Genomic DNA, 72,089 nt, shown 5'->3' on the forward strand with positions numbered 1-72,089 from the left:
ACCCCCTCAAAAAAAAATAAATCCAAGATAAAATAAAGATGCCTTTAGTCTCATTATCATGAAGTGTTTTACCTACATGTTGTTCTACATACCTTATGGTTTCAGATCTGATATCAATGTTTTTAATCCATTTGGATTTTTCCTTTGTACATGTTGTTAGCTGGGGGTCTGAGTTTGCTTTTTTGCAAGTGGCTAACCAATTGTGCCAACACCACTTATTGAAGAGGCTTTCCTTGCTCCATTTGGGATTTCTTGCTCTTTTATCAAAAATTAGGTGATTGAAGCCAGAGAGATAGCACAGCGGTAGGGTGTTTTCCTTCCAATCATCCGACCTAGGACCAACAGTGGTTTGAATCCCGGCATCCCATATGGTTCCCCGTGCCTGCCAGGAGCGGCTTCTAAGCAGAGAGCCAGGAGTAACCCCTGAGCTCAGCCGGGTGTGGCCCAAAAAAAAAAAGGTGATTGTATATCTGGGGAACATTCTCTGAGTACTCAAGTCTATTCCACTGATCTGAGGGTCTGTCTTTATTTCTATACCATGCTGTTTTGATAACTATTGCTTTGTAATACAGTTTAAAATTGGGAAAAGTAATGCCTTCCATATTCCTTTTCCCAAGGATTGCTTTCTCTATTTAAGGGTGTTTATTGTTCCAAATGAATTTCAGAAGTGCTTGATCCACTTCTTTGAGCAATGTCATGGGTATCTTTAGATGGATCACATTAAATCTATACAATGCTTCGGGGAGTATTGCCATTTTTTAAAAATAATTTTGCTCTCACTTAAGAGGAAACAAATATATTACTACTAATTATATAAAGTATGTGATACATGCTCTTTAAATAAAGTAAATTAATAATAAACCCTAAAACTGTTGACAATCCCTTATCCTAGATTTTGAATTTTAGATTTTTATGCAAATTAGCTTCTAGGTTAGTCAAGTTTTTATCTGTAAAGTTTATTCTTTTTTTAAATTTAACTTACTCTAAATTTCTTTGTTTTTTATTGTTTAGCATTTTATATATATATATATATATATAAACCTTCACCAATGCAACTTTCCCGTCATCAATGTCCCAAGTGTCCCTCCTCTGCATCCCACATCGGCCTGTACTCTAGACAGGCTTTCTACTTCCCTCATTCAGTCACATTTTGTTATGATGGTTCTCAGTGTAATTATGTTTGTGACTGCACCGATCACTCTCTGTGGTGAGCTTCATGTCATGAGCTGGACCTTCCTATCCTCTTCTATTTTGTCTCTGAGAATCGTTACACAAATGTCTTTTATTTTTCTCAAAACCCATAGATGAGTGAGACCATTCTGTGTTTATCTGTCTCCCTCTGACTTTTTTCACTCAGCATAATAGATTTCATATACATCCATGTATAGGAAAATTTCATGACTTCATCTCTTCTGACGGCTGCATAATATTTCATTGTTTATACGTACCACAGTTTCATTAGCCATTTTCTATTGAGGGGCATCTAGGCTGTGTCCAGAGTCTGGCTATTGTAAACAGCGCTGCAATGAATATAGGTGTGAGGAAGGGAAAAAATGCTCCACATCACTAAGCATCAGAGTATTACCATTTTAATGATGTTAATCCTGCCAATCCATGAACATGGTATGTGTTTCCATTTCTGCATGTCCTCTCTTATTTCTTGGAGCAAAGTTTTATAGTTTCTTTTATATAGGCCCTTCATGTCTTTAGTCATGTTGACTCCAAGATATTTGAGTTTGTGTGACACTAATGTGAATGGGGTTGTTTACTTAATGTCCATTTCTTCCCTATCATTATTGGTGTATAAAAAGTTAATTGATTTTTGTGTGTTAATTTTGTAGCCTGCCACATTGCTATCTGAATTTATTGTTTCTAGAAGCTTTTTGATAGAGTCTTTAGGGTTTTCTAAGTATAGTATCATGTCACCTGCAAACAGTGAGAGCTTGACTTCTTCCTTTTCTATCTGGATTCCCTTTATATCTTTTTCTTACCTAATCACTACCTTTCTGCCAGATCACCTCTGGTAGCCTGTTTTCACTCAGTTATCCTTGGCCTTTTTACTTGGGCACATCTAGCTGACAGTTTTTGCTGGGCCTTTCTTGACCTCCTCAGGCGAGTTTCAGGAAACAAAAGAGAAACATGCAAAGGCGACAGGTCCCCTCAGTCTCTCCCAGTTGCTAAGTTCACAGCAGGGAAGCAGGAGTGATTTCTGAGTGCATAGTCAGGAGTAACCGCTGAGTGTCACTGAGTGTGGCCCCCCCCCAAAAAAAATTCACAATTTCCAAGATAATAACCTCAGAGCTTTAATAATCAAAGATTGGTATTAGCTGATTTTATATAACCCTTTCTAAAAATCTATTTCCTATCTCTTCAAATGAATGTATTAAAATAAATGGTTCCTCTGATTGATCTCTCCCTCATTATTATTTGAATATTGTTGGCATATTAATTGTCTATGTATATGATCTGATTTCTTTCCTCATCAAATTTGATAACATAGCATCATATTTAGTTTTCAACCCTGATGCCAATATTTTATATACTAACTTTGAATTGAAGATACTTATGAATCCACTCACTGGCTTCATTAAATTAGGGATTTTTCCTTTGCTCTTCTATATAGAATTGTTTACAGCTTTACCAGGTTGAGTAAATTATCATTAAAATATGTTAATGGGTCTATTTTTATGTTATACTATTGATGTCATGTAGGTATCTTAAAGTTTAACAACCTTATTGGAGGCAAATAAATATTTCAGGAGACAAAATAAAAATACTAACCTTAACATATTAATAGAAATTTTGCTGGATAGCAATGAAGAATGTACTATTTGTGAAAGTACAAGATAATTTGAGGGCAATTTTGATTAGGGTAAAGTCTGTTCATATATCCTTAGGTAAATATTTGCACCTTGAATACTCCGGAGCTAATTGCAAAAGGAGTCCAAAATTTGAAAAGCCTTAATGTAGAGCTTACTACCTTAGAAAATTAAAGTAAGACCTTTCTTTTATATTCTGATCCTCCAATTTCAGAAGGAAACAATGAGCTACCTGTAACTAAATTTAGATAGTATTCATTAAAGAGTATTAATTCAGTTCAATTCAACTTAATTAAGTCAACAAGCCAACTTTATTTGTTTTGGGGCCACACTGGACTATGCTCAGGGATTACGCCAGACTGCATTCAGGAATTATTTCTGGTGGTGCTTGGAGGAACCTTATAATATGCCAAAGATTGAATCCAGGTTACTGTGTACAAAGCAAATTCCCTACCTGCTTGGACGAACCCATTGGTCTCCAGTAGACCAACTTTAAGCTGAAACTTTAAAATATTAGATACTAAACAAACAAAAAAGATACTAGCTACTATGAGGGGATGCCAAGGTGAGTAACCTGTGCACTTCCCTTATGAAACTATGTAATAAAGAAGATGAAATATATGTGATTGATATTAGATAAGATGTTAAAAATGAGATGTTGAATGTGATAGAAACTTCAACGAGGGAATAATCATACTATTTAGGAATTTAGGAGGACAAACTTTGATCTGGAATAGGAAGCATTTGTGGTATTTAACAGTATTAAAAAGTTGCTTGTATATTCCAAGAGTATAACACCATAATGTCAGCTCTTTTTGAAAGCAGTAGAAGAAAGATAATTAGTCTGGAAACTGATTTTGACATAAGTTCTTTTTTATAACCAGAGGAAGTATATTTCTCTAAAGTCCTCAAAAGACCATCTACAAAGCAATCTAAGATCTGTGTGTCATTTTGTTTTAATAAATTGTGCAATTTATGAAAAAAATAATAATTAGGTTAAAATCTTTGCCTGGTTGTGTGATTCATATGTAAATATCAGTCATTGTCTGTCTTTTATTTTTATTTTTTTGCAGATTCTTTAGAGTTCATGGCAGGAGGGGTGATGAACTTAGAGATAGAGCAGACAACAACAAATTAATCATATTCTTGTGTCTCAGCACCTGTAAGTGATTTAATTTCCTTTTTTTGCTATATTTTATGCTTGCTTTTGGGTTCTGATTTCTAGTTTAAAGAGATAATTAGGGTTTCTTTTCTTTCCTTTGTGTGTGGGGGGTTGTGTATTTTTGTTTGTTTATTTTTTGCTTTTTGGGTCACACCCAGAAGTACACTGAGGCTGCTCCTAAACTCTTTGCTCAGGGGTCATTCATGGTGGGCTCAAGGGACCAAATGGAATGCCTGTAATTGATTCTAGGTCGGTCATATGCAAAGCAAGCTCTCTGCCTGTTGTACTATAACTTCAGTTACCAGCTTACTTTTCTAGAAAAAAAGCATTAAGATAAAATATAAAGATTGAGACCTAAGTTAGTGACACTCAGCTGATTGTCAATCATTCAAAGGAATTTGTTTCTAAGTCTTCTGATGTCCCAACAAGTCATAGTACCATATATTTCTTTTTTGTTGTTGTTGTTTTGTTTTTGGGCCACACCCGGAAGTCCCTAGGGGTTACTCCTGGATCTCTCCTCAGAAATCCTCCTGGCAGGCACAGGGGACCATATGAGATGCCAGGATTTGAACCTGGTTAGGCCACTCGCAAGGCAAACACCCTACTACTGTGCTATTTTTCCAGCCCCAGTACCAAATATTTCTTTCATCATGATGATGATTATTCAATCAAAAATATTTATATATTCTACTGCTAAGAGACTATACATGCATGGTGTTAATTTCATTTACTTGAACAACTTCTTAGAAGTTTGGGTTTCTCTGCTTATCTGTAATCACAGATCCCTTCTGTTGGTTCTGAAGGGATTGAACTGGGTCTGCCATATGCAAAGCAAGCACCTTAATCCCTATATAATCTCTCTGTCACTCTCTGTCTCTCTTTCTGTCTGTCTCTGTCTCTGTCTCTCTCTCTCTCTCTCTTTCTCTCTCCTAGTTAGATTTTTTTATTTTTGGTTTTTGTTTTTGAGCCACATCTGATGGTGTTCTGCACTCTGGCTCTGGGGACCAGATGGAATGCCGGGGATTGAACCTGGGGCGGCTGCATTAAGGCAAACACCCTTCCCACTGTTCTATTGCTCCGTTCCCCTAGTTAGAATATTTTTTAAATTAAGATACCAATGGAGAAATCGCCATTGAAACCTCAGTAATAGCTTTTATTTATGTGTTTGGTTTTCTTTTTTATTGGGTTTTGGGTTTTGGACATACTTTGTGGTCCTTAGGGTTACTGTTGGCTCTGCCCTCAGAAATTTTCACTGGCAGGCTCAGGGGACCATATGGAATGTTGGAAATCAATCCCCAGTTGGTCCCAGGTCAGCCATGTGCAAAGCAAATGCCCTACTGCTATGCTATAGCGCCGGCTTCTCAGATATTTAAAATATCTATTTTAAAGATATTTATCTTTCTGAATTATCTTTATGTTTTCTCGGAGAATCTCTCTAGATAAATACTGGCCTAGGGAATCTCTACTCTAGGTATATATTAGAACCACCTAGGGGCCTTTATAGAAGTTTCTCAACTTATATCTTAATGCTCAAAGCTTTGTTGTTAGGGTTTTTTTGTTGTTGTTGTTTTGGGGGGGCTTTTTGTTTTTGTTTTGGGGGGCCAAATCCGTTTGACGCTTAGGGCTTACTCCAGGCTATGCACTCAGAAATCGCCCCTGGCTAGTGGGGACCATATGGGATGCAGGGGGATGAACCTTGGTCTGTCCTAGGCTAGTGCTTGCAAGGTAGATAGATGCCTTACCTCTTGCATCACCTCTTTGGCCCAATGCCGAAAGCTTTGAAATAGTTTTTCGTGGGATGGAGAGGAGGGTATCTCAGATTGAGTATTTTTGTTTTTTACTTTCATTTCATTTTTGGTTTTAAGTGCATATCCAGCAGTGCTCAGGGTTTATTCCTAGCTCTGTGCTCAGGGCTCACTCCTAGAGGTGCTTAGGGGAACCTATGTGGTGCCAAGGATTAAACCCAGGTTGGGTGCATGTGAGACAAGTGTCTTTCCTTTCCTGATGTTTTTAGACAAATTCTTGGGGTCATTCTATGTTGTTATCAGGGTTATGACTCCACTGTTTGTTTACTTTTGCAATTACATATTAGGAGAAGAAAGAAACATTTCCTATTCAATTTATCCTAGTGATTGGCAGCAAAGCAAGTGAAAATATTTATGGGAGAAAAGAAAAATATCTATTAAAATATTTTACATATTTGGAGCCGGAGTGATAGCATGGAGGTAGGGCATTTGCCTTGCATGCAGAAGGATGGTGGTTTGAATCCCGGCATCCTATATGGTCCCCAACCCTGCCAGAAGCGATTTATGAGCATATAGTCAGGAGTAACCCCTGAGCACTGCCTGGTGTGACCCAAACGCCCCCAAATATATTTTACATATTTTAAATAATTTCTCACCATATTATAACAAATTATAAACATTTGCTATTTTTAGAACAAACTTTGTTATCAATTAAAAACTTATTTTGTTATAAAAATAACAAATTCACTTTTAAATCAAATTAAATTGTGTAGGTCTGTGTTTGATTAGTGTTGACACTTCTTATTTATTTTTAGGAAGGGCATTACTAAAAATCTCCTTCTGTAGCCCCAAATTCTTTAAAAGGTATTTTCCAATTATTCAGTTAATGAATCACTAAAATAGCTCCACTACTTATTTCAAACAATTCTTTATAGAAAACCATTTTTTTCTAAAAATGGGATACAATTTGGACTTTGGTAAGTATTTTTAAATAAATGTTTTGTTAGAATCAAAATATGGGTATGGCTGTTGGTTTCATGGGATATTTGGAAACATTGGGGAGGAGAATATTGACCATTTATTCCACCTTGCTGATTGTGAAGTTTAGGCTGAAGCAAAGTTGAGAATAAAAAAAGATCATGAAAAGTAAAGCATGAAATAAGGCAAAGAGAAGTAGCTCAGACTTGCAGATTATTTATGGGCATATGACAGATTTGTATTCAAAGATAAAGATGTCATGTAGCAGAATGTGGACAAGACTAAAGCCATGGGGTCAAAGCAATAGCACTGTGGTAGGGAGTTTGCCTTGCATACAGCCGACCCTGGGCGAACATGGGTTCAATCTTCAGCATTCCATATGGTCCCTCAAACATGCCAGGAAGGATTTCTGAGCACAGTGCTAGGAGTAACCCCTGAGCACTGCTGGATGTGGCCCCAAACCAAAAACCAAAAACAAACAAACAAAAAACCCCTAAAGCTAGGGGGTAGATGGAATGGAAGTTTTGATCTCCATAGTGAGAAGTAACCTTGGCAGCAGCAAGAATAAACATCAGTGGGACAGAGAGATAGTACAGCAGGTAGAAAGAACATCTACCTTGCACACAACAGACTCTGGTCCCTAAATGCACCCCATATGGTTCCCTGATCATTAGGAAGTGATCCCTGAGTGCACTGCCAGGTGTGGCCCAAATCCTTTCTTATTTCCTCTACCTCCCAACAAAGAAACAGAAGTATAGCAACTGCAGGGTGGATCAGAAATGAGGACAACTATAATGTCTTTGGTTTGGAAAGCAATAAAGAGATTTAGGGACAGAGAGAATTAGCATCATCAAGAAGTTTCTGCATTTACAGTAAAATTAGGCCATACTGCTTTTCCTGGCATTCATAAGTTTGACTAAAACATGGAGACTGAGAATTTCCTCCCAGAATTTTGGACTGATTTGAGAGATTAATATCAAGAGTGATAGACTTGTGGCCGGAGAGATAGCACAGCAAGTAGGGCATTTGCCTTGCACACTGCCTACTCAGATTCGATCCCTGGCATCCCATATGGTCCCTCCCCTCACCAGCATGAACACTGCCAGGAGTGACCCTTGAGTTCAGAAACAGGAGTAACCCTTGAGCAACACCAGGTGTGGCCCCAAAACAAAAACAAACAAAAGAGTGCTAGACTTAGTTAATTCTTTAGAAATTAATTAAATTTAAATCCTATTTTACTTTAAAAAAATAGTTGTGGCAAAGAAGGAGTAAATTAAGTCAGTGGTAATCATGTTAAGCTTTGAGTGCTATTTGAAAAGATCCGTATTGAGGAAGATCACAAGCAGTAGGACACGACTAGTTAAGCACCTTTCCCAGGTATTGGCCTAAAGGATAGAGATGCATGTTTAAGAAATTTCTGCATTTTTGAGAGCTGAGACTGAAGCTATTCAGAGTTGGGTGGGTCTGAAGAAGCTCCTGGGACAAGTCTCTATTGAAAATGTTAGTTTAGGCCCGGAAAGATAGCATGGAGATAGAGTGTTTGCCTTACCTGCAGAAGGACGGTGGTTCAAATCCCAGCATCCCATATGGTCCCCTGAGCCTGCCAGGAGCAATTTCTGAGCATAGAGCCAGGAGTAACCCCTGAGCGCTGCCGGGTGTGACCCAAATACCAAAATAAATAAATAAATAAATAAATAAATAAACAAACAAATAAATAAATAAATGAAAAAGAAAAGAAAATGTTAGTTCAATTTTGCACAGCACAGTGAGTTTCCTTGTTACATCTTCCTCTCATGGACCCTTGTTAATCTTTCTCATTCTTTTTCTGCTTCCAGATGTCGAAAAGGGTTGACTGGTTAAAAAGCCAAAATGGAGTTTGCAAAGTTGATGTCTATTCACCTGGTGAATGGGAAATGGTGAGGGTCCATTTTGAACTGGGATCTGTGGAATGTTAGGAATTACCTCATTCTCTGCACCATTACCCTCTGTCTCTTATTTTTGATTATAGATTTCTTGAGAAACCTTAAGTTCCCATTTTTGTTTGTTTGTTTTTTGGTTTTAGGGCCACATCTGGTAGTACTCATGGGTTACTCCTGTCTTTGCACTCAGAAATCACTCTCAGCAGGCTCAGTAGACCAGGGTTTGATCCCTAGCATCCCAAAAGGTCCCAAACTTGCCAGGAGGGATTTCTGAGCTCAGAGCCAGGAGTGCTGCTGGTTGTGGCCCAGAGCATCCAAACAAAAATATTTGAATCATAATCTGTCATTCAAATTATTGCCCTTCTGCCTTCCTCATCCAGCATGTATTAATTCTTACTTGGTCTCAGACACAGTAAGTTGCAGTCAACTCCGAGGATGGGCGCCACTCATAATATGTAAATTTACCAACATTTAAAATTAAATTCATGCTAATTAAATATGCCAAGCCATGTAAATTTGGAAAATAATTTAGTGAGAGGGAATTAACTCCAAGAGTTGCAGAAGTAGAAAGCGCAGGCAGCAACTACTAATAACTGGGGTTACCTCTGGTTCTGAGCACAGGAATTGCTCCTGGCAGACTCGGGGGACTATATAGGATGCCAGAGATTGAACCCGAGTCTTCCCTGGCTTAGCCTTGTGTAAACGAACAGCCTACCATTGTGCTGTCACTCGACCCCTGATAATATTTATCTGAAATGTTTGATATTAATATCTACATTACAAACATCAATTTAAGCATACAAATATCTGTCGATATTGTCTTATTTAAATCTAGTTGCAATCATATGCAGAAATTATTAAGGAAATGATTGTCATATGTGCCCCTGTTAGCTACATATGAGTATGTATCTCATGAAAACACTTTAAAAATGTTTTAAAAACACTTGAAAAAGCTATCTGCACCCCTATGCTAATCAAAGCATTATTCACAATAACACAGTTATGGATGTATCCATTATGGAGGAATGGATGGAGGAAGGATGGCAGATGTGAACAATGGAATGTTATCCAACTATAAGAAAAAAGTCAGTCTGCCCATTTACCACAACATAGAAGGGCCTTGAAGGCATGATGCTAAGTGAAACAAGTCAGATAGTTTAATCTCACTTAAGTGTGGAAAGTATAACAAAAATTAACTCTTGAATGTAAAGAACAGTTTGGTAGTTGCCAGTAGCCAGAGTCAGAAGGGGTGAGCTAAATATGACAAGGGAGTCAAAAGGTAAACATATATAGCAATATGTAAAGTCCAGAGATATAATACACAGCATGGTGATTAGTAGTTTGTAGTCTAGGATTATATAATCTAAAGATACTTAGATGAGATTTGGAAAGTTCTCATGACATGAAGAAAAAAGTAAAATGAGTGGCTACAGATGTTAGCTAGATTTGATCCCCAGCATAACATGTTGTTCCCAAGCACCACTAGTTGCAATTTTTTTTTTGGTTTTTGGGTCACACCTGGCAGTTCTCAGGGGTTACTCCTGGCTTTATGCTCAGAAATCGCTCCTGGCATGCTCGGGGACCATGTGGGATGCCAGGATTTGAACCACCGTCCTTTTGCATGTGAGGCAAACGCCTTTACCTCCATGCTATCTCTCCAGCCCCACCAGTAGTAATTTTTTAGCAGAGTCAGAAGTAACCACAGAGCACTTCAGTTGTGACCCCAAAACACACACACACACACACACACACATATATATGTATATATATACACACACACACAAATATCAAATCATTATGTTGTATTCTTAAACCAAATAATCATCATCATCTTTCAGTCATGTCTCAAAAGAAACAAAAAACTTTCCCAGAGATTAAGGAGTGCTTCTATTATTTTAGAGCCACATCTGGTGCCACTCAGGAGTTACTCCTGGCTCTGTGCTCAGAAATTACTCCTACCAGGCTCAGGGTACCATATGGGATACCAGAGATCAACACTGAATCAGACTCATGCAAAGCAAACACCCTAATTTCTTTTTTTTTTTTTTTTTTTTTTTTAGCATTCAATTTTTTTTTTTATTTAAACACCTTGATTACATACATGATTGTGTTTGGGTTTCAGTCATAAATGGAACACCACCCATCACCAGTGCAACATTCCCATCACCCAAGTCCCAAATCTCCCTCCTCCCCACCCAACCCCCGCCTGTACCCTAAACAGGCTCTACATTTCCCTCATACATTCTCAATATTAGGACAGTTCAAAATGTAGTTATTTCTCTAACTAAACTCATCACTCTTTGTGGTGAGCTTCCTGAGGTGAGCTGGAACTTCCAGCTCTTTTCTCTTTTGTGTCTGAAAATTATTATTACAAGGGTGTCTTTCATTTTTCTTAAAACCCATAGATGAGTGAGACCATTCTGCGTTTTTCTCTCTCTCTCTGACTTATTTCACTCAGCATAATAGATTCCATGTACATCCATGTATAGGAAAATTTCATGACTTCATCTCTCCTGACAGCTGCATAATATTCCATTGTGTATATGTACCACAGTTTCTTTAGCCATTCGTCTGTTGAAGGGCATCTTGGTTGTTTCCAGAGTCTTGCTATGGTAAATAGAGCTGCAATGAATATAGGTGTAAGGAAGGGGTTTTTGTATTGTATTTTTGTGTTCCTAGGGTATATTCCTAGGAGTGGTATAGCTGGATCGTATGGGAGCTCGATTTCCAGTTTTTGGAGGAATCTCCATATCGCTTTCCATAAAGGTTGAACTAGACAGCATTCCCACCAGCAGTGGATAAGAGTTCCTTTCTCTCCACATCCCCGCCAACACTGTTTATTCTCATTTTTTGTGATGTGTGCCATTCTCTGTGGTGTGAGGTGGTATCTCATCGTTGTTTTGATTTGCATCTCCCTGATGATTAGTGATGTGGAACATTTTTTCATGTGTTTTTTGGCCATGCGTATTTCTTCTTTGTCAAAGTGTCTGTTCATTTCTTCTCCCCATTTTTTGATGGGGTTAGATGTTTTTTTCTTGTAAAGTTCTGTCAGTGCCTTGTATATTTTGGAGATTAGCCCCTTATCTGATGGGTATTGGGTGAATAGTTTCTCCCACTCAGTGGGTGGCTCTTGTATCCTGGGCACTATTTCCTTTGAGGTGCAGAAGCTTCTCAGTTTAATATATTCCCATCTGTTAATCTCTGCTTTCACTTGCTTGGAGAGTGCAGTTTCCTCCTTGAAGATGCCTGTAATGTCCTGTAGTGTTTTGCCTATGTGCTGTTCTATATATCTTATGGTTTTGGGGCTGATATCGAGGTCTTTAATCCATTTGGATTTTACCTTTGTACATGATGTTAGCTGGGGGTCTAAGTTTAATTTTTTGCAAGTGGCTATCCAATTGTGCCAACACCACTTGTTGAAGAGGCTTTCCCTGCTCCATTTAGGATTTCCTGCTCCTTTATCAAAAATTAGATGGTTGTATCTCTGGGGAACATTTTCTGAGTATTCAAGCCTATTCCACTGATCTGAGGACCTATCCTTATTCCAATACCATGCTGTTTTGATAACTGTTGCTTTGTAGTACAGTTTAAAGTTGGGAAAAGTAATTCCTCCCATATTCTTTTTCCCAATGATTGCTTTAGCTATTCGAGGGTGTTTATTGTTCCAAATGAATTTCAAAAGTGTCTGATCCACTTCTTTGAAGAATGTCATGGGTATCTTTAGAGGGATGGCATTAAATCTGTATAATGCCTTGGGGAGTATTGACATTTTGATGATGTTAATCCTGCCAATCCATGAGCAGGGTATGTGTTTCCATTTCCGTGTGTCCTCTCTTATTTCTTGGAGCAGAGTTTTATAGTTTTCTTTGTATAGGTCCTTCACATATTTAGTCAAGTTGATTCCAAGATATTTGAGTTTGTGTGGCACTATTGTGAATGGGGTTGTTTTCTTAATGTCCATTTCATCCTTATTACTATTGGTATATAGAAAGGCCATTGATTTTTGTGTGTTAATTTTGTAGCCTGCCACCTTGCTATATGAGTCTATTGTTTCTAGAAGCTTTTTGATAGAGTCTTTAGGGTTTTCTAAGTAGAGTATCATGTCATCTGCAAACAGTGAGAGCTTGACTTTTTCCTTTCCTATCTGGATTCCCTTGATATCCTTTTCTTGCCTAATCGCTATAGCAAGTACTTCCAGTGCTATGTTGAATAGGAGTGGTGAGAGAGGACAGCCTTGTCTTGTGCCAGAATTTAGAGGGAAGGCTTTCAGTTTTTCTCCATTGAGGATAATATTTGCCACTGGCTTGTGGTAGATGGCCTTCACTATATTGAGAAAGGTTCCCTCCATTCCCATCTTGCTGAGAGTTTTGATCAAGAATGGGTGTTGGACCTTATCAAATGCTTTCTCTGCATCTATTGATATGATCATGTGGTTTTTATTTTTCTTGTTATTGATGTTGTGTATTATGTTGATAGATTTACGGATGTTAAACCAGCCTTGCATTCCTGGGATGAAACCTACTTGATCGTAGTGGATGATCTTCTTAACGAGGCATTGAATCCTATTTGCCAGGATTTTGTTGAGGATCTTTGCATCTGCATTCATCAGTGATATTGGTCTGTAATTTTCTTTTTTGGTAGCGTCTCTGTCTGGTTTAGGTATCAAGGTGATGTTGGCTTCATAAAAGCTATTTGGAAGTGTTTCTGTTTGTTCAATTTCATGAAAGAGTCTTGCCAAGATTGGCAGTAGTTCCTCTTGGAAAGTTTGATAGAATTCATTAGTGAATCCATCTGGACCTGGGCTTTTGTTTTTCGGCAGACATTTGATTACTGTTTTAATTTCATCAATGGTGATGGGGGTGTTTAGATATGCTACATCCTCTTCCTTCAACCGTGGAAGATTATAAGAGTCCAAGAATTTATCCATTTCTTCCAGGTTCTCATTTTTAGTGGCGTAGAGTTTTTCAAAGTAGTTTCTGATTACCCTTTGAATCTCTGTCATATCAGTAGTGATCTCTCCTTTTTCATTCCTGATACGAGTTATCAAGTTTCTCTCTCTCTCTCTTTCTTTGTTAGGTTTGCCAGTGGTCTATCAATCTTGTTTATTTTTTCAAAGAACCAACTTCTGCTTTCGTTGATCTTTCGGATTGTTTTTTGAGTTTCCACTTCGTTGATTTCTGCTCTCAGCTTTGTTATTTCCTTCTGTCTTCCTGTTCTTGGGTCCTTTTGTTGAGCATTTTCTAGTTCTATTAGCTGTGTCATTAAGCTACTCAGGTAAGCTCCTTCTTCCTTCCTGATGTGTGCTTGCAAAGCTATAAATTTTCCTCTCAGTACTGCTTTTGCTGTGTCCCATAAGTTCTGATAGTTTGTGTCTTTATTGTCATTTGTTTCCAGGAACCTTTTTATTTCCTCCTTGATTTCATCTCGGACCCACTGGTTATTGAGCATGAGGCTGTTTAACTTCCAGGTGTTAAAGTGTTTCTTCTGAGTCCCTTTGGAGTTCACAAATAATTTCAGAGCCTTGTGGTCAGCGAAGGTAGTCTGCAAAATTTCTATCCTCTTGATCTTATGGAGGTATGTTTTATGTGCCAGCATGTAGTCTATCCTGGAGAATGTCCCATGTACATTGGAGAAGAATGTGTATCCAGGTTTCTGGGGATGGAGTGTCCTATATATATCCACTAGGCCTCTTTCTTCCATTTCTCTCCTCAGGTCTAGTATATTCTTGTTGGGTTTCAGTCTGGTTGACCTGTCCAGTGTTGACAAAGCCGTGTTAAGGTCCCCCACAATTATTGTGTTGTTGTTGATATTATTTTTCAGATTTGTCAACAGTTGTATTAAATATTTTGCTGGCCCCTCATTCGGTGAATTCTTCCTGCTCTACGTACCCCTTGATTAATATAAAATGTCCATCTTTGTCCCTTACAACCTTCCTGAGTATAAAGTTTGCATTATCTGATATTAGTATGGCCACTCCAGCTTTTTTATGGGTGTTGTTTGCTTGGATAACTTTTCTCCAGCCTTTTATTTTGAGTCTATGTTTGTTCTGACTATTCAGGTGCGTTTCTTGTAGGCAGCAGAAGGTTGGATTGAGTTTTTTGATCCATTTAGCCACTCTGTGTCTCTTAACTGGTGCATTTAGTCCATTGACGTTGAGAGAAAGAATTGTCCTGGGATTTAACGCCATCTTTATTTCAAAATTTGGTGTGTCTTTTGGTCAGTCTTGTCTTAGATTAGGTCTTTCAGTTTTTCTCTTAAGACTGGTTTTGTGTCTGTGAAGTTTCTGAGCTGTTTTTTGTCTGTGAAACCATGTATTCTTCCATCAAACCGGAAAGTGAGTTTTGCTGGGTATAGTATTCTGGGTGAAGCATTCATTTCATTCAGTCTTGTCACAATATCCCACCACTGCTTTCTGGCATTGAGCGTTTCTGGTGACAGGTCTGCTGTAAATCTCAGGGAAGCTTGCTTGAACATGATTTCCCCTTTTGATCTTGCTGTTTTCAGAATTCTGTCTCTATCTGTGGGATTTGTCATTGTGACTAGGATGTGTCTTGGGGTGGTTTTTCTGGGGTCTCTTTTGGTTGGTACTCTTCGGGCATGCAGGATTTGATCACATATATTCTTTAGCTCTGGAAGTTTCTCTTTAATGATGTTCTTGACCATTGATTCTTCCTGGAAATTTTCTTCCTGGGTCTCTGGGACTCCAATGATTCTTAAGTTGTTTCTGTTGATCTTATCATAGACTTCTATTTTCGTCTGTTCCCATTCTTTGACTAATTTTTCCATTGTCTGCTCATTTGCTTTAAGTTTTTTGTCCAATCTCTCCTGCTGTATGGAATTGTTATGTATCTCATCTTCCACAGCACCAAGTCTATTCTCAGCTTCTGATACCCTGTCCCAGAGCTTATCCATTTTGTCATTCACTTCGTTTACTGACTTTTTCAGTCCTGTTAGTTGACATGTTATTTCAGTTTGGAGTTTTGTCATTTCTGCCTTCATATTTTCTTGGTTCTTATTAGTGTTCTGTTCAACTCGATCCATGGTTTCTTGGAGTCTGTTGAGCACCTTCCATATTGCTAGTCTAAAGTCCTTATCTGAGAGGTTGATTAGTTGTTCAGTCATTATCTGGTCCTCAGAATTGTCATCTTCATTCTCTATGTCTGATGCTGGCCTGCGTTGTTTCCCCATTGTCACACTTGTATTGTGGGTTTTTCTACGTGTTGTAGTGGTATTCATTGTCTATATGATGTAGGCAGCACACTCCTCTGGCTCCTCCCTTTCTGGATGGGCTGACTTGCCTCTAAGGGAGGGGAGTCCTCCGTGGATGAAGCCTCACACTGGGTCAAATCTTAGGCCTGAGCATGCAACAGAGAAGACAGTCCAGAGAGAAATGTTTGCTTCTGTGATATAGCGCCGTTCTTAGTGTGATTTTTCCTTCTTGTTGCAATGGAGTTCTTTCCTTAGAAAGAGTGCACGGCCGCGTAGTGAAGCGGAGCGGCCGTGCTCCTCTGAGCCTCTTTTTGCCCCACTCGCAAGAGTTTCACGCAAGAGGACAGTAGACAGACATAGACAGGTCACACTCACAGTCTTTCACAGCTGAGCCCCACTGGGCCGGTGTACTTTCGCGGATTTTCCCCGCCTGGTGTCACACACAGGGAGCCAGCCCCTGCAAAGGTTAGCCGGTTTTTATGCTCTGAAGTCCCTCCCTGAAAATGGCGTCTGGGCGAGCGAGGTTTCTGGAGGCTCTTTTTGCCCCACTCGCAAGAGTTTCACGCAAGAGGACAGTAGACAGACATAGACAGGTCACACTCACGGTCTTTCACAGCTGAGCCCCACTGGGCCAGTGTACTTTCGCGGACTTTCCCCGCCTGGTGTCACACACAGGGAGCCAGCCCCTGCAAAGGTTAGCCGGTTTTTATGCTCTCAAACACCCTAATTTCTATGCTATCACTTTGGCCCCTGAGCTCTTCTATTTTTAAATACAATTAAATTTTTAGTGTATTTGAATTGAAAATAAACCAAAAATAAAACTAGTAAAGCAAATAATATTGTCTCTCATCATTAGTCAATTGAAGAAGGCTCAGACATGTAAGACAATCGAGTCAATTTCTTGGTCACTGCTGTTATCAGTTTATTATTTGCCATCTAAGAACTAGACTGCAAACCAAAGACCAAATTAATAGAGAGGAACATGAAAATCCTAAGAAAACAAAATTCCTGCTAATCCTCTTGATGCTTCAGATTCACTCCTAAGGGCCACGGGTAGAAGCATGTAGTAAACCTCTCTTGATGACATTTACTTCTTATGGTCCATCCTATTGAACGTTTTGGCAAAATTTTCTAGAATGAAATATCATTCAAAGGATCATTTTCAGAAAACGGAAAATAGAGACTTTCATGTCTATATAAAACTCATGTTAGAGGGAGGACAACATGATACAAGGTCACTATCTTAAATATTACTATGAAAAATTTTGGGGGGGGGCGGGCACACCCGGCAGTGCTCAAGGGTTACTCCTGGCTATGCACTCAGAAATCGCTCCTGGCAGACTCAGGGGACCATATGGGATGCCGGGATTAGAACCACTGTCCTTCTGCATGCAAGGCAAATGCTCTACCTCCATGCCATCTCTCTGGCCCCACTGTGAAAGATTTTTAATTCACTGTGGTCAAAATAAAAATTACCTAAAAAATACTCATGTTAGAGGGGCCATAGCTGTGGCACAAGAGGTAAGGCATCTGCTAACCTAGGATGGACTGTGATTTGATCCCCTGGCATTTCATATGGTCCTCCAAGCTAGGAGCGATTTCTGAGTTCATATCCAGGAGCAACCCCTAAGCATCACCTGGTGTGGCCCCAAAACAAAACAAAACAAAACAACAACAAACCCTTATGTTAGAGATTCTATTTAGACTCTATTCTCTGGCACTACAGAGTAACTAACATTCCAGATTATAGGGTAGCACAGGTCCAGAAATAATCTCGAATCACCATTGGATTGTGCCCAAAGCCCCCAAATTAAGATTTTATTTAATTCATTAACAAGAAACTGGCGAGGGTCAAAGGAACAATATAAAAACACATCTGTATGTGTTTACGCTGGTAAATGTTGTTGTACATTGTGTGACTGTAATTCAATCATGAATAACTTGATCTGTGAAGAAACTATTGTAGTATGAACAGCGTTGTAACCACATTGTTTAAGTTTAAAATTTTTTTAATTTAAAAATCACTTTATAAATCAGAAGTACTGATGTGAATGTGAAAATGAAAACAAAACATGTTTTTCACCCAAGGAGAGGAGATAGCAGATCATCTCTGTCCCATTGCATTGCTATGGTTTTTCCTTTGGTGTGCCCTGTTATAAACAACCTCCATGAGAAATAGAATCAGAAAATGTGAAAGGGCATGTTATGATTCTGCAATTTTTATTAAGGTATACCTATCTCTCTACAGCTGCTATTATTCTATTTAGGAGAACCATTCAAGAGGATTTTGAACTGAGAGAATGGTCCACAAACAGCTGGTAAATTTGCTTTTCTGGCTAGAGATGGGACGATTAAGGCAGTTGCATTATATCCTGCCAACCTCAGTTCAATCGCCAGCACTGAATATGAAAGATAGCAATATATTGTGAGAGTGGAAACCAGCTCTTCTAGCGTCAGAAGTGGATTTAAATATTAGAGCCCATGCTGTAGTAGTTAGAAAAACTTAGTGTTCAAATTTTCTAATCCTCTGTGTGTGTTCATCTGTGAAATTGAGTGACATCTAGGTTGCATGTATGTATGAGAATTAAATGCAATATTGTGTGTAAAACAATGGCACCATGCTTGACAAACACAATATTTAAGGAGCTAGAACTAGGAACTACATGACCTTGATAATTATAATATATATAATATATATTATATAATATATATTTAATATATATAATATAATTCTTCCCTTTCTTTTGTTTGTTTGTTTTTTTAGACACACCTGGTGACTCTAAGGGGCTACTCCTGGCTATGCACTCAGAAAATGCTCCTGGCTTTGGGTACCATATAGGAAGCTGGGGGATCAAACCTCAGTCCATCCTAGGTTAGCACATGTAAGGAAAACACCTTACCGCTTGTGCCACCGCTCAGGCCCTGATGCCAAATTATTCTTATATGATAGATAATACTTGTGATCATTCCCAGATAATACCTGTGATCACTTCTAGGTCATTATCTGATTATGTCCAAATAATGGCAAATATAATTTCCATAGGACAGTAGATATGACTTTCACATACATTTTTACATTAGCCATGTTTAAGTGATATGGCCTACAATATTTAAACATAAAAGAAAAAAATTATTATAAGCATAGAAAGATGCACAGATGCATAGAAAGAACTTAGACTGAGTCCACCAAAGAATATTCACAAAAAAAAAAAAATAAAATTGCTCATATATATAAACTTGCATGTTAAAAATCAGATTGTTCAAGTGATGTCTAGATAGAATTCCATTAGAAGGTATTAGTTTATTCAATATGATGCTAATGAAGACTTAAAAATTGATGGACATACTAAATTTTCTTGAATTTCCCAGTTTCATAACCATACCAGATATAAATAAAAATAAAGTAGGGGTCGGAGCAGTGGCACAACAGGTAAGTCATCTACTTGTAAGTGCTAGCCTAGAACAGACCATGGTTCAATTCCCCCGCATCCCATATGATACTCCCAAGGCAGGAGCGATTTCTGAGTGCATAGCCAGGAGTAAGCCCTGAGCGTTGTCAATGGGTGTGGCCCCAAAACAAACAAATAAAGTAGCCCATTAAAAAAGGTAACTATTAGTATCAATATTCTAAAAATCTGATTTAGTTCAACTGTTGACTGCTTTTTTTTTTTTTTTAGATCTTATGGTTATATATTTTTACTTCTCATAGTTCTTAACATGTTAGATGCAAGGGAGCGTAGTGGCCGTATCACTTAAAATAAGTAACTTAATCTTAGCTCCATTCTTTCATTTCCTCCTTAGCAGATAATAAGAGTTAACACTTGGATTAACTGTACAAATTATTTTAAACATTAAACTAAAGTAAAACTACTTGAAATGATGCCTGATACTTGGTAGGAATTCATTAAATATTGGTTGAGGATTTGGGATGGAGCAGATAAGGCCTCAGAGAGGTGATCTTAAGGTTGTCCTGACTATTCCATATCTTTATTTTGTTATAATCGTGTGAAACCTTGTCTGTTTTTAAGGAAGCCTCAACTGATCCTATCGAAGTGCTCAGCTGGCTCCGCAAAGACCTGGAAAAAAGTACAGCAGGGTTGCAAGAGGCTCAGTTCAAGCCTGAAGAGTCAACAGTAGGTGGGGAAATGGCCCGATCACCAGAGCCACACGTGGGTTTCATGGTGGATTATTGCAATACCACCAATCAGAGGCAGCCAGGGAGATTCCATTTTGAGGCGTCTCACAAAGAAATCCCACCACAGGATATCTGTTGCCGAATTGGTAACAAGGGTACAGTGGATGAAATTTCCTTCTATGCTAATCGTCTCACAAATCTAGTTATAGCCATGGCCCGCAAGGAGATCAATGAGAGGATTGATGGGACTGATAACAGATGTGTCCATCAGTCATTGTACCTCGGGGAAGATCCCCCTTCCCCCAAGAGCCTGAGCGCAGTTGCCTCAGAGTTGGTACACAAAACCGTCACCGAATGTTCCAAGGACATTGCTCATGATAAGACTCCTGGCTCTGGTGGCAGGGACAATTCCCAGAGATCCCCTGGTTTGAGATACAAGAGAACCTTCAAGATGGAGAACACCAAGGATGGCAGGTGTCCCTATTACAAGCCTACTCCTAAGTCTTTTTTCTTTAAGGAAGAATTTGAATCTCGGAATGCAGGTGACGCCCGAGAAAACGGAAGGGCATTTGTACTCGGGGAGAGAAGGTTTCTGAGAGGACTAGGAAGGCCTGATGACTTTTCAGCTTCTGTTAGTCAAGGGATTATGACCTATGCCAACAACGTGGTCTCAGACATGATGGTCTCTATCATGAAGTCATTGAATATCCAAGTAAAGGACACCACCATAGCCACTTGTCTACTCAAGAAGGTGCTGTTAAAACATGCCAGAGATGTTGTCTCTGATCTCATCGACTCCTTCATGAAAAATCTCCACAATGCCACAGGCACTCTGATGACAGATACAGATTTTGTCTCTGCTGTGAAAAGGAGCTTCTTCTGTCATGGAAGCCAGAAAGCCTCAGACATCATGGATGCCATGATGATGAAGTTGTACACCATGGTATTCTGCAAGAAACAACCCAACACTGTTATGAAAGACATATCTGAGGCCTATTCTCTTTTCTCCATGAATCATAGAGACCCCAAACATCGAAATCTAAACTATAGTTCCATAAAATCAGAAGGTAAATATAAGGGGAAAATGAGCATGTCTCCATGCAAATCTCCGGAGAAGAGTTGTATTGAAACGCTGGGTGAGCACGTAATCAGAGAAGGGTTGTCATTGTGGTATAAGAACCATGAAAAAGAAACCTCTTCATGCTTCCAGCCTGCAAACAAGGGAACTCCTAACAAGCAGTGTAAGCCTGAACCTGAAATACCCTTTGGCTTTCCACTGGAACCTTGCAACCTCAGCTGTCCTATGCCTTGTCCTCCTGTGCCTTGTCCTCCTGTGCCTTGTCCTCCTGTGCCTTGCCCAGAGAATAACTTTATGTGTGATTCTGACTCCTGGGCCATGGACCTGATTGTGACTGCCTTACTTTTGATTCAGCACCACCTAGCACAGGGAGGAAGCATGGATGCCCAGAGCTTCCTTGAAGCTGCCAATGCCACCAACCTTCCCCAGAAGAAGCCCCCTCTATTTTCTGATGAGACTTGCTTGAAGTCTCCCGTGAAAAGAGGTGACCAAGAAGAAGTGACTGCAGAGAAGAAAGGTCTGATGAGTGTTTTCTTCAACTTTATCCAGAATCTCCTTAACGAGACCATTTTCAATGGGGAGCAAACCCCTGAAAAGACAGCTGAATCGCCAGTGAATGAAGACGAGTTACGCAGGTGTGAAAGACCAATGACCCCTTGTCCCATCAGCTCATGTGAATCAAATGAGAGTGGCGGCAGTGGTTTGCTGTCTGGATTAACTAAGATGGTTGCCAGCAAGTTAGAAGGCCACTTGAATGGGCAGATGATAGAGTATTTGACAGATTCAGTGATGAAGCTGTGTCTCATTATTGCCAAGTCCTGTGACTCTCCCTTAGGAGACCTGGGAGATAAGTGTGGGGATGCCAACTTGCCCTCTCCGACCATCCCAGAGTGTGTGTTAGAGTGTTTGCCCGTCAAGGGCACAGGGACCACAGAGGCACTCTTGCAGAACACCTACCAGGCTATCCACAATGAATTGCGATGTGCATCCGTACGACCTCCCACAGGCTGTGAAGCACCCAAAGTCATTGTCAGCAATCACAATGACACGGACACGATTCAGAACAAACAACTCCAAGCTGTCCTGCAATGGGTGGCTGCTTCTGAGCTCAATGTCCCTATCTTGTATTTTGCTGGCGATGATGAAGGCATCCAGGAAAAGGTAAGGAAAGTTGGAGCCAGGGGGGGATGTGGAATGGTTGAGGAAGGATTATTGAGGAATTTCAAGTTTTGTTTTCTTTCTAAATGGAAGTTTTCCACCCCAAGAAGACTAGAAGCACAATATGAATTAGAAGATACATTAACAGAGAGAATGCAGGGTTTTGCCCAATATGCCATATCAAAGGGAAGAGGGAAACATCTTTTGAATATGTGTTTTTAGTGCAAATATACAGGCAAGGATCCTGCAAGAGATTACGAGCAAGATCTGTACTTCAGACTGAATTTTGGGTAGTGCAGCCTTGTCTGACAATGAGCAGAAAATGCCGGGATTAAGTTTGGAATGTGTTGAGAAGAAAAGATGCTTCAGGAGGGTGAGGAATGAATGACTCTTTAGCAAACACCTACTGTTTGAGTTTTTAGAACCTGCTATTATTCTCAGGTGCTTTGTTAGGAGGTATTGAGGTGTTTTGTTTTGTTTTGTTTTGTTTTTTAAGATTCGCATAACAGCATCTCTCTATCCTTTGCCCTAAGTTCTGAATCAGTTGAGAAGTAAAACTAAAGAACTGGGTAGACAAGCTATCAGTAGATCACTTATTGCAGGCCCAAATACATGAACTCTGACTCCTTGGTCCTCCAAAGTTAGACCTAGAAACTGCTCACTAAAGGAAGTTTTTAATTTTAGAAAACTATAAATAAATGCATGTATACACACATACACACACACACACACACACACACACACATACACACAGTAGGGCTTTGACTACTACTTCTCCAGTAATTGCCACTAAGTTGAAAATAATTGTGGTTCCCACTAAGTAGCAAAGAGTGACACAGAGGTAATTTCTTTTAAAAATATTTTTATTTAGAGCAGGGGTCTCGAACTCAATTTACCTGTGGGCCACAGGAGGCAAAGTCGGGATGATCCTTGAGTGCAAAGTCAGTAGTAAGCCTTGAACATTGGGGGGTGTAACCTAAACAACTAAAACAAGACAAAACAAAAAATGATTCCTCTAGGGCAGGGCCACAAAATGTTGTATGGAGGGCCGTTTGCTGCCTACGGGCCGCAAGTTTGAGACCCCTGATTTAGAGTATTATGATTTACAAAGTTAGTCATAGTTAAATTTCTGACATACAGTTTCAGCACCAATACCACTGGTGTGAACCTTCCTTCTTTTCTTCCTCCTTCCTTCCTCTCTTCCTCCCTTCCTCCCTCTCTCCCTCTCTCCCTCCCTCCCTCTCTCCCTCCCTCCCTCCCTCCCTCCCTCCCTCCCTCCCTCCCATCCTTCCTCTCTTCCTTCTTTCCATCCTTGGAAATAAAAACCTTTTTTTCTTTCCTTCCTCCCACCCTCCCTCCTTCCTTCCTTCCTTCCTCTCTTCCTTCCTCCCTCTCTTCCTTCCTTTCTTCCTCCCTCCCTTCCTCCTTCCCTCCCTTCTTCCCTTCTTCCCTCCCTCCTTCCCTTCTTCCCTCCCTCCCTCCCTCCTTCCCTCCCTCCTTCCTTTCTTTCCTGTAAATAAAAACTTTTCCTTCCTTCCTTCCTTCCTTCCTTCCTTCCTTCCTTCCTTCCTTCCTTCCTTCCTTCCTTCCTTCCTTCCTTCCTTCCTTTCTTCCTTCCTTCCAATAAATTTCTTAGGCTTCCAGAAATACAAGTGCCCATGCATGTATGTAACTAATACTTGGATGTTTTGAAAGTCATATGATCATCCTAAGTATTACATACATGTATAAGTCTGTAACCATTCTTCATCCAGCTTCTACCTAGGACTGACTCTACTCTCCTTCGCTTTTTCCTGACAGCTCCTTCAGCTCTCGGCAGCTGCAGTGGAAAGGGGACGCAGCGTGGGTGAGGTGCTCCAGTGCGTGCTTCACTATGAGAAGGAAAGGCAACTGAACGAGGCAGTAGGAAATGTCACTAAGTTGCAGCTGCTGGACTGGCTCATGGAGAACCTGTGACCTGAGCATGTTCTGCTGCAGGCTCTCCCCCATCCTGTGCTTCTTCACTCCAACCCTCTCTCCAGCCTTCCTCACTTCCAGGGTGAACACTCTCATTCCTGTCTTTCCACTCAAACTCACCACTCGTCATCACACACTAAGTCACTGGATTTTGCAGTTTTCTGTCCATGCAAGCAAGAAATTAAACAATTACAATCAAACAGCTTCTGTTGTGTGGCTTCATTGAAGGGGGAACCAAAGGGCATCCAGGCTGAGATGATAAAGACGTGAGAATGAAATAGGATGGCAGGCAGAGGGCAGAGTAGTATCATGCAGAGATATGTCAAGACAGATCTTGGAGTGTTGACCTGTCTCATCACTAATGGCTCATTGGATGAGGAAAAACAAGTCCCAATCTATTCAAGCAAGTGAAAACATATACTTTGTTGTTTCAGGGTAAAACCTAGCTGTGCTCCAGGCATGCTAAGGCATGTAGGCTCAGTGCTCAGAGATCATTCTTGAAGTGTTCAGGGAACCCCGTGCAGTGCGGCCAAACTGGTCAGCTAAATGCAAAGCAAGAACTTTACCTGCTATACTATCTTTTCAGTCCGGGTTCGATTCTGGCATCCCACATGGTCCATGGAGCCTGCAAGGTGTGATTTCTGAGCACAGAGCCAAGAGTAACCCCTGAGCACCGCTGGGTGTGGCCCCAAACCAAAATAAATAAAATCCAAGAGGGGCAGAGAGATAGCATAGTGGTAGAGCATTTATTTGCCTTGCAAGTGGCCGACCCAGGACTGATGGTGGTTCAAATCCCGGCATCCCATATGGTCCCCTGTGCCTGCTACAGTGATTTCTGAGCAGAGTCAGGAGTAACCTGTGAGCACCGTTGGGTTTGGCCCAAAAATAATAAAATAAATAAAAATAAATTACTTCTAGCAGGCTTGGGGTGGGGTGATCACATGGGATGCCAGAGAATGAACCTGGGAAGGCCAGATGCAAGGCAAACACCCTTCCCACTGTGATATCACTCCTGCCCAGGTGTTTTTTTTTTTCATATTGAGTTATCATTGTTTACAGTTATTCATAACAAAGTTTTGGGCAAACAACCTCTTTCCATCAATGTTTCCAGGTTCTCCCTCCCCACACTCCAGTTTGCCTCTTAACAGGCACTTTTTTTTTAAAGTAAAAACAAGTTTTTATTTAGAAATCCAAAGAAAGGATGAGGCAGAGAGAGAGAGAGAGAGAGAGAGAGAGAGAGAGAGAGAGAGAGAGAGAGGGAGGAGAGATACTCAAGAAAGCTGAAGGAATGGGGCCAGAGCGATGGTGTGAGAGGCAAGAGGTAAGGCGTGTCTGCCTTGCAAGCGCTAGGATGGTCCGCAGTTTGATACCCCGGCATCTCATATAGTCCCCCCAAGCCAGGAGTGATTTCTGAGTGCATAGCCAGGAGTAACCCCTGAGCATCAATGGGTATGGCCCAAAAACAAAAACAACAACAAAAAAAGAAAGCTGAAGGAAGAGAGAGCCCTGGAACACAACCAGCACAGTAGTAGGAAAGGATGAAAGTACACATCTCAAGAGAGATGAGCAAAATGTGTGTTTGGGTACCATGTGCACGAGTTGGCAACACATATGAGAAGCAGCAAAACATAGGTCCACAGATCATGTACAGACAGGCACATCTCTAATTGTTGCACGTTGAATTTCAATGTTGGCTTTCAGTGTTGGCTCTGTGGTTTAGATATATACATACCACATCTCTACTCCACCCTGTTGCTCAAGGCCCCTGTCTCTCGTCTCTTGCCTCCTGTCTTATTTTCCTGTCCCTTCTCATTTCTACAATCTAAAAGGCAATCTAGGTGTCCCTGTTTTGATACCTTGCATTTCTTTGTCATTATTCTACATGCCACAGATAAGTGAGATCATTGGTATTTTCCTCCTGACTTACTTCATTTAATATGACACCCTCCTGCTCCATCTTATTTGTACTGAAGTGCATGATTCCATCCTTTCTTGCAGCTGCAGAGTATTCCTTTGTGTAGTTATACACCTTCATTATTCACTCGGCTGCTATTTCATATCCTAGCTAGTATATAAGTGCTACAATGAAAGATGTTTTGTTAGCTTCGAACTCAGGACCTGTCACACACAAAGATCATAGGAGATGAACAGTAATGCAAACACAAAGAAGTTTTATTCCAGCATGCTGGGTCAACCATCTCCTCAGAAATGGCAACCCTGCTTCTTAATAGCAAGCAATATTTATGGTGGATTTTGGGACTTTCTACATACAAGATTGACTTTTACATTAGGGGACTATAGCCTTAAATGATGTCCTAAACATTGTGGTGCTTATTTGAGTTTTTTTTTTGGGGGGGGGGGCACACCCAGTGATGCTCAGGGGTTACTCCTATTTATGTGCTCAGAAATTGCTCCTGGCGGGCCCGGAGAGATAGCACAGCGGTATTTTCCTTGCAAGCAGCCGACCCAGGACCAAAGGTGGTTGGTTCGAATCCCAGTGTCCCATATGGTCCCCCGTGCCTGCCAGGAGCTATTTCTGAGCAGACAGCCAGGAGTAACCCCTGAGCACTGCCGGGTGTGGCCCAAAAACAAAAACAAAAACAAAAAAACAAAACAAAAAAAAACAACAACAACAAAAAAAGAAATTGCTCCTGGCTTGGGGGACCATATGGGATCGAAGTCAGATCCGTCCTGGGTCAGCCACATGCAAGGCAAATGCCCCACTGCTGTGCTATTGCTCTGTTTCTGCTTCCTAGTATGAGGCCAGTGGATGTTCACAAGGACAGATCCTGGAACTCATTGCCGCGTTTTTATCTTTAGGCCTCTACCCTTAGGTTTTAGGACTGTCAGCAGTTGCAGTCAGCACTATTGTGAAACTAAGTTACAGAAGCTAAGTCAGCAGTTATTCCTTAAACTTAAACTCCAACAATTTTTGTGTTCTTAGGAAAAGGGTTTAGGTGTCATTTGGCATAAGTACCAAGAATTGGAATTTCGGGGTCTGCTAGCAGCTCCTACTTTCCTTTCCTTTTCTTTTCTCTCTCTCTCTCTTTTTTTTTGGGGGGGGGGGATTGGGTCACACCCAGCAGCACTCAGGGTTTACTCCTGACTCTATGCTCAGAAATCGCTCCTAGCAGGCTCAGGCTCCATATGGGATGCCAGGATTCGAACCACCATCCTTCTGCATGTAAGACAAATGCCTTATCTCTCTGTCTCCATCAGCAGCTCTTACTTTTCTGATAAATACCCATACTGTTGGCCATGACCTTCCCAAGAAATCACAGTTCTTGGTCTTCCTTTTAGAAACTTGACTCTGTTTTGGTTTCCTTTTTTTTTTTTTTTTTTTTTATGTATTTCAACATTTCTTGGGAGCTCTACTCACTCTTTGCCTCTTACATATATGTATTTTCTGGATGATCTCAACCCTCTGCTCTTTTTATTTGTTTGATTTTTGTTTTTTGGGGTCACACCCAGCAGTGCTCAGGGGTTACTCCTGGCTCAACACTCAGAAACAGCTTCTGGCAGGCTCAGGGACCAGGTGGATGCCAGAATTCGAACCACCGTCCTACCTCCATGCTATCTCTTCAGCCCCGACCCTCTGCTCTTAAAATCTTTTAAGTCATCTTCTCTAGATGCTCTCATACACAGCTATAGCTTCAATTACCTCGTATCTCCATTCACATACGACACAGTGATACCTATAGAAATGGGAAGTCATGCCTATTTTCCAAGTTATTAATGATGTCATGGTCATTAGTGTTTTATGTACCACCCCATAAAATCATATATCTCTATTACTCAGCATAAGAAAAGATAAAACCATGCAATTTGCTGCTTAACGCATGTATCTGGAGAGTGTCATGCTGGGGTCAGGGGGAGAGAAACCAACACAAAACGATACATCTCAGATGTGGGATATAAAGAAACATGGAAATCTAGAAATTCCAAGGTCAATAGAATACTATAAGATGAATACTGGTCTTCAGCAGGAAGCTTAGCCACTAAGAGTAGGGTGGAGGGAGGATAGGGCGGGCGGGGGGGGGGGGGGGGGGGGGGGGAGAACACTATGACAACAAGAGAGGGAAGGAGGAGGAAGAGGAGGGATTGTTGAAAAAGGTGGTGAAGTGTTGTGCATGAAAGCCTATTAGTAACTACGGTGAACCATAGTCCAAAATTTATTTTTTAAAAAGTTCCTGTCCTAGAGGAAGCCTAGTGGATGAAAAGTAAATGCTGGACATTGGTGGAGGGAAGGGAATACTGGTGTAAGGATTTGTGTTGGAGCATTGTATAACTGAAGCCCAATCAATAACTTTACAATTCATGGTGATTAAACAACAACAACAAAATCATATATTCCTCTAGATCTTTGGCCTTTTCTGGTTCGCGCATGCGCAAACAAAGCAGCGACGAAGCCTTTTTGGCTCCGCTCGGTAGCCGTCGTCGGGCGTCCGGCCGCGGGGGATTGTGGGACAAGATGGCGGCCACCATGCACCCCGGGGTTGTCTGTAGCCTGTCAATGTCACGTAAGTGTCCCTGGCAACTGCACTCACCCCGATCGCAAGGATCTGAGGTTTTAGGGGTGACGCCAGGCTCTAATCTCCCGAAGTATTCTCTAGATACTCGTTAGTCTTTCTAGATCCGAAGTTTCTCTCGTTTCCTTCCAGCTCCTGGTTTACGTACAAATGGTGCACTTGGAAAGTGGGGTGGGGGTCCTGGGCCTTGGGGAGGGAAGAAAATAATAAAACAAAAAGATCTAGAATCTCAATTCTAGTGAAATTCTTCGGGTTTGACGTTCTGAGAAACCAGGGGTGCTTGGGGCAGGAGGAGGGAACCTGCAAAGTGCAATAAAAGAAAAGATTCCCAGATTGACTTTCTGACCTTTTTTTGTCCTAACCCTTAAGTCAAATCTCAGTTTCAGATTCTTCTGATCGTCCACAGGAAATTGATCATAACACAGCGTCCAAAAGTTTGGGAAATAATATGTGTATAAGTGCACCTTTCAAACCCTAGGCGGTTTGTGCAGCTCTCTGGAGTGAAGAGGTCCAGGCGCTGGGCCCTGGGGAAGGGAGGGAGATTTGGTAGGAGAGAAAAACACGTCGGTGTGTTGGGAAGGAAGGATATAGACTCTCTTGGGATTTATTGAAGTATAGTTCATTTTCCCGTTTCTGATGGAATCTGCTGTCATGAGCCTTAGATTGAATGCCTCCATTTATTTGCCTTTCCACTTAGAAGCTGAAAAAGCAAGGGCATTGGAAATACAGTTAGACAATCATCATGTTCAGCCTGGATCCCTTCATAGACACATCTGTTCATTTGCAAAAATTGTTTACCATAGTGTGTTTCAGTAACATAATATATATTTAGAACTTTATAAAGGAGAGGAGAGAAAGAACTGGGAAGCCACTGAATCAGAATGGTTGAGATTGAAGTTCCTGCACCGTATTTTTTTAAAAAGCTTATCACCTATATTTGACTAGCATGAAGCAGAGCTAGAGTAAAGAATCCTTATTTCCTCTGTTCTTGCCCAATAGAGCATGTGCTTATACTAGGAAAGTTGGTTCACATCTTTTCTAGTGGATGCTTTTATATACATCATTACTTTTTGAGACATTTGCTGATTCTCATTAGACTACTAATTGAGTGTGAATGGTAAATGCTAGTGGATACCTATTAGTTACTAATTCTCAATTTTAGATATTTTTATACATTGTTTAGACTTCTTTTGTAATTTTATTTTTAAGTGGGCACCATAACTTGTGCTCTTACCTATGCTATCTCGTTGTGCCTGGTAACTTTTTTTTTTTTTTTTTAAGTTTAGGGACCATCCCAAAAACTTCAGCCCCAAATAAAGAATATTTTTGCTTAAACTCTTCACAGGCAAGTTCTACAGTGTAATATAATCACATATAACACAGGAAGATGGAAAGAGAGTAGTATGTAGTGAAACGCAGAGAGCCTTTTTAAGTATCATAGGGTCAGTGGAGCACTGTATCTCTTTAACTGATCTTTTGAGGGCTGTTATGGACTGGAGAGTGTGGGTATAGGGGCATTTTCCTGGTACTGGCAAAGAATAAGGAACTAAAAGAGGTGGCATGAAGTAGTATGGAGGCACTAACGAATATCTCTATATCTGTAATTATAAAAAAAAATTTCATTATGACAGGCCTCTGAAAGCCAAGCTGAGTTTAGGATGGTTTTCTACAAAATGGATTTTTAATAAATGCATTTTATTATAAATAAAATATAAAGTTTTTCCATCGTAATATTAGCTATATTATTATAAAAGCTAATTTTATTGTAACTAAGTATGATTGTAATATTAGTTCTATTATTATACTAATAATTGCTAACACTTAGGTTCTTCAGACTATATGTAGAAACCCTCCTGAGTGCCTTACAACATTTGCCTTAGAATCTAGAGAAATAATTCAAAAGGCTGAGTACATGCTTGCAATGAATTTAGGCAACACATGTTCCCCTGAGCATCTCAGAGAGTGGCCCCTGAGCACAGAGCTAGAAGTAACTCCCAAGCATTGTCAGTGTGCTTCTCCGAAAGAAACAAAACTTGTAAGTTAAAAGTATATTTTATGGGCCGGAGAGATAGCATGGAGGTCGGGCGTTTTTGCAGAAGGACGGTGGTTTGGATCCCGGCATCCCATATGGACCCCTGAGCCTGCCAGGAGCAATTTCTGAGCGTAGAGCCAGGAGTATCCCCTGAGCACTGCTGGGTGTGACCTCCCCTAAATATATGTATTTTATAGGGTCTCAAGTGATAGCACAGTGGTAGGGTGTTTGCCTTGCATGCAGCCGATCTAGGACAGACCTTGGTTTGAACCCCCGGCGTCCCATATGGTGCCCGAGGCAGGAGTGATTTCTGAGTGCGTAGCCAGGAGTAAACCCTGAGTGTCACAGGGTGTGACCCTAAAAGCAAAATATATATATATATTTTTTTCTATAATGTTTCACATATTGATACTACAAAGGGTTGGTTCTTGATGATCACCAAAATGTTCCTACCCTTTGCAAGCAAGTATGTAGTAGGAAACCAATGTATGTTTTTGAACAGAAGAACAGTGGATTAAAAAAAAAAATCACTTTCCTGATTGTGTTTATTGTAAATAGGAGAAAGTGGAGAGGCTAGAGCAAAGAAGGGTCATGCTGTAGTTACTTATTTTGGGGGGATTTGGGTACATACCAGGGATTACTCCCAGCTCTGTTCCCAGAAATTACTTCTGGCAGTACTTGAGTGACCATATGGGATGCTGAAGAATTGAACCTGGATCAACTGCATGCAAGGCAAGCACCCTACCAGCAGCCCTAACTGCCAGCTCTGACTCCCATACTGTTGTTATTAAGCACCTTGTGTGTTTATGGCACTGTTATTACATATCTTGTCCCAATACCAGCTGTCAGCGTCTTGCTGATTGACAAGGATACATTCAGAGAGCTAATACTATTAGGTGATTTTTTTTATACTTGTTTGAATGACACAGAGTACTTGGTCTTCAGTGCCATAGTCTGCTACACTCTTTTTTTTTTTCTCTGCTACACTCTTATCTGTCAGAATAAGCATATCTGTCTTAATGTGGTTCATCACATATGTGGCAGAGTGCTATTTAGCATTCCCATAACACAAATACAGATCCATCCACCTGCTGACCTTCCTCTATCCTTTTCTTTTTCCTGCCTTCCGTTCCTCCTTAATATTAAAAATAAAAAAATTAGGGCCCGGAGAGATAGCACAGCGGTGTTTGCCTTGCAAGCAGCCGACCCAGGACCAAAGGTGGTTGGTTCGAATCCCGGTGTCCCATATGGTCCCCCGTGCCTGCCAGGAGCTATTTCTGAGCAGACAGCCAGGAGTAACCCCTGAGCACCGCCGAGTGTGACCCAAAATACAAAAAAAAAAAAAAAAAATTAGACCTTATTTGTTTCTTCCTGTTTTCCCCCAAATTTACATGACTAAATTCTAGTTCGTTGATTAGAACTTAAGTTTGATTTTAGGACTTTTAAACCTTTGTGTTATTTTCAGGTGTTATATGAAGGTTAGCTAACACCATTCTAATGAATTTTAAGGGACTTAATTGAAAGTTGGAGTTGGAGTGTACCACAGGAGTTTTTATATTTCTGTCCTATGAGAAGTAGCTGACAGGATTGGGTTGTTTCAATTTCAGAAGAAATATCTTAGCAGGGACATAATTAGTACACTTAAATGTAAAGAGGAATTTGAATTTGTTCTTCATCACTACAGAGGAATATAGGGATAAAGAATTACTGGGAAGCAGACACTTGATCTTCCTTGTGGTTGAACCATCTATCAGAAAGTCTCAGTTTAGATGGGGCTTTGATCAATTAGTGATTTTTTTTCCTGCCTTGCAGGTAAAATGTTCAAGCCAATGCCACATAGTCACTATGTTAGCATATCAGGAGAAATTGCACTTAAGCAGAACTTCGAAGTTTCTTCTAGTACTCAAACCTGAATCTTTCAGAAAGAAATTGACACACCACTTGCTATTAACCTTTCTGAAAGTCAGAAAGTAGTTTACAAGTATTTCTTCTCTTTTAGTAATATCAATAATAATAATAATGATAATTTCTTTGTAGTTTAATATGAAGTCAGGAGAGTGCCTATTTGTGTGTGTTTTTTGTTTAATTGCCACACCTGGCAATGCTCAGGAGTTACTCCTGGCTTGGTGCTCAGGGCGATGTTCCAGGGACCACATGGGATGTCGGGGATGGAACCATGGTTGGCTGTGTGCAAGACAAACACCTCACTTGCTGTGCTATCTCTCCGTCCCCAGGTGTGCACCTCTTTCAGAAAAAAATGTCTCCTACTAGTAATCCTCCTCTTCTAATCCATATTGTGGTTTATTGTCTGATTCAGAATCTGTTTCAGAAATCTTTGCTTGTTTCCTGTACTGGACTTATTTATTCCCACTTTGTATTGCTGTCTCTAGTAATTGTTTTATATGGAAGTATCTTCTTTCTCTAACTCATCAAAAGCACTTCCTCTGAAATCACCCCTTTCCCATGATTTTCCTCTTTTGCCATCTCTCAGTGCCTTTTTGCAGAGAAATTTATACTCTTTCTCACATAATTTTACTTCCTTGGGAAAGTATATTCTGTGGGGTACAGAGTTGTCATTCTTGTTTTCTGTATTTCTTTATGTTCTGTGCATTCTTTATTGAAATAATTTGTTTTACTATTGCTGTGGACCCCCCTGTCAGTGGAGTATTGACAGCAGAATTGTGCTAGAAGTTTCTAGAAAAAGTTGTCTGCATTCATTGTGTCTTAACATTAACCATTTTTTCCTACTCTGGGCTTTTGTTCAAGGTTCTACTGTTGCTGCGCTCTCTAGCTGGGTGCTGCACAGCCCCCCTCGACGCCAACTTCATCATGCAGTGATGCCTCATGGGAAGGGTGGCCGGTCATCAGTCAGTGGGGTTGTGGCCACTGTGTTTGGAGCAACTGGATTCCTGGGCCGATATGTTGTTAACCATCTTGGTAAGTCAAGTTTTCACTGCTTCAGTGCTCTAAGAGGGCCGGTTTAGTGGAGAGCCATGAGTTCTATCTCTCTCTTTTCTTTCTTTCTTTCTTTCTTTCTTTCTTTCTTTCTTTCTTTCTTTCTTTCTTTCTTTCTTTCTTTCTTTCTTTCTTTCTTTCTTTCTTTCTTTCTTTCTTTCTTTCTTTCTTTCTTTCCTTCCTTCCTTCCTTCCTTCCTTCCTTCCTTCCTTCCTTCCTTCCTTCCTTCCTTCCTTCCTTCCCTCCCTCCTTCCCTCCCTCCCTTCCTTCCTTCTTTCCTTTCTTCCTTCCTTCCTTCCTTCCTTCCTTCCTTCCTTCCTTCCTTCCTTCCTTCCTTCCTTCCTTCCTTCCTTCCTTCCTTCCTTCCTTCCTTTCTTTCTTTCTTTCTTTCTTTTTCCCCTCCCTTCCTCCCTTCCTTCCTCCCTCCCTCCCTTCCTTCCTTCCTTCCTTCCTTCCTTCCTTCCTTCCTTCCTTCCTTCCTTCCTTCCTTCCTTCCTTCCTTCCTTCCTTCCTTCCTTCCTTCCTTCCTTCCTTCCCTCCCTCCCTCCCTCCCTTCCTTCCATCCTTCCTTCCATCCTTCCTTCCTTCCTTCCTTTTGTGGGGGGGTCACACCTGGCAGGGCTTAGGAGTTACTCCCAGCTCTACACTCAGAAATCGCTCCTGGCAGGCTGGGGGGACCATATGGGATGCCAGGATTTGAACCACCATCATTGTGCATGCAAGGCAAATGCCTTACCTCCATGCTATCTCTCTGGCCCCGATTTCTTTTTATTTTAAGGGTGTTATTAAATACACCCATCTCCCACTTGTATCCATTTGATCAGTATGAGGAGCACAACCCTGCTTCCTCTGTGCCGCATGTAGAAGTCTGGCAAAACACACCTCTTGTTAAATAGTTGCTTTAAATATTTTGATTTTAATTTTTAATTTGACAATAATTTTAACTCTTTTGATAGTTTTATTTAAATATTTTCCAAGTTTCTGCTCTCATTGCATTTGTCCTCATTCACTTTTGTTTTTAGGACGTATGGGATCCCAAGTGATTGTACCCTATCGGTGTGATCCGTATGATGTCATGCATCTTCGGCCCATGGGTGACCTTGGTCAGATTATCTTTTTGGTAAGAGCCTGTTAAGAGTCAGCAAGTGGAAAGTGACATAGTCACTGTTGGGGGGTGGGGGTGGGGGTGGGAGGGAGGCATTATACTCAAGTAGTAGTTTGATTCCAGCATGGATAAGGCCATCTTCTACTCACTTCTACTCCAGAAACACTGGTCAGATTGTTGACTGGCCTTTTCTGGAAAGAATCAGCTAATAACAATTTTAAGCTTTGTGGTGCAGCTCACAGACTATTCCTGTTTACTTGATTCTGCCTTCACAGCTGACACAGTCACCAACAAACAAGCAGATCCATGCTAATTTCCAATAAAGCTTGAGTTATAAAGTTGGGTTTTAGGTGAAATTCCCCAGTGGATCATGATTTTCTAGCCCTTGCTGTTGGTCTTTGCTGCACTGGATGTTTAGTAGTGACTTTTGAGTTCTTAAGTTGTAGCTTGGCTGGGCTCATGAGGTGGCGCTAGAGGTAAGGTGTCTGCCTTGCAAGCGTTAGCCAAGGAAGGACCGAGGTTCAATCCCCCGGCGTCCCATATGGTCCCCCCAAGCCAGGGGCAATTTCTGAGAGTTTAGCCAGGAGTAACCCCTGAGCATCAAACGGGTATGGCTGAAAAAAAACAAAAAAAGATGTAGCTTGGCTCCTTGTCTCTGCGGAGAGGTAGAGTAAGTGTAAAAAAAAAATACACAGCAGATCTCAAAGACCTGGTAGGAAGGAAGATGTCAGATCTTCTCCTACACTAATTCTCCTTTGTGGAAAAGTCCCCCCCCCCCCCCACACACACACTTCCTGCCAAGCTTTTGATGTGTAGAACTGTTCGTTTCTTTCATAGGTTATGTCACTCCAGGTTTGATGTTCATTTAGCTTTTTGCTTGTAACAGTCCCTTGATGTCAGTTGTCTTTCCTTGTTTCACATGAATTGTGACATGATCGATCATCTATGCAGTCAGTGAGTGGCGAACCTGAATCTGGGTTTCTGTCTGACTCCAGTACTCTTTACTGTTCTCTCTCTCTCTCTCTCTCTCTCTCTCTCTCTCTCTCTCTCTCTCTCTCTCTCTATCTCTCTCTCTCTTTCTCTCTCTCTCTCTCTCCTCTCTCTCTCTCTCTCCTTTCTCTCCTCTCTCCTCCCTCTCTCCCTCTCTCTCCTCTCTCTCTCAAACACACACACACCTACTTTCTGTCATCTGCTATTTTTCCTTCCCCCCATAATTGCTTGACCTGCCAGCCCACACACTCACTCATACCTATATTCTTAATATTCAACTTCAGCTGATTCCAATTGCTTATTATCTCCCAAAACAGTGTCTTGAAATTCCCAATCTTTTGGGGAGTTATTTCATCTCTTCAGTGATTGTTTTTTCTTGTTTGTTTGCTTATTTGTTTTTTGTTTGTTTTTGGTTTTTGGATCACATCCGGCAGCACTCAGGGGCTACTCCTGGCTCTATGCTCAGAAATCGCCCTGGCAGGCTGGGATGCTGGGATTCGAACCACAGTCCTCCTGCATGCAAGGCAAATGCCTTACCTCCATGCTATCTCTCCAGCCCCTCTTTATTTGTTTTTTTGTCTTTAGAGCTGTTACTCTTGGCACAATGCTAGCGCCATGTCTAGTGGTTCTCCAGGGACCATTTGGTGCTGGGGTTCGAATCCGGGGCTTCCAAGTGCAAACAAAGTGCCTCAGTCTTCTGGCTACATTAGATGGCTCATTTTCACACTAGCCAGGGTGGGTGAGGCGACACACTGCACCAGTATGAAGTGCCTGGGTACCCCCTCTTTTGTTTTCATCCCAGGAATGGAATGGGAGAGAGAAAGATTCTATCCAAAGAGCCGTGGAACAGAGCAACGTGGTCATCAATCTTGTTGGGCGAGAATGGGAAACCAGGTGAGTCTTGATTCATTTCTTTTTTGCACCAACTGTCTTCAGGCTCAGTCGGCAATGACAGGCATATGGGAATGCCACGTAGTTGTGACATTATCAGTCTGTCCATAGGCACTGAAGAATCATGGATGTAAAAGTGACTTCCTACACCCGCTTCTGGGAATTTAGCCGGCATTATGTGTGGTGTAAAAAAAAAAAAAAAAACTCAATGCAGATTGTGAGTTCAGCTTGATGGAGTGCCAGGCTTGTACATGGGTTTGAATCTGTCCAGCTGGAATGGTCTTGGGGGCACTTCTATCACTCAGCAAACTGTACACTTTGTACACTGTTTCTTCCCCTGGACCCCAACCATCCTTGGGTAGATGATGTTGTAGATTTGTCTTCAACTTGGCTAATTGTAATTGGCACATGATAGAACGGGTGTCTTGCCTTTGGTGTGCATTGTTTATTAACTGATGTTGTTTCATTAAGGTATTTTTGCTTTTGTAATTGGGCCATACCCCAGCAGTGTTCAAGTTGATGTTTCAGTCATTTGTGGTGCTTTTTGGGGGACCAAGTGATGCTGGGCATAGAGTCTGGGCTTCCCACTTATAAAACAAACCTTTAGCTTCTTTTTGTTTTGTTTTGTTTTTCGGGCCACACTCATTTGATGCTCAGGGGTTACTCCTGGCTAAGCGCTCAGAAATTGCCCCTGGCTTGGGGGAACCATATTCTGCACTTTGTATGAGACTGACAGCAGTGATGATGATATCTGGGAACTCAGTAATGATGACAGTGTCTATGCTGATACCCTCACATCAGATACAGCTGAAGCTCTGTTTGGACATCCAGATGAGGAGGAGGAGAAATGCACTTTTGAAAGATTTTAAGCTTTGTGATTTAGCTTGATTACCTATTAAGCTACAGTTTTCTGCACTTTATTTAAAGTTTTAAAGTCGTTGTTGCTAGTTTTCAGTTTTTCTTCTTTTTTTTTTTTGGTTTTTGGGTCACACCCGGCGGTGCTCAGGGGTTACTCCTGGCTGTCTGCTCAGAAACAGCTCCTGGCAGGCACGGGGGACCATATGGGACACCGGGATTCGAACCAACCACCTTTGGTCCTGGATTGGCTGCTTGCAAGGCAAACGCCACTGTGCTATCTCTCCGGGCCCTCAGTTTTTCTTTAGCGATAAATATTGAAAACCATTTAATCTATTGATTCCTCAATTATTGTAATTGTTTTGGGTATACATTTTTATTTTTGAAATTCACCAGTGGCTGCTGCATTTTTGATCTCAATACTCAAGTTACTAAGTTTTCCCAGTTTTTAGGGTAAAATTAGGGGGGGGTCGGCTTATACTCAAGTATATGTGGTGATCCAAATTTTGACTTTGGGTTAAAATCATGCTGCTTACACATTTCACGTTCTAGGTGTAATATTGTAGGAATTCTAGGTAGGATATTCAAACCAGCTTATTAGAGATAACTTGAACATTCCAAGTCAAGTATTCTGAACTAATTCCTTTTTTCTTTTTTTCCCTCTCCCAGAAACTTTAGTTTTGAGGATGTTTATGTGAGGATTCCCCAAACAATTGCTCAAGTGTGCAAAGAAGCTGGAGTTAAAAAACTGATTCATGTTTCACACCTAAATGCTGATATTAAAAGTTCTTCTAAGTATCTGAGAAATAAGGTAACAACCGGGCAACTTAGGGAATAGCGCATGCGACTGGATTTTGATGGCCCCTTTGAAACATGGGTTCAGTGAGAAGAGTTTTACACTGAAATGTCTGGATTAAAGGGGCTTTTAATTGCTTTTAATCAGAATTAGGGATGTGTGTGTGTGCATTTTCTTGGGGGAATAATAGAATTACATAGCTTCTAATTGCTTATAATCAGAATTAGGTGTGTGTGCGCGCGTGCATTTTTCTTGGGGCATAATAGAATTACGTAGCAAACATCATAAAAATTAAGATTCTTGCCCCCAAAGAGTCACACCTTAGTTGCCCACCTACATTTAAAGGTCTTTCTTCTTCAAACCCTGGGCCTAGTCATGGTCTTCTGCCACATTTCCAGGTGTTACATGAAGACTAAGGACAACAAGCTAAATATGCACCAGGTGATGTGGCCATTTACTTCGGACTCAACTTTCTTTATCCCACAAATCCCGTTGTCATCCAGATTGTACTCTGCTCACGAGTTTATCCATCACCTGAAATGACCTCTTAATCCAGCACTCACTTATGGCAGCACCTGAGACTGTTTTTGGCCTTTGCTCTGCCATTTGGTTAGACTAAAAGGAGCACCAAGTCCCTTGGCAACAGCTTCCGCTTTCAGACCCACTGGTTTCTTTTATTGAACATGTTCTTGACTAAGGATGTGCTGTGTGTGACTTACTGTATTGGTGCTGGCAATAGTGTAGTGAGTAAACCCGACCTGGTCTTGGTACATGTTAGACTTCCAGCTGTTGAGTGAAGTAACTCCAGGCCCACCAGGTGTGGCAAAGTAGCCAGTTGTGCCATTAAAATTTAGCACGGGGGTCTTTGTTTGTTAAGAGTCCTGAATGACCAGTGTGAGAATGTTCATTTTGCCTGGTGTGTGGAGTTAAGGACCAAGGAAGGGATAATTTACATCAGGGGTCCTCAAACTTTTTAAACAGGGGTGTCATTTCACTGTCCCACAGACTGTTGAAAGACTGGACTGTAGTTTAAAAAATATGAACATATTCCTATGCACACTGCACATATCTTATTTTGAAGTAAAAAAATAAAACAAAATGAGAACAAATATAGTCTTTAAAATGAAGAATAAGGAAAGTGAAATCAATAAACTTAACAGTATTTCAATGGGAACTATGGGCCTGATTTTGGTGGACTGTAGTTTGAGGACCCCGCCCAAGAATGAGAGAGGGAGGGGAGCCGGAGAGTGCAAAGCACATTCCACATCCCTCACATGTGTACTGTGGGCCTGGTTGAGTCGATGGCTAAGCAGAGCAGGCAGCAGTGGCAAAAACACCTGGCGGGCAGTTAAATGTCCTCAGTGGGTAGCATGTATGTGTCCTTCGAGCCGTAGTTTGGGGACCTCTGGTTTACATGTACGGTTGGTAAGAGTGATTGAACTGGTGGAGTGGAGTTCCTGAGAGGTTGGAGGGTGAGAAACCTCAAAATCAGACAAATGAAGAAATGGCACACTGGACATCTAGGGGATTGAGTTGAAAAATAAGACATTTCCACTGAGTGTCTCAGAACAAGGCCCTTTGGGTAAACTGGTGTATGGTCTGACAGTTAAGATTAGCAGAGTTGAGAAGCTCCAAAAGCAGAGGACAAGTCCAGTTGGATCTAGTGAAGTATCCTTTTCCCCAGGATCATGTAGGTAGACAGGAAGTTGAACTGGAAGTTAAGACTGCACTGGGTGCTGCTAATCTTCACTGAGCAAGAGACCTGGCCTTGGAGGTGATACTGCTCCAGGCTGGAGCTTGGGGACATGAATGATTCCCGTCCCCAACACTGGAGCTGTTGCCCTGCTGTCACTGTCATAGCTGTAGCCTTTCCACACTCTTTTCCCTTATCTGCAGATCTTGAACACTGGACATGGACCACAGAACCCTGACTAGAAGGAAAAAACCGAGACCTGAAAAATTCTACTATAAATTTTCTTCTGTACCTTGTGTCAGATTGCCTAAAATAAATATGGGAAGAAACTTTAAGTAGAGCTAGAAGAGGCAGGGCATTTTTATTTAAAAAAATTGTGTGCAACTGATTTATTTATATTGCAAGTAAATACTTAAATTTATTTCTATTTTAGTAACATGGCTACAGTAATGCTAATGGTTATAGTTGTGTCTCACCATGTATAACTGACTTTTGGGGCTGAAGGAAAATAATGGCCTTTGAAATCAATGTTATGTTAATGTGTTTGATTATGAAAAGAAAGTGAACGTTACTTGCCTCTTTCAAAAATTTGTTTGTTTGTTTAGGCCGTGGGAGAGGAAGAAGTGAAAAAAGCATTTCCGGAAGTCACTATCATAAAGCCATCAGACTTGTTTGGAAGAGAGGATAGATTTCTCAATTATTTTGCAAGTATGTCATATCATTCTTTCATTATTTTTTTAAGACTCAATTTTTTTTTCTTCACTCCCCTCTTATTTTTGTTTTTGGGGTCACACCTTGCCATACATGGAGCTTACTCCTGATTTTGTGCTCCTGGCATGGTTTAGGGTATCATATGTTGTACTGAGGATCAAACCCAGTCATCTGTGTGCAAGTTAAGTATCTTAACTTAACCTTAACCCCTGTACTATCTTTCTGGCTCCCACATTCCCCCTCTTTTTTCTTTTTTCCTGAGAGATGTGTTTCTTAGTTTAAGGTATGAACAGGGATCTTATGTTTTCCGCAGTTTCTTATCAATATATTTGAAACATGTACATTTTAATTAAGAAGAAAACAATTTTTCATTTATTCATTAACCTCTTGTTCTCTCCCTACAGTAGTTTGCTCAGTCACTAACATCTTGCATTAGTGTGGTATTGTAGTTACAATTAAGGAGACAGTATTGAGATTTGATGATGATGATGTGTTGGAGCCATACCCAATGTTACTCACAGGTTACTTCTGGCTCAGCACTCATGATTTACTCTAACAGGGCTCCTGGAACCATATGGGATGCCAGGGATCAAACCTGGGTTGGTCAAGTGCAAGGCAAATGCCCTACCATTGTGCTATTGCTCTGGCTTGAGACATTTTTTGGTTGGTTTTTGGTTTTAGAGCCATCCCTAGCAGTGCTTGAATTATTTCTGGCTCTGTGTTCAGAAATTACTTTAGGCATGTTCAGGGAATCAAATGGGATGCCTAGGATTGAACCCAGGTTGGCCCTGTGTAAGGCAAGCTATACGTGCTGTGCTATTATTGCGCTGGCCCCAAAACATTTTTAACTGAAGTCCATAGACTACACGAGGCTTCATTTTTTAAATGAAATATTTTTTGTTTTGTTTTTGGGAGGGCACATTTTGCAGTGCTTAGGGGTTACTCCTGGATCTGCACTCAGCAATCACTCCTGTCCATGCTACCTCTCTGGACCCCCCCACCCCTTTTTTGCTACACCTAATGGTGCTCAGGGGTTACTCCTGGCTCTGTCCTGGGTCAGCCATGTGCAAGGCATATGGGATGCCAGGGGATCGAACCGTGGTCTGTTCTAGGTTAGCACATGCAAAGCAAATGCCCTATCATTTCTTTTTTTTTTTCTATTATGCAAAATGATTGTGTTCATTTAGAGCCCTGGAAATGGAAGGTCTCAGAGTATCATCTTTGACCATCTTAACATAGTTTTCTTTCTTCTGCCAGATATCCGCTGGTTTGGTGGTGTACCCATGGTTTCCTTGGGCATGAGGACAGTGAAGCAACCAGTATATGTAAGTGTCCTAGATGAAGGGTCTTCATCTGGATTCACATTCAGATGATCTGTAGTCTCATTCCTTCAAAAACTGTTAACTTCAAAGCCAGGACTTTTTATTTTTCATTGTTGTTATTTTATTTTTTATAGTATTTTGACTTAAGCACCGTGATTACAAACATGTTTGTAATTGGGTTTCAGTTATAAAAACAAATACCCCAATTCACCAGTGCAACCTTCCCATCACCAATGCCTCCATTTCCCTCCGCCTGTCCATCTCCATTCCTGCCTGTCTTTGAGACCCGCATTCTGTTTCTCTCATTCACTACCATTGTCATGATAGTTGTTAGTATAGTTATTTCTCTCACTGCACTCACCAGTCTTTGTGGTAAGCTTCATATCGTGGGCCGGTCCTTCCAGTCCTCATCTCTATTATCTCCAGATATTATTACAATAATGCCTTTTCTTTTTCTTTTTTTTCCTTTTGTGGTTTTTGGGTCACACCCAGCAGCACTCAGGGGTTGCTCCTGGCTCTATGCTCAGAAATCACTCCTGGCAGGCTCAGAGGACCATATGGGATGTCGGGATTCGAACCACTGACCTTCTGCATGCAAGGCAAACACCTTACCTCCATGCTATTTTTCTGGCCCCGTCTTTTATTTTTCTTAAATCCCACAGATGAGTTAGACTATTCTGTGTCTTTCTCTCTCCCTCTAACGTATTTCACTCAGCATAATAGTTTCCATATCCATCCATGTTTAGGAAAATTTAATGACCTCGTTTTTTCCTGATGACTGCACAGTATTCCTTTGTCTAGATGTATCACAGTTTCAAAGCCTGGGCTTCGAAATTCGTTATTTGCTAATTCTATGGTTGCCTCCATTTACTTCCTGAAGCTTCTTCTCTATGTCTTCATTTGTCCCTTTATACCAGGGGTCTCAAACTCGAGGCCCTCGGTACAACAGTTTGTGGCCCTGCCCTAGAGGAATCTTTTTTTGTTCTGTTTTGTTTTAGTTGTTTGGGTCACACCCCCCAATGTTCAAGGCTTACTACTGACTTTGCACTCAAGGATCACCCCAACTTTGCCTCCTGCGGGCCGCAGGTAAATTGAGTTTGAGACCCCTGCTTTATAAGAAGAATTTGTTGAATGCTTAATGCGCTAATAATCACTAGTACGTGTTTCTGTGGATACCGCTATCAGCCCCAAAATACACAGTGCTCCTCTCCAGTTGGTCTCAGTTGGTTGCAAGTTTAACACAAATGGTAAAAAACAAAAAACAAAAAAACAAAAAATACAGTGTTCCAGTAAAGGATTTTTCAGCATCACATCTTCAGAAAGAGAAGCAGGGAAGGCCACCCAGTAGATATGACATCGGAGGTGACACTTCCTAGATGAAGGAAGGTGGGAACGGTACAGTACAGAGGCCCCCAGGGGTGGAGAAACAACCCATATTCAATTCAACTGGAGTTTCTCCTCTATGTCTCTATGGAATTAATTCTTGGTTAATTGGAGGCTGTTGTAGAATATTGAACACTAGCCCTGGCTTGCCACCAAGTGGCAGTAGCGTTCCTCCCCACTACCATTTGTGACAATTGAAACTAATCCAATCCTTTACCAAATTCCGCCCCACCTCTAGCTCACCCAAATCCTCCCCACCACCATTTGAAAGCTCTGGGTTCTGTGACGCCATATGAAAGGATTGCTTTGAAATCCCAAGTGATGGACTATAGGAGCAATATCCTGAGATTGTGGACCAAGGGTCTAAGGCAAAGTGAAGAGCTGGGAGGGATGAGAGTGAAGAGATGAAGGGGAAGGGAAAAGTGGGGAGAGGGTGGACAAAGGCAGATTTGAAAGATCAGCACAGCTTGTAAAGGAAAAACACCTTCTCATTCGAAAACACACTAACATGAGTTTCCAGTGTGCAAATGATTTTTCATCTCTTGGCTCGTGGGTTCTGAAAGTGTATAGTGTCAATATTATTATTATTATTATTATTATTATTATTATTATTATTATTGTTATGGGGGTTTTATGGGTCACACCTGGTGATGCTCAGGGGTTACTCCTGGCTCTGTACTCAGAAATTGTTGTGAGCAGGCTCAGGGACCATATGGGATGTCAGAGATCGAACCCAAGTCTATCCTGGGTCTTCTGCATGCAAGACAAATGCCCTACCACTGTGCTATCGCTCTGGCCTTATTATTTATATTTTATTTATTTGTTTATTTATTTTGCTTTTTGGGCCACAGACTGTGATGCTTAGGGGTTATTCCTGGCTATGTGCTCAGAAATCGCTCCTGGGACCATATGGGATGCCAGGGATTGAACCAAGGTCCATCCTAGATAGGCTCTGTGCAAGGCAAATGCCTTACTGCTGTGCAATCGCTCTGGCCCATATTATTTATATTTTAGTATTTGGGCTCATACCCAGCCATGCTCAGGGCTTCCCTTTGGTTCTGCATCAAGGATCATGGCTGGTGGAGCTTGGGGAACCACATGGGGTGCTGAGGATTGAACCCAGATTGGCCACATACAAGGAAAGCACCCTGCGTGCTTTATTGTCACTCTAACTTAGTGCCATTATTTCTTATTTTGTAATTTTTGCTGTGATTGATGTGGTTTGTTTCCTTTTTTTTCCTACCCTTTTCTCTCATTTTTTTTCACTCATCTCTTCTCTTTCTAACTTAAACATGTATTATAATATCTTACAGGTTGTAGATGTTTCCAAAGGAATTATTAATGCCATTAAAGATCCAGATGCCTGCGGGAAAACCTACGCCTTTGTGGGGTATGTATCCAGAGTCCGACTGTAAAATTGTACCATACAATTGTTAAGATGAAAAGAAATTGTGCTATTTATAATGACAGTCATGTCTAATCCTTTACTGTACTCATTTATTCTTCTTCGGTATTATCTTACACATTTGCCCCTATAGCCCCAAAGAGCTTTCTAAAAGTCTGTTTCCCAAATCTCCTAATACCTCTAACTCAGAACTTGAAGAATTATGAGAAAGTGCTTAAAATAAGCCTAAGACCATGATCAATACTCAGTCCAAGATATCCCCCAAGGACCATATAGTGCCACACCAGTGAGATCTTTTAACCTATAAGAAAAGCGGCCAGATCCTTTCTAAATCACAAAGGAAACCTTGTAGGAGTGGATAGAATTGCAAAATTAGATTAGGGTTTTTTTTTTTTTTTTTTGTATTTTCAGCCACACCAATGACCAATGACAATGAATGGCTTATTCCTGGTTATATGCTCAGAAATTGATCCTGGCCTAGGGGACCATATGGGACCCCATGGGATCGAACTGCTGTCCATCCTAGGTCAGACACGTGCAAGGCAAATGCCTTACCACTGCACTACCGCTCCAGCCCCAGGTTTTTTTTTAATTTGCTTGCTATGGGACCATCCCAAGCAGTGCTCAGGATTCACTCCTGCTGTACACTCAGGGATCACTTCTTGTGGCCTTAGAGGGACTTTATTGGGTACAGCCTTTGAACCCGGGTCTGCTGTGAGTGAGTCAAGCAACTACCCACTTCAGAATTTCATTAGTTTTGATAGAGTACCACAATTCCCTAATTTGATGACTGGCGGACTTAGTTTTACAATTACTAGGGCTCCAGAAGACTGATCTTTGGTTAGATGCTCTAAAATTGCTGAAAATCACCCTAAAATCATGTATAATACTGTACCTCCTTTCAAGACTCAGTTCTTATCCAGAGTGATCATTTCCAACTGTCATTGTTCTAATGGTCCCTTCTCTGTCCCAATAGCACTTTTCTTATGTTATGGTGATTCAATTGAAGAAAAAAAAAAGTGAATATAACTGGGGGGATTTAAAAGGGAACAAGGGTACAATGAAGCTCTGTGACTCACAATGAAATTCTTAAATTATGCTGTCGCTGGTAGTTTGAAGACTTTCTACTGAGTTACTGAAACTTGAAAAGCATAATAAAATTTAGTCTGCCAAGCTTAAAAGTCACCAGCGACTGTAGAGGGATTAAAAAAAAAAATAGAAAAGTAAACCTTCTAGGGCTGCAGAGATACAGCAGCCGCTAGGGCAACTTGATTGAGTTTGGAGATCAGCACGTTTGAAGGAGGAGGAGATGGGAAACAGATTCCTGAGGGAATGAGAGAAGAGCCTCAGAGTTGTAGGGTAAAGAAGGGGGGGCTGCTGAGTGGAAGGGAGTCATCCGCTGGAAGTGCGCGATCAGAATCTAAAGTGCCTTTCTCACCAGGCAGATGGAACTTGGCATGATTATGCCAAGTGACGATAAGTCAGAAAGTGAGAGACAGTTGCAGATGGATGTGAAGATAAATGGAATATAAATATCCATTGTAGAGCAGCAGTGGCGCAAGCGGTAGGGCATTTGCCTTGCACGCACTAACCTAGGATGGACCATGATTTGATTCCTATGGCGTCCTATACGGTCCCCCAAGCCAGGAGCAATTTCTGAGTAACCCCTGAGCGTCACCGGGTGTGGCCCCAAAACCCAAGACAAAACAAAAATAAAATGAAATAAATAACCAGTGCATACATGTGGACAGTGCCCCACAAAACTCAGTCCTAGATTTGGAAAATGATGGCATTTCCCCCAAGGGGCAAGCCCTAGGGTTGGGGCGAAAGGCGATATTCCCTTTATGCAAGAATTTCTGGAGGTTCCAGTGAGGCAGGTGCCCCTGACACATTTCTGTAGTATTGTGAGCTGGTGGGAAATTGCTTGCATTTGAACTTGGAAAAAAACGTATTAAGTAGAAGCCTGTCTAGCCTAGTTGCGTTTTCTCTATTCCTCCATTGTTGCGGGGTCAGGACACAGAAGGCAGCATTGTGGATTACTCTGGAAAGGCTTTGCTGTACCTTGGGGAATGGACTTGAGAAAATGTTTTGCTGAAGATGTCTGCAAAATGATTGCTCTAATGCCAAGCTGTGATGCATAAGCCAGGAAAGTCGGAGGCTACAGGGTACCATTTGGGGTGGGGGTGGGGTGTCCACACCCGGCAGCGCTCAGGCGCCACTCCTGGCTCCATGCTCAGAAATTGCTCCTGGCAGGCTCGGGGGACCATATGGGATGCCAGGATTCGAACCAATGGCCTTCTGCATGAAAGGCAAACAAACGCCTTACCTCCATGCTATCTCTCCGGCCCCAGGGCTTTATATCTTAAGGCTTGGAGGTGCTTCTGAATAACTGAAAAGCAGTTTGCCCTTGATAGCAATATTGTTACTCATCAGAGAGATGACACAGTTTCTTGGCACATAGCAGTTAACACATCCTACTGTGAACCTTCTGAATCCTCCCAGAATTGGGAGAAGGCTGTGTGAGGACCCGGGCTGCCATTTATTTTTCCTAGTTGGCATTTTCTTTCTCTTTTATTTTGCTTGCGAATGTTAGAAAGATGACGCTCTTAGTGAATCATCTTCATTTAGTTCTCAGTGCTCATGGAGGCTTTCTGAGGCAGTAGGAATTAGAGAAATGGGGAAGAGGTATTAAAATATATTATAAGTGATCATAATTATGAAACACTGTTTTTTTCTGGTATAAAACTATTCAGATCACTGGAAAAGAGCAGAACGTCCAGAAATAGTTTCAAAAGCGTTGAAATGGGTGACAAGGGGACATTTCAGAATGTGGGAATAGATATTCAATAAATGATACGCTACTTAACCTTCTATCAGTACATAATTCTATGCAGAAGAAGCTTGCTTTGTGGTTAAAAGGCAACTTCAGAGCAGTAGGCAAGATATATAGAAATTTCTCTCACTAGGACTGTAGAGGGATTTTTAAAATATAAAACAAATCCATCAAGTACAGCCACTTGATGCATAACTTTTTGCCACAAAAGACTTAGACTATAAAAAATAAAACAGATATTGGGGCCAGAGTGATAGCACAGTGGTAAGGCATTTGTCTTGTATGTGGATGACCCAAAATGGACCCAGGTTCGATCCCCGGCATCCCCTGAGCTTGCCAGGCGCCATTTCTGGGCACAGAACCAGGAGTAACCCCTGGAGCATTGCCGGGTATGGCCCAAAAACCAAAAATAAAATAAAACAGAAACTGTAACATATATTTCCAACTTTGTCATTTAAAGAATTCATGGGATTAATTTTTTTACCTAATAGAAGAAAGGGAAGAAGAGACAGGAAGGGTATTGGAGCACTGTGGCTCTCTGCTCTCTGCTCAGGAGTAACTCCTGGTAGAGCTCAGGGGACAGAGTAGAGCCAGGGGTTGGGGTAGGGTCAGCTGCATCCAAGGCAAATGCATTTCTAGCCTGGAAATCATTCTAATAGACAGGGACCAAGAGAAAGGAAAGAAGTATAAATGGAAAATATATAATACAAAGAAAACAGGGGCCGGAGCAGTGGTGCAGTGGATAGGGCATTTGTCTTGCATGTGACTGACCTAGGATGGTCTGCAGTTCAATCCCCAGCATCCCATATGGTCCCCCAAGCCAGGAGCAATTTCTGAGCACATAGCCAGAAGTAACCCCTGAGCGTCACAGGGTGTGGCTCCAAAACAAAACAAACAAAAATAAAATGAAAACAAATATTAATGTAATGTGTAATATAATGTTATGTAATTGAGATATGAAGGAACCTTTATGCAATACTAACAAAATTTTGCTTATTTGTATGATAAAATTGTGTTTGAGGTGGGGCTACTGACATTTTTATGCAAATTCATTTCATTTTTTTTTCTGTTTTGTTGTTGTTCTTTTGCTTGTTTTTGGTTTTGGGGCCACACCCGGTGACACTCAGGGGTTACTCCTGGCTATGTGCTCAGAAATCGCTCCTGGCTTGAGGGACTATATGGGATGCTGGGGATCTAACCATGGCCCATCCTAGGTTAGCACGTGCAAGACAAATGCCCTACCACTGCTCTATCGCTCTGGCCCCTTTTTTTGTTGTTTTGTTTTGTTTATGGGTCACACTGGCAGTGCTCAGGGGTTACTCCTGACTCTGCACTCAGAAATTGCTCCTGGCAGGCTCGGGGCACCATATGGGATGCCCGGGATCAAACCTGCGTTCCTCTCGGGTAGTCTGCCTGCAAGGCAAACAAACGCCCTACCACTGTGCTACTGCTCCGGCCCCTTATTTAACCTTTTTGAAGGGCAGTTTGAAAGTATTCCATAAAAGCCTTAAATATTCAAACTATTCCTTGAATTAGTCTAACTCTAAGTATATCACAATTCTGTAATTAGAGATGTGCACAAACATTTACTACCACAAGAATATTGGTACATTGAAACATAGTTTTATTAAAAAAAAATTACTCAGAGCAATAGCACAGCAGGTAGGACATTTGCTTTGCACCCAACCAACCCGAATTTAATCCCGGCATCCTATGTGGTAACCCGAGCCTACCAGGCAGTGGTAATTTCTGAACACAGAGCCAGGATAACTCCTGAGCATTGCTGGGTGTGGCAAAAAAAAAAAATCATAGTTGACGTATTTCACACTGGGAATTAGTAAGATAGTTATTCTACATGCAATGCAATATGTATAACCATTAAACATGTACCAGAATATTTATTTTTGATTTTTAGCTCTGGAGTCACACTCAGTAGTGTTTAGGGACTCTTCCTGGCTCTGTGCTTAGGAATGATGGCTAACAGTGCTTTTGGGGGGGCATATGTGTGTGGCTAGGGATTCAAACCAAGCTCAGTGGAATGAATGGCCAGTGCCTTCACCCTTGGCCCCCACTAGAATATTTAATGATAGTAAAGTGGGTAGGGCATTTGCTTTGCATGCAGCCAACCCAGAATCGATCCTTGCTATCCTATATGGTTCCTTGAGCACCTCTCAGTGTAAATTCCTAATTGCAGAGCCAGGATTAACCCCTGTACCTTGTGTGGCTTCTGCCTCTCCCTTAGAACTGCCCCCCCAAAGGCAAACAAACAAAACAAAAAGCAAAAAAGCAAATAGAAAAATGAAAAGCTTATCTATCCAGGGATGAGGAAGCTATGTATTAAGTTTATCAAAATTTTTATTGGGATTATATGATTTTGGGCATTTGGAATAATCTATATTGATTGCACTGCATAGCTGTTTTCTTTGAGGGAACAGGAAGATTATGTTGTTCAGTTCAAAGCGACAGTGTATGCAGAAGAAATATTTTGAGTAATATGAATTCTGTATTCTGCAGGCCCAATCGGTACCGTCTGTTTGACCTGGTGCAATACATCTACGCCATGGCTCACAGACCCTTCCTCCCATACCCTCTGCCACATTTCGCCTATCAGTAAGTAGAGTTCTCCAACTCCTGCCTTCCAGTCAGAAGTCACATGGTGGATTACTTGGTAATAGCTTCCTGGGGTCTCTTAAAGCATGTTTGTTTCTCTTTCTCTAGCTGGGAAATCTTCTTGAAACTTGAGGCCATAGAAGGCCATAACCTGAGATGTTTAAGAATGGCAAATGTTGGGGCTGGAGCAATAGCACATTGTGGTAGGGCATTTACCTTGCATGCAGATGACCCAGAATGGACCTGGGTTTAACTCCCGGCATTCCATATGGTCCCCCGAGCCTGCTAGGAGTGATTTCTGAGCGAAGAGCCAGGAGTAAACTCTGAGCACGCCAGGTGTGCCCCCCGCCCCAAAATAAAGAGTGACAAATGTTGGTTAGCCTGGAGAAGGAACACAACCCCTCTTGCAAAGTTAAATCTAGTTTTTCAGGCCCCAGTCTTGGGATGAAGAGGAAGCACAGGGATAAAGGCTCCTGCCTTGAATATGGTCAATCCAGATTTGATCCCCAGCACTGCAAAGGGTTTCCAACCACCATCAGGGGTTACTCTTGAACACTGAACCAGTCCCGTGCTCCCTGAATACTGCTGGATGTGGTTCCTCACCACTTCCAATACATTAAAACCAGACTCTCCAGCTGAAGATGACTGTAGAAGGTCTCCAAATTGACTTCGGGGAAGGTCTTACTTGCCCAGTGTCTCTGCTGCATATAAAGGCACAGTTGGCTTTTCCCTGCTGGAAAGAAAACTCTCCCTGCAGAGGGGCTGGGCTGTCCCCTATGAAAATCAGCCTCTCTCCCTTGGGGAAGGAGCTCAGTAGGCTCACTTGAACATGTAGCCAGAAAGACACTTACCATGCACCATGTTGATTCCTCCTGGCAGGTTGGTGGGCCGACTCTTTGAGATGAGCCCATTTGAGCCCTGGACAACAAGGGATAAAATTGAGAGGGTAAGTCTGATATGTGTTGCCTGCCTGCCTGGGCAGCCCCTGAGCAGGTTGAGTGTCCCCAAATGCAGGCCTATTTGGAGTCCCAATCTGATGCTTTGGGTGCTTGTGACTCTAGACCTCAGCCTGCCGCAGGCTGCAGGTCCTCCTTGGCCCTCTTGACACCAGCTCTTCCCTCTCTCTGGGATTCTTCCCAATGCATCCAAACCAGCTTGAGTAAAGTCCCCCCCCTCTTTCCTCCTGTCGCTTCCCGCTCCTACCCAGTCCTCTTTCTCCCTGTGTCTCATCGCTGAGGTGCAGTGTCAGTGCCTGATGTTTGCCAGTTCTACCATTACTAGCACCAGCATTTCACTGTCTGTGACCTTCGGATGACATTTGAGTTCAGTTCTTTCAGCCACATCCAAATGTGAGCCACAGAAAGTGACTAGAGAGACAGTCCAGCAGAGAAGCCACTTGCTTAGCTTCCATATGGTCCCATATGTCACCCTGGGGGGGGTGTAATTCCTAAGTGCAGAGCCAGGAGAAACCCCTGAGCACCATCACTTGTGACTCCAAAAAACTGAACCACCATTGATGTACACCATCCATGTGGTAGCCCGTGTCCTGTCAGTCTTTTCTTCCTGTTTCTCTCCCAACACCACCCTTATTTTCAAGAATGTCTTTGTTCTCCTTCTGCCCTTCCCTCACCTCTGTCCTCCATCCTTTCCAACCTAGTAGCCTGTGCTATCCTCGCCTGTCAGGGGAGCCCCTTCTCCTTCTGAAGGCCCAGACTGCCATCACCTTATTCACCAGCCTCCTGTGGCCTCCTCCCACAAGGTCTGACTTTTGTGTCTCTTTCCTGGTTTTCTCCTGGAGCTCTTTCTCTCAATGACTCCAACCTCTTAATCAACTTCCACATTAATTCTAGCTGCTGTCCATCAACTTGTGGCTTTTGGTATTTTTTGTGAAGGAGTGGGGGGCCAAATGGGCCACACTGAGTGATGCTCTGTTGGCCATGTGCAAGGCCAGTGCTTGTCTCACTGTACTATTGTTTCAGGCCTGCTGGCTGTGGTTTCTTCTCCCTCTCTCTCTTCCAATTGCAGTGGCTTGTATACCACAATCATCTGAAAGCTACCGGATTGGGAACTGAATTGTGAACATACATCTTTCCTGCTCTCTGTCCCCTCATTTCGTCCATTAGCTCTGAGGCTCAAGCTGAAGGTCTAGCAGTTCCCCTTGATTTCTTTCCTTACCCTGAGATCTCATCCACCCCTAGCCAATGGCGCTCTCTACAGGGTGAAAATGTTCTAGAATTTTCCCTTGCCAAAAATGTAGCTCCTAGTAACATGTGAGCCTGGAATACTCAGAATATGGCGGTGTGTCAGCAGAAATAAGACTTCCAGTTTATGTAATGTTAGTGACTTGAACTCATTATTTATTCTGCTAACAGCTGCTATATCCAAGCTCCCCAGGTTCGATATTTTGTTTGGGCTTCTCTCCAAATATATGCCAGAACTTTCCAGTCCCTCCCAACCTCTGCCTTTTTATTTAATTTTTTATTATGAAAATATTTATAATATTTTTTTAACCTGTGAAAAGGTAGAGGAAATAATTAACTCCACTCTTCCTAATTAGTCTAAGGGGTGAGACTTTTTCTTGGTCTCTTTAGGGGAGGCATGAAGGTGGGATTTGGAGTTTGGACCACTCCTGGTAGTGCTAAGATTTACTCCTGGCTCTGCTCTGGAATCACTCCAGGCAAAGCTTGGGGAACCATATGCCATGCCTGGGGCTGAACTGGAATTGTCTGCATGCAAACAGGTGCCTTGCCCACTGAACTATCTTTCTGGCCCCATCTTTTCTTAGTCTCTTGAGTCACCTTCCACTGCCTCCTTTGCCTCTTTTCTGTGTTTTCAGCTCCAAATTGCAGCAACTCTCTGCAATCTGGCTAGCTTCCATTATTATTAGTCTTACTCATTGATCATTTGCTGTTGTGTGAAGAAGTGTTTCTAGGCAGGAGACAAAATAAAAACTATACTGTCTCTGCCTTTGAAGACATGTTTGTTTACCTCTTATCGACTGGAAGCTGCTAAATTGTCTTTGGACTGTGCTCCTAAAAGCTAAAACAGTCCTTAGGGGACAGACATGATGGGCAGGTGGAGTCTGGGAAGTCGAAACCAGCTACCAGAAGTCTCTTGGTCATTCTCGAAAGATCCAGTGTCTTTTACACTATCGAGCCTTGCACATGCACATCTGAGAAGCTATTGTTCCCTGTGAGCCGAGCAGACTTTGGTGTTGGCCTAGTGACTGCCTCATAACATGCTCGTCAAAGAATCACAGATTGTCTTGGCTGGGGTCAGAGCCTGGTTCTGCTCTCCCTGCATGGATTTGTGTGGATCCCTCCAAGAATCAGCCAGGTCCCCCCACTTCACTTTGGAGAAACTGAAAGCAGTAGAGCTGTAGCTCAAAACTGATTCTACTTCACCAGTTTCTGGATCATCTAGGGGGTCTCTGAAAGTCTGCGCTGGCATTTTTTTCAACCTTTCATTAACTATAGCCATTCTCTGACCTTATTTAATTAATTTACTTTTTCTGGTGGTGGTGGGAGGAATGGGCCACATCCAGCTCAGGAATCACTCCTGCGGGACTCAGCAATACCACAGTGGGCTGAGCATTCTGGGTTTGATTCCCAGCATTCCATGTGATCGACCGAGCCTGCCAGGAGTGATTCCTGAGCCCTTCTGGGTGTAGCACAAAAGCAAAAACAAACAGACAAAAAGGAATCACTCCTGTTGGTGCTCAGGGGACTATATGGGCTGCCAGGAATTGAACCTAGGTCTACTGCATGCAAGTGCCCTACGCACTGTACTATCTCTCTGGGCCCTGTCTGATTTTATTTATTTCCTGTGCAGCATCATTCCCCTCAACCCCTCATCCTACCAATTGGCTCCTTAGACTGGTGCTGCTGCTCCCACTCCCCTACTTATGCAATTTTTACCTGTAGCCTGCTTGGAATATTCCAGTGCCGCAGGCCTCAGCTCAACCCAAAGAAGCTGGGGTTGGTATTCAGGTCTCTAGTGAGCAAAAGTCAGCCAAGTTACATTGGGCTGAAGCCCCAGCTTAGAGGAAGGAACAAATGCTAATTCTTTCTTAAACCAAGGCAGATTGTCCTGAGTCAGCCCAGGAAAACATGGGGGAATAGACTGGTTCTACCTTAGTCTTAACTCTTTTCTATCTCAACCATGGAACTATTCCTGCCCCTTTAGGATTGCTTGTACAGACCTCTCCCTTCAAGGTCTGTTCCTGTTTTAAACTTCCAATGTCCATTCCTGGGAATATATGGAGCTCCAAACGTAATGCATACAAAGCATCTGCACTCCTATGTTCATTGAAGAACTGTTCACAATGGCCAGAATCTGGAAACAACCCAACTGCCCAAGAACAGATGAGTGGCTAAAGAAACTGTCCTACATCTACACAGTGGAATACTGTGGAGCTATTAGGAAAAATGAAGTCATGAGATTTACTTAGACTTGGATAGACATGGAGAAATATTATGCTGAGTGAAATGAGTGGGAGAGAGACAGACATAGAATGATCACATTCATCTGCAGGATATAAAAAAAGAAACCAAACCCATAGTATGAGAATAATACCCAGAGACAATAGAAGTGATGGGGGGATGTGCAGTTAAAACAGGAAAGACCATTATAGCAATAAGAGTTGGAAATGATCACTCTGGACAAGAACTGGGAACTGAAAGGAAAGGATATTCATGATACCCTTCAGTAACAGTATTGTAAACTATAGTGCTTGAAAGAAAGAAAGAGAAAAGTGTCTGCCATAGAGGGAGGCTTCTGGGGTTGGTGGGGTGGGGTGGAAGGAGGAGACTGAAGGATAGGAGGGTAACTGGGGACTTTGTTGGTGAGACATCAAAACTGGCGAAGGGTTGGGTGTTGGAACATTGTATGAGCTAACCTCAACCATCAATAGCTTTTTAATTGTATCTCACAGGAATTTAATTAAAAAAACAAAAACAAAAAACACCATCACCCAGAGTCAGTGTTCTCTGCCTCAAGATCATGCCTGGGACCTTTGAGTTGGTATTTTGTGACTTGCCTTGTTTCCCTTCCCTGTCCTTTTCTGTGACCTTTTAATGAGCTCTAGGAGCCAGAAACTACCCCATCCCTGGTCTTTGGAAAAGTCCATCTCCCTGTTCTTTGGGTTAGGGGACTTGGCCCTCTAGAGAGCATTCATGTGTGCATGAACAGTAGTAGTGTTTCTGGGCCAGTTTTCAATGCTCCATGGGTCTCTTTATTCATAGGTTCATATCACAGACATGGCATTGCCTCACCTGCCTGGCTTGGAGGACCTGGGTATCCAACCGACACCCCTGGAACTCAAGGCCATCGAGGTGCTGCGGCGGCATCGCACATACCGCTGGCTGTCTTCTGAGATAGAAGAAGTGAAGCCAGCCAAGACCGTCAACTACTAGTGTCCTCAAGCTGCCCTTGGCTTTCAGTGTGTCATCCAGGTTTCCTGGCTAGTGACTGGCCCAATTGTCCAAGTGTCAGCCTCGTAATCAGTGAATACAACCTGCCATTAAAACATGTGAAAAGAAATTCAGCAGCAGCCTTGAGTGTTTTTTTTTTTCCTTAGAGTATACACCAATGTATTCAGAATTTGAATCAGACACAGAAATCACTTAGAAATCACTCCTGGGGATCAAATCATGGTCTGTCCTAGGTTAGCACATGCAAGGCAGATGCACTACTACTTGCGCCACTCCTCTGGCCCTATAAAGGACTAAATTTTTTTTACACTTTTATTGTGGTCAAAGTGAATTACAAATCTTTCACAGTAATATTTAAGGCACATATGATAATAAATGGGGGGCATTCCCATCACTAGTGTTGTCCTCCATCCACCCCTGTTCCCAGCAGGCACCCCACATCTCCCTCCTTTGCCCCCCGTAATGCTAGTGTAATTGTTCCCCCCCCCCCACCTTGTACAGCTTGTTGTAGATTGGGTATCAATTCTGTTGTCGTTGACTTTGGGTTTGGTATTCAAGTTTGATCATTTTTTATTTCCACCAAATGAACATACAACTGTCTGGTCTTGATACCATCTATTTTCCCCCTCCTATAAAGAAATTTTATGTGAAAATCTAATTGAGGGATGATTGTGTTTTAATATTGATGAATGGAGAAAATAAAATAGTATCTTGGGGGCCGGAGCGCTAGCACAGCAGTAGGGTATTTGCCTTGCATACGGTTGACCCAGGAAGGACCTGGGTTCAATCCCTAGTGTCCCATTTGGTCCCCCGAGCCAGGAGTAACCTCTGAGCGTCACCAGATGTGGCCCAAAATTCTGATTTTATTCCATTCTTCAGGCACTTAAAATTTCTGTTGGTACTTGAGCAATAATGATAGTACTACTTGCACACAGCCAACCCGAGTTTGATCCCAGCATCCATATGGTCCCTTAAGCCTGCCAGGAATAAGCCCTGAGCACTGCTGGGTATGACCCCCCCCCCAAATAAACCAATTATTTCTTAATGGTATCAACACCAACAAAAACCATGGTCTCTAAACATGGCTTCTCAGACCATCTGCAGTCATTCCTGAGCCACTAAGCTGCCTGAATCTCTCCCTATTCTCAGGACGATGCCTAGATGAATCACATCATACTAGAGGTGGTGCCTGGCCTCCCTTCACTAGAGTCAGAGGATTTGACCTCTATTGCTATTTGGCAACTCAGATGGTGATGAATTGTGGTTTAGTGTGGATAAATCCTTCAGTACTTGTCAGAATAAAATGAAGCCCTTTAGTACTGTCAATTCTGGTGAAGTTGACACACGGCCATTCCAGGTCTCTCTGATCACTCATTTCACTATGAAGAGGACAGAAATGACCATATAAACTGGACAGCTACCATAGTGCCCTATCTCGTCCTCACCGAGTAATTTATAGGCATCCTTCATTCTGAAAGTAGAACACTCTAACTTGGTAGGTTATTTTAGGGGTCTGGAGATAGAATTTCTATGTTGATGATGGAGGAAAGGTAGGGATCTTAGACACCCTCTGGCCTACCAAATTATACCAAATAGAAATGTCCTCCTTTCAGAGAACAGGCACCCAAGAGGGAAGACTTGTCGGAAAGCCAGTTCACTAGCTGTCTTCTCAGCATGCTCTAGAATCTTTTCTCCCCAAAGGACTGAAAGTGTGATCTTCAGAATGATTAATGGGCTAGAATATTGGCCTTACCTGAAGTTCATTAAAAGTGTCTAAGAGGGCTAGAGCAATAGCATAGAGGAGAGGTTACTTGCCTTGCATGCAACAGACCTGAATTCAACCCCCAGCATCACATAAAATCCCCTGAGTAACACCAGAAGTGGTTCCTGAGCACAGACCCTGGAGTAAGCCCTGAGCACCGCTAAGTGTGGTTCCCAAAACAAAAACAAAACAAAATTGCCTGCCCTTATTCAACCAGAATCTGCATTTTAATAAAGATCCCTAGGAGACTGGCAGCCATGTCAATGTGAAAAACATTAAAATACCAAGTGCTGGTGGGTTTCAGGTAGCCTACCTCATGCCTACTGAATGGATATCTCTAGGGGGTCTGGTTTTTATGGAAGATGGTAGTCGTCTCCTCACACAAAATAATGTGAAAATCTGTTCCAGGGAAAGAATTTGAATTCCATCTTCACTTTGTTCGACTGGATCTCTCTCGATATTTCAGAGTACTCTGATAGTTAGCCAAATATCCACAGGTAGGATTTGATTTGCAATTAGATAGAAATTCTGTGATTCTATTGAAGTCAGTAGTAGTCTCTTTTTGTTTTGTTTTATTTTGTTTTGGGACTACACCTGGTGGAGCTCAAGGGTTATTTATAGCACTGCATCAGAAATTACTTCTGGCAGGCTCAGGGGACTGTATGGGATGCTGGGGATCAAACCCATGTCAGCCACATTCGAGGCAAATGTCCTACCCTCTGTGCTATCACTCTGGCCCAAGGAGTCAGTAGACTTATATAGAATCTGCATCCTCTAATAATCCTGTTTCTAATTTTGATTTATATCATCATAACTCAATGCTGTATACTTGGCTTTCTTTAAAACCTTAATTCAACAAGCATAGTTTTGTTTTCCTTCTCTGTCACACCAATGCTCCCTTTTAAATTTTGTAATACATTCATTATTATCCGGTTGTGAATCATGGGTGCTATGACTTAGCTAATATGTGATCAAACTATAATAGAAGATAATATATAATAAACAACAAATACTGTGACATTTTAATGTATGTCATCACCCATCGAATACAACCCATAGAAGGCATACTGAATTGGTCAATGCCTCATATGTATGTGACTGTCATAATAACAAAATGTAGACTGGCCTGATTATTATGGGGTCCTCTCGGTAACAACAAAACAAAAATCTGGGTCAGCGACAGAAATAAAAGTTAGGAAATAGAGAGGATAACCTTGAATAACCTTCCAAATGAAAAGACAGATAAAAATGGAAAAAGAAATAGCAAAAAATGTCTAGTAACAGTAAGTAAGCCCTACTGAATGTAGACCTCTTTGGCCCCAAATATCAATATTTAGTATAATGTAAATGGCATGAACTCACCAATAAAAAGCTAGCAGAAGAGCTGATTGGATTAAAAAAAAAAAAAGCAAGACACGATCCATAAATATGTTGAGAAATAACAACAGATCTGAAAACAGGTTCGGAGTGAAAAACTGGATAAATAAAAAGATTCCAAGGAGTATGGGCTGGCCTTGCCAGTCTCATACTTGTAAGATTAAAGGAAGTAATGAGATAGGCAAAAAGAAAGTCCAAGAACAAATGATTTAACAGTGAAATCTAAAAAACACTCGAAAGAACTATTACCCATCTTGTTCAAAATTTCCCAAAGGAGATCCTCCCAAAGACATTCTTAGACCAATATCACTGTTAACCTTTAACCCAGAATAGGATAACACTAACCAAAAAAGAAAATGAGAAATAACTGTTTCTTACCAACAGATTTTTTTTTCAATGAAATCCTTGTACATGGAAGCTACCATTTCAAGGGACTGTCCCAAGTGGAATTCTCTGGTCAGGGACACAAGGACAGTTCAACATAGTTTGATTGTGGGTCTGGGTCAATCATATAGCAGGTGGGACTTTTTCCTTAAACAGAGCTGACCTGGCTTCCATCCCTGGCATCTTTTATAGTCCCCTGAGCCTACCAGGAGTAATTTCTGAGTGCAGAGCCAGATGTAACACCTGAGCATCTCCAGGTGTGGTCCCCAAACAACAGAAAACAATACAAAACCAAAACATAGTTTAATGAGTACAACGTACACATCATCCAAAAGAGAGAAGTCCTATCTTTAGCTGGTGAAAAGGCATTTGACTATATTCAACATCCATTTATGATGGAAGTGTTCAGTATACTCCCTAGTTGGCAAATTGGGGGCAAGAATAAAATTTGTTTTGTTTTTGTTTTGTTTGCTTGTTTGTTTGCTTTTGTTTTTATTTTCTTTTTGGGCCACACCCGGTGACACTCAGGGGTTACTCCTGGCTACGCACTCAGAAATTGCTCCTGGCTTGGGGGACCTCTGGCTTGGGATGCCAGAGGATCAAACCGTGGTCCATTCTAGGTTAGCACGTGCAAGGCAAATGCCCTATGACTTGCGTCACCACTCCAGCCCCAAGAATAGGTTCTTGATGCAAAATTTGGAAGCATTTACGACTGTATCTGATGTCTCCATCAGAACGAGCATAGCCAGGTTGCTCACACAAAGCAATAAACACATTGAATGGCTCCACAGAACTAGACAAGGTTGCCCTCTGATGGGTGGATAAGAGCTGATGTTCTTAGTTTCACCCATAATGAGGAGATGGAATCATTGAGATCGGGGTGAGTTATAGATGGACTTTTCCTAGAAAGTTCAGAATCAGGGTTTTTTGTTTTGTTTTTATTTTATTTTGTTTTGGGGCCACACTCAGTGGTGTACAGGGGTAACCCCTGGCTCGGTACAGAAGAAGTTACTCTTGGCAGTAATTCCTGGGTGGGGGACCATATGGTATGCCACCTGCAAATGCCCTACCCACTGTACTTTCCAGCCATAAATCTCAGGCTTTTGACTTGAAATCAAGGTCTTTTCTTTCCTGTCCTTTCTTTTTTTTTTGGGGGGGGGGCACACCCAGTGACGCTCAGGGGTTACTCCTGGCTCTGCGTTCAGAAATCATTCCTGGCTTGGGGGGACAATAAGGGGGATGCTGGGGGATTGAACCGTGGTCCGTCCTAGGTCAGCCACATGAAAGGCAAACACCCTACCACTGTGCTATCACTCTGGCCCCATTTTCCTGTCCTTTTTGTAGAACTGGTATGATAGTTTCTTGCAGATGGAGGGAGACCTTACTTTAGAATACGGGAAGTTGGGGTATCAGTTTTACTGGCCAAGGGAGTTGGGACTAATAGTTGTGCTGAGAGTTAAATCTCATTAATAGGAAAGATTGAAGCTATCAGTTCTGTTGTCCTTCTGTGGATTGGCACTTCTGCTGAGAGAGGAGAGATTGGGCCTCACCATGCCCACATACTGGTTACTTCTTTTGGCAAGACAAAGCTTCTTCCTTCCACCTCCTCTCTCCTCACTCCCAGCCCCTTTTCTATCGTTGTCCAAACTCACCCAATATCTCTTTCTCAGCTTCAGCTTCCTTGTCTGTAAAATGATGACAATAAACCCTCCAGATCTCTCCATCCCTCAATCCTCTGAGGGACTGAATGAGATGATGCCTGGGAAATACAGGGCCTGGCACACTCATCTAATGTTAGGCCTTGGCATTTAGACCTGGACTGAATCCACACAATTCTTTTCGACTGGACAATAACCAGGAACATTGCCTTTTTCCAGAGCATGGGGTCTTTGTTAGCTGTAAAATAAATCTCCATGGTTTGTGAGATCACCCCAGGTACCGTATCTCCACCTCAGGCGGACAGGTTTGAAAAAGTAGGGTAGCAGTGAAGAATTAATAAACTAAGCCAGTCAGGAGAGAGTCATGGAGTTTATTTTTGCCTCATGGTATCCCTGAGCGCACTGAAAGCCAGAACTGCCCCCTTCTTGTAGGTGGGGCAGCGTGGAGTAAGATCCAGGTGGGTTTTTACATACCAAAGGAAGAGTTTTTGGTGGGAGAGGAAGATGGAGAAATGCTTTTGTTTTGGGTTACATAAGGAAGGAACCGGGTCAATGATCCTATAGTAATGATCTGATTATTGTTACTATAGTAACTTTTCTCTTCCTTCTTTTCTTCCTTCCTTCCTTCCTCCTTCCTTCCTTCCTTCCTCCTTTCTTCCTTCCTTCCTCCTTCCTTCCTTCCTTCCTTCCTCCTTCCTCCTTCCTTCCTCCTTCCTTCCTTCCTTCCTCCTTCCTTCCTTCTTTCCTTCCTTCTTCCTCCCTTCCTTCCTTCCTTTCTTCCTTCCTCCTTCCTTCCTTCCTTTCTTCCTTCCTCCTTCCTTCCTTCCTTCCTCCTTCCTCCCTTCCTTCCTTCCTTTCTTCCTTCCTCCTTCCTTCCTTCCTTCCTCCTTCCTTCCTTCCTTCCTTCTTCCTCCCTTCCTTCCTTCCTCCTTCCTTCCTTCCTCCTTCCTTCCTCCTTCCTCCCTTCCTCCTTCCTTCCTCCTTTCTTCCTTCCTTCCTCCTTCCTTCCTTCCTCCTTCCTTCCTTCCTTCCTCCTTCCTTCCTTCTTCCTCCCTTCCTCCTTCCTTCCTTCCTTCCTCCTTCCTTCCTTCCTCCTTCCTTCCTTCCTTCCTCCTTCCTCCCTTCCTCCTTCCTTCCTCCCTTCCTCCTTCCTTCCTCCCTTCCTCCTTCCTTCCTCCCTTCCTCCTTCCTTCCTTCCTTCTTCCTTCCTTCCTTCCTTCCTTCCTTTCTCCTTCCTTCCTTCCTTCCTTCCTTCGTTTCTTTCCACTTTCACAAATATTCGGTCTCTTTTTAAAAAATATATATTTATTTTTGTTTTTGTTTGGTTTTTGGGTTATACCCAGCAGTGCTTGGGTCCTCCTGGCTCTGCACTCAGAAATTGCCCCATGGCAGGGTCAGGACCATATGGGATGCTGGAAATTGAACCACCGTCAGACTTGGGTTGGCCACATACAAGGCAAATGCCCTACCACTGTGCTATCTCTCTGGCCCCATTTTTTTTGTTTGTTTTTAGGTCACACACGGTGACTCTCTGGGGTTACTGCTGGCTATGCGCTCAGAAGTCGCTCCTGGCTTGGGGGACCATATGAGAAGCCGGGGGATCGAACCGCACGCAGTCTGTCCTAGGCTAGCGGTGGCAAGGCAGACAGACACCTTTCCTCTAGCGCCACCATGCCGGCCCCTCTGGCCCCATTTTTTAAAAAATATTTTAAATTACATCATGAGATACATATTTACAAAATTGTTCATGATTGAGTTTCTCATACAATGTCTAACACCCTTCACCAGTGCACATTTCTCACCATCTATGTCCCTAGTTTCCATTTCACCCTACCCCATCTGCCTGTATGATAGAAGTTTCTCCCTCTCTCTTTCTCTCTCTCTCTATCCCTCTCTCTGTCTTCTTTCTCTTCTTTTTAGACATTGTAGTTTGCAATTTAGTTACTGAAAGGGTATCTATTTTTGCTTTTGTTTTGTTTTTGAGGACCAAACAACATCCTTGTCTTAGAAAAGCATTCTCCAACTTGCTTTGAAGACTTACTTTCTTCCCTCAGACTTACATTCTAGAAGGCATAGGTTGGATGGGAGGTGTAGGGAATGGAAGGTCTATTCAAAAAATCTGGCAAATGAAAACATTCCATGATTGAAAGCATGAGCCAGTTCGAAGGTTGAGAGGGTCAAAATATAAAGAGCGAGGAAGACTATAGAGAGTTTATCTGTACCTTGCACCTGACTTCTCATGTTCTCCTAAATTCTCTAGGTGTCGTCCTGAAACTCCTCCTATTTCTGGGATGACCCTATTTAGTCTCCAGCACCACAAAGCCTGAACAATGCTACATCCTGAGTATTGATTTGGTTGGGCTGAATATTACTGGGAGTAATCCCAAGAGCACTGTGAGGGGGACCCCTCCCTCCAAATAAAAATAAAAAGCACATTCAGACATAGAAAGGAGAAGATTTTATTTGAAGAGATGATGGCAAGGGAAAGGAAAGTAGCTATTTATTGGGGAGAAAAAGAGCAGAAGGTCAGCTGAGCATCATGAGGCTAGATGGGGGCAGAGGGAGGCAGATCACCCACACTATGTCAGGGCTGGGGTGCAGGGAGGTCTGTGACTATCTGTGTCAACTGGCTGGATTTACATGGAGGTAGGAAGGCCTGCCTTTGTCCTCAGAACTGGAGATAGTGCATGAACAGAGGTCAACCCGCCTCCAAGTCTCCATATTCCTGCAGAAAATCAATCCTTGCTTATTTCTCAAAGACAATTCTGGGTCCTTGAGTAAGGAATTCCTGGGCGGTGAAAAGAAAGAGACTTTCACAATGCACAATGTACACTTCAAAGGGACACAGATAGATGCAATAATGGCACCTTTTATTTTATTTTGGTTTTTGGGTCACACCTGGTAGTTCTTATGGATTCTTCCTGGCTCTGTGCTCAGAAATCACTCCTGGCGGGCTCAGAAGAACCATATGGAATGCTGGGATTCGAACCATCATCAGTCCTGGGTCAGCTGCATGCAAGGCAAACACCCTACTGCTGTGCTATCTCTCAGGCCTCAATGGCACATTTGATTTTGTTTGTTTGTTTGGTTTTTGGTTTTTTGGTCACACCCAGCAGCACTCAGGGATTACTCCTGGCTCCAGGCTCAGAAATTGCTCCTGGCAGACACGGGGGACCATATGGGTTGCTGAAATTTGAATCGATGACCTTCTGCATGAAAGGCAAACACCTTACCTCCATGCTATCTCTCCGGCCCAATGGCACTTTTTTTTTTTTTTTTGGTTTTTGGGCCACACCTAGCGGTGCTCAGGGTTACTCCTGGCTGTCTGCTCAGAAATAGCTCCTGGCAGGCACAGGGACACCAGGATTCGAACCAACCACCTTTGGTCCTGGATTGGCTGCTTACAAGGCAAACACCACTGTGCTATCTCTCCGGATCCTGTTTTTCTTTTCTTTCTTTTTTTTTTTTTTTGGTAATGGCACATTTTCTAAAGAAGATACTCTAAAAGGAAGTTGTGTCTGGAAGGTGAGACATCCAGAATAATAGAGGAAAGGGAAGGTCCTTTGATTGGTTGGGTAGGCAAGATACAGGTCCGAGGATGACAATAACATAGTAAGCAGTGCTTGGGCCCCATGAGGAGTAGAAGATGTAGGATCCACAGTAGAGATGGGGATTGGGTTGCAATCCCAGCATGTAGAGGTATAAAGGTTTTTCTTTTGTTTGGGTTATTGGTTTTAGGGTCACACTTGGTGGTGCTTCGGACTTACTAGTGGCTTTGTGCTCAGAGTCTCTTCCAGTGGTATTCAGGAAACCATATGAGATGCTGGGGATCAAACGTAGATCACCCGTGTGCAAGGAAAATTCCTTATCCACTATACTATTGCTTTGGCCCCTGAGGTTGAGTTAATAGGAGTTAAATATAACTTTTCCCCAGTGTTTTCAAAATGCACCTTTGTGGTACATCTCTTAGATTCTCTCAGAAGACTACCCTATCTTGTAAGTTGATGGTGAACAGAGCTTTTCTTTTGTCCCCTTCACTGCTGCAAACAGTGCTGGGCATCCATCCCTGGCATCCCATATGGTTCCCTGAGCACCTCCAGGAGTAATTCCTGAGTACAGAGTCAGGAAGAACCCCTGAACACCGCTACGTATGGCCCCAACAAGAAATAAGCAAAGAAAAGAAAGGAAGGAAAAAAGGAGGGTTTTATTATGATTAGATTAGGATATTATTAAATAATACTCAAAGAAAATCACAGTAAAAAAAAAGGTCAACAGATCTATGAATTGAGTGAGGGGTTGCGGGCAGGAAAATCTTGGGATCATGGTAGAGGGAATCTGTTACTCTAGTGGTACAATATATAAAACATATATTGTACTTTTGTCCAAATAAATTAAATAAAAATATTGATGATTAAAAATAAAATGAGCTCATTGGAATAACTTCTGGTTTTACTAGAATTATCATGCTTAATGTGGGGATAGAATCCCTCAACAGAATGTTATCTAATTAAATGTTGTGACCACAGCTGTCCATATCCAAGGGTCTGTGAAGTTTTTGAGGGAGGAGGAGAGAACTGAGAGTGAAAAGTTATCTCCTATCACTTTAATTTATTTTTCAAGAAAAAAAATGTCTATAAGAAAATCACTGAGTAGGAGAGATAGCACAGTGGTAGGGCATTTGCTTTGCATACAGCTGACCCGGGAGGGACCTGGTATAATTCCCGGCATCCCATATGGTCCCCTAGCCTGCCAGGAGTGATTTCTGAGTGCAGAGCCAGGAGTAACTGCTGAGCGCCACTGGGGGTGGCCCAACAACTAATCAATCAATTAATCAATAAATAAAGTTAAAAACATAGAAAACCACTCAAGGGCATGGAATTTATGTTAATGTTGTATCCCAGGAATCTTTACTTGATAATTCGATGTTAAGAAGGCTTTTTTGGGGCCCGGAGAGATAGCACAGCAGTGTTTGCCTTGCAAGCAGCCGATCCAGGACCAAAGGTGGTTGGTTCGAATCCCGGTGTCCCATATGGTCCCCTGTGCCTGCCAGGAGCTATTTCTGAGCAGACAGCCAGGAATAACTCCTGAGCACCGCCGGGTGTGGCCCAAAAACAAACAAACAAACAAAAAAAAAACAAAAAAAAAAAGAAGGCTTTTTTGGGGGCCCGAGAGATGGTATGGAGGTAGGGAGTTTGCCTTACATGCAGAAGGATGGTGTTTCAAATCTTGGCATCCCATATGGTCCCCCGAACCTGCCAGGAGTTATTTCTGAGCATAGAGCCAGGAATAACCCCTGAGTGCTGCTGGGTGTGACTCAAAAAACAACAAAAAAAAAAAAAAAAAGGAAGAAGGCTTTTTTTGGGAGCTGGAGTGATAGCACAGTGGTAGGGCATTTGCCTTGTATACTGTTGGCCCAGGATGAACCCGGGCTTGATCCCGGCATTCTATATGATCCAAGAGCCTGCCAGGAGTGATTTTTGAGCCCATATCCAAGAGTAATCCCTGAACTGCAATGGGTATGCCTCCCCTCAAGAAAGAATTTTTTGTTTATTTGTTTGGTTGGCTGGTTGTTTTTTGGGTCACACCCAACAGTGCTCAGGGGTTACTCCTGGCCCTATGCTCAGAAATCGCTCGGGGAACCTTATGGGATGCCAGGATTCGAACCACTGTCCTTCTGCATGCAAGGCAAGCACCCTACCTCCAAACTATCTGTCCAGTCCAAGAAAGTATTTTTTGGATCCAAATGTCCAACGACAGATGAATGGATCAAGGAGTCATGGTTATATGTTCACAATGGAATCCTATACAGCTGTGAGAAAAAATAAAAATCATTTGCTGCAATGTGAATAGAATTAAAGGGAATCATGTTAAGCAAAGTAAGTTAAAGGAAGGCCAAATGTCAACTGATCTCACTCATCTATGATTCCATAGAAAGTCAAAACATGAGGCAGTACTGAACAATGACAAACCCTGGGCATTAGAATACAACACCAATGAAGAGAGCAGGAGAAAAAATAGACTTGAAGAAACAGAGGGGCTGGGGCTGGAGCGATAGCACAGCTGTAGGGAGTTTGCCTTGCATGCGGCCAACCCAGGATGGACAGTGTTTTAAATCCCATCATCCCATATGATCCCCAGCCTGCCAGGAGCTATTTCGAAGCACAGAGCCAGGAGCAACCCCTGAGCAGTTCAGAGTGTGATCCAAAAACTGAAAAAGAAGAAGAAGAAGAAGAGGAAGAAGAAGAAGAAGAAGAAGAAGAAGAAGAAGAAGAAGAAGAAGAAGAAGAAGAAGAAGAAGAAGAAGAAGAAGAAGAACAACAACAACAACAACAACAACAACAACAACAGGAGGAAGAGGAAGTAGAAGAGGAGAAAAAAGAGGAGGAAGAAGAGGAGACAAAGGGGCAGTGATAGAGGGTTAGGGTCATTTTACTGGTGGGTGTAGTAAGTTTACATATCAATACCATGAACTTTGACACTATGATCACTACCTTAAATATAATAAACAATAATTTAAAAAAACCAGGTAATTGTTGAAAGACTGGAAGACATATTTTTTAAAAAATAGAAAGCATTTTTGGGACTTATCAGCTCAGTGAATTGTTTTATTTGTTTTAAGACAGATCTGATCCAGCTCAGTGCTTGGCTTTGTCCAGGAGCAGCAGAGAAGATATTTTCTCTAAGGAACTTGTTGGAAAATCTGTGTGGAAAGACTAGCATGTGAAAGGTGAACCATTGTGGGGAAGACCAGAGCTTTATTTAGAGAAACAAGCTAGAGACACTTCAGTGACCCAAAGGAGATTTGAGAAAAGCATCAAATAGAAGCTGATGTTTACCCTGGACTTGATGGAATGCGAGTAGTTTATCATGTCATGAGGTAAGAGAAAAGAGAACAGACATTCCAGGCAGGGGAAACAAAGACAGAACGCTTAATAGAAACTTGACTAGACAAGTAGCCTAGATCAGCATGTTCATATTTTAAAACTTATCAAGCTATAAAGTAGGAATGCTGGAGGGGCTCAAAGCAAATCACATCATATCTGTGTTCTGGAATGACCCCTTGGACTACATCAGAGAGGAAGCAAACAGGAAGGAGGTGTATAATGACACATGTGCTTTCCATGACAAAGCTCTAACCAAGAGTTGTCCTTTATGTAAGAAGTGAGTATTTATGTCTAAGGGTAAGTAAAGAGACTATAAATAAAGAAAGAAGAATATATGGTTGAGAAATGGATGCCTGCCATGTTGAGTTTCTGGGAATATTGCTTCTCTTCCTATGGCTTCTAGGAAGATCATTTCCAAACATAATTTTATGCTGGCTTCTTTTTTATTTTTTTAAGCAGTCTAACACTTTCTTTACAAGAGATCTTCCTTTTTTAGGCACTTACACAAAGAGAAAGAATATACTGTAGGCACATAAAGTGATCAGAAAGTTCTAGTGCTCTGCTTGTCTCTCCTGCCCTTCATGTCAGCCCTGAGTGCGTCAGCACCTAGTCTCTAAACCTTCTCAGAAGATGCCTGAAAACACCCTGATTTAGAGCAATAGGAAGAAAAGGCCAAACTTCCTGGAAAAGTAGAATTTAGATTTACTCACTGTCAATTTGATGGAAAATTGCTTGGGAGAGGGAAGGAGATGGGTCAGGAAGGTTTTATTTTCAGTTGTGTGGAGTGAGAGAAGGACAGAGGAAGGAGAGGTCAGTCTCTGGATACCCCTAGAACTGAAGCACTCATTGTCTTTAGTAAGGTCAGTCAGAGTGTGCAAGTCATGCCTATTTACCTAAACGCAGAGATTTAGACTAAAACTGAAACATTAGTCAACACACACACACACACACACACACACACACACACACACACACACACACCCCTCTTCAAATATATACTTTTTAGGCCATCTCTTATTTGGTTCACATTTCCTACCTGAAAAATACGTACATGTAGCCACTCTGGAGGGTTTGAGAAGGAGTCTATTCCCAGAATGCTAGAAATAGGACAAAAGGCTTAATTGATTTTTTGCATACATTTCCTGCCCATTTCATAGTAGCAAAAGAAAAAAGTAGCTAAGATAGATCACAAGAGTAGTAAGAGCTATCACATTAATGTCCCCTAGTTCAGATTTTCAAGTCTTCAGGGAAATATTTTTCTATATTTAAAACAGTATTCTTCCATCTTTAAAATCTACAACTGGCACCTATCCAGAGACTGGTAGTTAACCAAGGTGGTTGACCAGTTGTTTTCAATCTTCCTCCACCTGCAAGCTGACTCCACTCTGTGAACTATGAGGACAGATCTCATCACCCTTGTCAGGATGCCTCCCATGTAATCTCAAACCAAACAAATCCAACCCAGAGAGAAAAAATATCTTTCTCTGCATTCTAAATTGAGAGCTAGGGGCCAGCACTCACTTGGTACTGCATTCAATGGGAAATCATTTGGACCTGGACAACCCAGAGTATCACAGTGTAGTATCTAATAGGTTGAAAACAGTGTCCCTAGACCCTCCCTATGATCTACACTGAAACTTTTCAGGACCCAAAGGGGACACTACCAAGAGAAACCCTCTGGTGAGGTCTTTAAGTATTTCTAAGTTTCAACAATTCAAAAAAAAAAAACCCTTCTGAAAGAGGGATATATTATCAATAATAGAAAACTTTTCTTCTCTACAGCCTAGGAATCCTCTTGATCTATCATTTTCTTCAATTGTTTTAGTGGCAAAAAGCAGCCAGAATGATAAATAAACAGATTATTCATTTCCTTCAGAAAAAGAGGTATATAATCTGGAAAAAATATTTGAGCTTTATCTCAGGTGATGGAAAGTGATTTTAGAATGTATAAAAGGGGCCGGAGAGATAGGATGGAGGTAGGGCGTTTGCCTTTCATGCAGAACGACGGTGGTTTGAATCCCAGCATCCCATATGGTCCCCAGAGCCTGCCAGGAGCAATTTCTGAGTGTAGTGCCAGGAGGAACCCCTGAGCTCTGCAGGGTGTGATCCAAAATAAAAAAAAATGCATAAAATGCAAGGCACCAGGAATAACAAGAAAGGAAAGGACCTTCTTCCTGGCCCTTGGGAAGAAGTGTATTAGCTCCTTGAGAAATCAAAATAACCTTCAAGCTTTATTGACTCTCTGGCTTGTTCCGGGCACTTTATTTGGATTCATCTAACTGAATTATCACAGTCAGGCTCTGAGGAACTTGGTAGACCTAAGGCATTGGTCATATTTACCTGATGCAGGATAGCTTGATTAAGGAGTCAGCTAGGGGTGGTAATGAACCGATCAAATAAGATCAGTCTGTCTTGGTAAGCACTCTTTAGGAGCCAATCATTGTAGTTGCTCTGGACTTTTTGGTAAATGAATAGTCCAGAGGAAAGTTGATCAAAAATTGAACTATAGTAGATGGAAAAGAAAAGGCAGATGCGATGCAAATAGGTCCTTAGCAGTGGACAGAGAAATCAGAGAAACATAAATGTTTGAAAATCCTGATGATGCGTCTAATTCATCATTTTACAGATGAGGACACTGAGACTAAAAAAGAAAAAAGACTTAGAGTCAGTACCAAGTCCAATGGATGGCAACATTCTCATTCCTTCACTAGTGTTTTCCTCAAATTTCCTGCCTGGACTCTTCTTTGTTAGGCATTCTAACTTTTAAATACCTTCCCTCATAGTGTAGCTTTCCAATTGCTTTACATTGCTTTATCTCTTTATTTGTTTGTTTGTTTGTTTTTTGATCATACCTGGCAGCACTCAGGGGTTACTTTTGACTCTGTGCTCAGAAATCGCTCCTGGTAGGCACATGGGACCATATGGGATGCAGGAATTCGAACCACTGTTCAGTCCTGGTTCCGCTGCTTGCAAGGCTAATGCCCTATTGCTGTGCTATCTCTCTGGCCCTTCTTTATCTCTTTCTCTCTCTTTCACCCTTCTTCACAATGCTGTAAAAACAACAGCTTGGTTGAAATAGAATTTGAATATCACACAATTTGTCTCAAGCATATAATTAAATGGGTTCTAATATAATCATGCTCGCACATCCCTGTCATCATCAATTTTAAAACATATTTATCGCTCCCAAAAAACTTCTGTTCCAGAGCCCATAACCTCTTTACCCCAGGCAGCTGCTAAATCTAATTTCTGTTTCTTCTGATTTGCCTCTACGGGTCCTTCTTTGTAGATGGAATAATATTACTTGGAATCTTTTGTAACAGGCATCATATCATACTTCTTCCAAGTATATGTTTAGCACGACTCTTTTCAGTTTCATCTATTCACAAATGACAAGGGTAGATATATTCTTCCAGCAGAATTTGGACCCCATTGTGTAAATGGATCACATCTTCTTTATTCACTCATTGGTCTTTGGGTTGTTCCCAAACTTGCCATTTGTAGCTAGTGCTGAGACAAACATAAAAATATTCATTTTTATGATTAGTGTTTTGTGTTCTTTTTTTTTGGTTGGTTGGGTTGGGTTGGTTTTTGTTTCTGAACCACACCCATCATTGCTCAATGGTTACTCCAGGTTCTGCAATCAAGAATTTTTCCTGGCAGTGTTTGAGAGACCACATGGGATGTTAGCATTAAATCACATGCGAGGCAATCTAGTTACCTGCTATATCATCTCTGGTCATGAAACTCATAGTTGAAGCTGTGTTCTTTTTTATGCTCTCTTTACTCAATAGACACTTACATATTCATTCCACTAAAATATCACTAACAAGAGTTTTCAGAATCAAGAGAGAAGTAAAACTGGAGTATCTCTTTCTTTTCCTCAACGTCATCATCTGTATGAGTAAACCCAAGGATGCTATCCATCTGGAGACCACAAGAGAGACAGCACTAGTGGCTGAGAAAAGACCCAATAAAGAGAGACCCAAAAAAAACAGAGACCCGTAAAGAGAGAAGGCCAGTGTGAGACATCTAGCTTTGAGATGAGGAACCTATAGTCGTAAGGTGAAAGGTGGCAGATGTAAGAAGAGATTGATATGAAGGCCATGCTTATATGTGTTTCTGCTAGAATAGTAACTGGAACAGGGAATCTCTTGGGGAGAGGAAGTCAGGAGAAAGAAACCACTGGGAGTGGAGGTTGGAGAAGTGAAAAGGAAGAGAAGCTCTAGGAAGTGATAACCCATGTCGCTGGGGACCCTTTTCCCCAAAGCAACAGAGTGTTCTCTCTACAGAAACACCCTGGCAACTAATCAGCTCCTCTAA

At 41.8% G+C, this 72,089-nt stretch overlaps 2 protein-coding genes across 2 annotated transcripts; both read left to right on the forward strand.

Annotated features, from left to right (window-relative positions):
* Window positions 1–8,539: 8,539 nt before the first annotated feature.
* Window positions 8,540–24,159, forward strand: LOC126006523 (A-kinase anchor protein 3-like). Its single transcript, XM_049771980.1, is given in 4 exon segments — window positions 8,540–8,620; window positions 19,861–21,292; window positions 21,329–22,206; window positions 24,004–24,159. Coding segments are annotated over 4 exon segments (2,547 nt in total).
* Window positions 24,160–28,587: 4,428 nt separating this feature from the next.
* NDUFA9 (NADH:ubiquinone oxidoreductase subunit A9) lies at window positions 28,588–55,814 on the forward strand. The gene is made up of 11 exons (XM_049772060.1): window positions 28,588–28,679; window positions 33,487–33,657; window positions 34,698–34,795; window positions 36,573–36,664; window positions 38,186–38,327; window positions 40,611–40,713; window positions 41,974–42,041; window positions 44,735–44,811; window positions 50,174–50,269; window positions 51,149–51,215; window positions 55,513–55,814. Exons 1-11 carry the CDS (start codon window positions 28,631–28,633, stop codon window positions 55,681–55,683), a joined length of 1,134 nt encoding a protein of 377 aa, XP_049628017.1. The 5' UTR covers window positions 28,588–28,630; the 3' UTR covers window positions 55,684–55,814.
* Window positions 55,815–72,089: the final 16,275 nt, after the last annotated feature.

Source organism: Suncus etruscus, chromosome 4 (genome assembly GCF_024139225.1).
Source record: "Suncus etruscus isolate mSunEtr1 chromosome 4, mSunEtr1.pri.cur, whole genome shotgun sequence".
Taxonomy (NCBI): domain Eukaryota; kingdom Metazoa; phylum Chordata; class Mammalia; order Eulipotyphla; family Soricidae; genus Suncus; species Suncus etruscus.

Coding starts and splice junctions, on each gene's coding strand:
- NDUFA9 (XM_049772060.1), top strand. CDS start 28,631: ATGGCGGCCACCATGCACCCCGGGGTTGTCTGTAGCCTGTCAATGTCA. Junction 34,796..36,572: donor TTGGTCAGATTATCTTTTTG/GTAAGAGCCTGT, acceptor TTTTCATCCCAG/GAATGGAATGGGAGAGAGAA. Junction 40,714..41,973: donor ATTTCTCAATTATTTTGCAA/GTATGTCATATC, acceptor TTCTTCTGCCAG/ATATCCGCTGGTTTGGTGGT.